Consider the following 64,040-nt stretch of genomic DNA (forward strand, 5'->3'; position numbering starts at 1 on the left):
AGGCGGGTCGGCTTCACCTTTTCTCAGGATTCAGGACTCACGACGCACTTGCGGGGGAAGCGGGACCCCGGCTCCGGTCCCGGACGGAGGACAGCGCCGGATCGCCCAGGGTTTCTTGCCATTCTCTTAAAAGCACTGACAGCCTGGGAGGTGGAGCGCGTCCCTGCGCTTTTTTTAAAGATGCGGAAATTTGGATAGAGAAAAGGATTCGCCGGGACTCCCAGGTTCAGGATACCCAAGCATCACGCAAACAGTGGGACACACGATTTTGTTCTTTCGCGCTCTCTCCCTAATTACTTTCAGATACCAATTCGGATCTATGCGTTACAGAAGGCTTCGAGGCTCGCCAGCAGTGCTTGTGAGGTTTGGGCTCCGCCTGCTAAAGCCTGTCCACTCAGGGCGCCAGTGACATCCGGACCTTCCGGGTTCCAGTGTCTCCGCTTCCTTAGGTGGGCTAGGGTAAAAGTAACATCTCAAAAAAAGACTGGTCTAACGAATTTCAACTTGTATCTAGGTATCAGTGATAAACTTGGGGGTGATTGTGTTTACTTTAGCCTCTTATTTTCCCTCTTCCAAATATTTCATAGGGGAAAAAACGCAGATCTTAATTTTGAGGTTGTGAGGGTCAGTTTTTTTCCTCCCCCCAAAAGGAGGGAAGGATAGGGCATCAAAGAATGAATGGCACTGCCAAACTGGCCTATAACGTGCCCTTTGTTAATTTGCTAGGTTAGATCGCCAGCTCTTCAGATACATACCTGTCCAGATATTTGAAAAAACAAACAATTCACTGATATTAAGCATGAAAATTACTATGCCCTCATTTTATCTGAAGCCCACATTACTGGTAGTAACCAAAACTAGTCTCATCTTTTTAAAGAACTATAAACTACCTGCAATAACTAGTTAAGGAAAATAAAATTTGAAAAAAGATATCCTAGATCACCTAAATTTTTTAAATATAAGTAGTTCAATAAACACTTGATGCATTTTCATTCTTTAAATAGTATCTGAAAATTAAAGATTTTCTTTACATACTCTAAGTTAATCATTTCAACTAGAATTTTGAAGTTAACATTGCCTTTTAGAATAAAAACTTCTTTATGCAACTGCTGAAATTCTTTCTGTCAAAGAAAATAGCTTTAAATACTAGAGTTTTCAAATACAATTTATTTCATCTATATGTTTCCTTGTTTGATTAAAGCTATTTAACTAATGATGAGCTCTATTAAATTTTTTCTAACAAATTTTTAAATCAAAAGTCACAGATTTGTGTTACTTACTCCCATGAAAATATAACCTTATGTGGCAGAGATTTTACAGATTTATAGGATATTGTGCTCAAGAGTGAGTGGAAATTAAGTGGAGTGGGAAGCTCCAAAATAAAATTTAAAGTTCTATAAAATTATCTTAGAGAACTGTGGCTTTTAAGTATCCTCAGTGCTCGTCAAAATGGAATCAAATAAGATTTGGAAATGTATATAACAAAGTAACTTTTATTTGTAGTCATTTAAAAATAACTTCTGATCTCCTGCAATGGTTTTGACTTAGTATAAATGAAAAATTGTGGCATGATGTTTTTGTTGTCTCTGAAAATATTACTTTTCTCTTCTATAATGGGTTCCTACTTAACCCATAAGGAAACTTTTTTAACAGAACAGAAAGTAAACTAAGAAGGGATGACTAAAGTCGATTCTTTTGGAGAATTTTCTTTGAAAATTAAGCATTTATTTCTGAAAAAGTGTAAAAATCTTACATTAGAATAGTACAATAATTGCCAGTCAAAATTTACAATACTCCTTGTAAAGAATACGCAGTAAGTACAAAATAAAAATTCCGCGTGTCTATTATGATACAAAACACAGGTTAAAATAAGAAATGATAATTTTGACTTTTCTCCTTGTGTAAACATGTTAATCATTTTTTCCTTTTCATGAAAAAGCACACCAGACAAAAGTCCTCAAATAAAAACTATTGCTTCTCTGGCATTCTTCGGGACCTTTACTATTTTTGCATTACTCTTCTGTTAAACATTATTGATCTTTTTTTTTTTAAACCCCTGGACCTGAGACTCTCTAGACCTCAAAAAGGCTTAGTTTTTAAAAAATGTTCCCAAAGTCAAGGAAGCCCCTTGTGCCTAGACAGGGCGGATCTCCACCAGCACCCTCCTCCTCCCCACCCCAGGTTGGGGGCTGCAGCATAGGGCGACTTTCCATAAATAGAGGGACCTGCAGAGCAGAAAAGCGCGCCCGAGAAGTTGCCAAACACAGTCTCGTCTGAGAATCCCAAGCGGCGAAATGGGGGCGCGAGGTCGGGAGGGGCCGCGCCGGGAGGAGGGAACAAAACACAAAACCACCCAGATGAAAATAGGAGCCATGATTCCTACCTTCTCTTTCTCAAGCGCGCTAACATAGCGTTATTAACAATTTGAGATCCTAGCAGTAAAGTTCTCGACACTGGACAGGGCAGTCCCTTGGTGCAGAGTCCCCAGGGCGGCCGACGAGGAGACAGAGGAGGCGGCGGCGGCGGCGGCGGCCACGAGCGAGCGGGTGAGCGCGGCGGCCGGGCCCACGGCCGCCTGAGCCGCACAGCCGCCGCCGCCGCCGTCGCTACCGCCGGCCCCGGGCGCGGACGGCGTCCCTGGAGATGGGGAGGGCGAGGCCTGCACGGCCACGGCGGCCTGCGCGGCGGCGGCGGCGGCGGCGGCCGGGCCCAGGCTGCCCCCGATGATGCTCTCGATGGAGAAGGGCGAGCGCGCCAGCGCCGAGGCGCCCGGGCCGCCCGCCTTGGCCGCCGAGGCCTGCAGGGGGCCGGGCAGGGAGGCGCCGAGCGGGTGCGGCCGGTAGCCGAAGGCGGTCCGGGCCAGCTCGGCGGCCGCGCCGTGGGGCGGCGGCGGCGGCGGCGGCGGCGGCGGCGGCGGGGGCGGCGGAGGCGAGTGCGGGTGGAAGGCGGCGGCGGCAGCGGCCGCGGCGGCGAAGAGGGCCGAGGGCGGCGCGTAGGGCGGCAGCTGCAGGCCGTAGCCGCAGCCGTAGGGGCCGTAGCCGTAGGCGTGCGGGGGTGGCGGGGGCGCGGGCGGGAAAAGGGCCGCGGCGGCGGCGGCGGCGGCCGGGTCCCCTGCGCCCCCCGCGCCCCCCGCGCCGCGGAGCAGCAGCGACTCGGCGGCGGCGGCGTTGGGCGGGAGCAGCGGCTGCCGCTTGAAGCGCTTCCTCCGGCGCAGGAAGCTGCCGTTGTCGAACATGTCGGCGGACTCGGGGTCGAGCGTCCAGTAGTTGCCTTTGCCGGGGTTGCCGGGCTCGCGGGGGATCTTGACGAAGCAGTCGTTGAGCGAGAGGTTGTGGCGGATGCTGTTCTGCCAGGCGGGGAACTTCTCCCGGTAGTACGGGAAGCGGCCGCTGATGAACTCGCAGATCTCGCTCAGCGTCAGCCGCTTCTTGGGGCTCTGCAGGATGGCCATGGTGATGAGCGCGATGTACGAGTAGGGCGGCTTCACCAGCGGGTTCTTGGCGCCGCCGCCCGCGCCCGCGCCGCCGCCGCCGCCGCCCGCGCCCGCGCCGCCGCCGCCACCGGCCCCGGCCCCCTCCCCCGGGGCTGGACCCGGGGGTGCCGGGGAGCCCCCCGTCCGCGGAGCCAGCAGGATGTCATCGTCGTCGTCCTCCTCCTCCAGGTCCTCCAGCTCGTCTTCCCCGGCGTACGAGCGCCGCCGCCGCCGCCGCCGCGCAGGGACAGCCAGGCGGTGCCCGCCGCCGCCGCCCTCGTCGTCGTCCTCCTCTTCCTCGTCGTCCTCGTCCTCGCCCTCCCCCACCACGTCGATGTCTGTCTCCTCGGCGAGGCCGGAGGCATCGGACATCTCCGTGCTCAGGGTCATAGCTGTGGCGCGGCGGCGGCGGCGAGGCGGCCCATAGGGGCGCCGGGCTCCGGGTTCCCGCCGCACCCCAGCCCAGGTCCCGGGTGGCGGGCCCGGCCCGGGGGCGCCACGCTGGGCGGGGTGGGGGGCGGGAGAGACGGTGCTCCGCGGCTGCCGGAGCTGCTGCGCTTGGGCTGCGCGGCAGCGGCCGAGGCTCGCGCTGCGACTTTGTAACTCCTGCGCCGCCGCGGTGGTCCCGCGATCTCCGCGCTGCTTTGGCTCGGCGCGCACCCCGCCTGGGCGGGAGACTTGACCTTCCTCTCTCCACCGGCGCCCCTCGCCGCGTCCGTCGAGGAGGGGGTGGCGGGGTACCGAGCGAACAAGTCAGAGTGGCGGGCGCCCGGGTGGGTACGGGACGGTCGAGAGTCTAGGGACAGAGCTCGGCGAGGAGAGGGCTGAGTCCAGGAGAGGGCGGACCTTCCCCGGCTTATAGCTGAAGGAGGCCTGTCACATGGTGTGCACGTCAGAGCGCTGCCAAGGCTAGGGAAAGAAAGCCTAGAAAATCAGCCCTGCTCCGAGTGAGAGTTCACCGTAGGAGGCAGCAGCAACTGTGAAGAGGGGGGAGGAGACAGGACCCCATCATTCCTTCCCAAAGGGTCTGAGACCTGAGTTTCGCGCAGGCTCGTGGTGGTCTGACCAAGGGCTGCGGCACGAGTTCGAGTTCCCAGTCTCCTCTTCAATGAGCCCTCAACCCCGAACCGCAGAAACACTCCCGGGACGCGACAGTTTGACCACTCGATGGCCTATCGGAACCGTCTAGCCAGGGTATGACCACCCCGAGGGTCGTCTGAGGTGGTTCCTGGGGAACCGCCCCGAGATTTGTTGGGTTGTTCCATATCCTCCAGATAGAACGAGCGGCTCCCCAAGGAATTTGATGAGAAGGCCCCCCCCACCCCAGTTTAAGCGCAATAATAATTGTTTATTGACCTTTTAACCTGTCCCCTTCAGTTCTTCAAAGACGTTTATTTCCCACCATCTGTTAATAAAATTGCTGTTAGGGTGGCGTTTTAGTCACTATCTGAAATTGAATGCCCTAGGAACTTGACAGCTATACTAAGCCACTCTAATGAGAGGATCTGACAAATTTCATGGGAATAAAGAAAGTAACCATTGAATGCAGAGAAGAAACAAATTTTTAGTGGAAACCCAAATACAAACACACACACCCCAACTGCTTCTGGGAGTGACTCAAAAAAGTTCTTTCATAATGGGGTAAGGGATTCTATAGTTGTCAGTAAGTTGGGATGTTCTAATCAACACTCCACAGTAATCTAAAAGTGTTTAAATTACTAAACAAATACACGTATCTCTACACAGTCAGGCTTAATAATAGAAACTACAATGATAAATTTAAAACCTTCACGCCAGTTTTTTAAAATATATTTTTTAATCCACTAAATATTTCCAATAGGTTTTGGTGAGGAGAAACGAAATAATTTTTAAAAAGAAGATTCAAGTTCTGTTCAATTCAATTTTCCTTATCGGGTGACAGAGTAGTGGAAATAATCCAAATACGATGGTATTTTAAGTACACCTGTCTTTATCACCAGCTCATTGTTACTTTGGCTAGTGGAAAAATCCGAATAGCTTGTGGACTTCATACTCACACAGTCATACATCTTGGATTTTTGCATTTCCTAAGACAGTTTTATTTCAAACTGGGGACTTGTCTCAAAATTTTATAAAATGACGGCTTGACAAGAACTGAGGATCAAAAATGAATGGCATCATGTAGGAACAATCATCAGCTGCCCTTATATATTAATATATCACTTTATGGACCTAGCAGTTTTCACGTTTCCAGATGTTTCATTGCTCCTTTTATCAATTACAGAGTCTCAAAAACAGTTAACTTATCTAAGACTTCTTTTTAAATCGAGTTTTTGTTGCTGAGGACAGCTATCAACCAGTTATAGTTACAAATGACCCATAAAGTCCATCACAGATCTTTGAAAGCTCTATGAGAACGCCTCAACGTCTTAAATAAATTATTTTTCATTGACTCTCGTTTGATATATGGCTGAATCATTTAAGTATTGTAATGGGCATTAACCTGAGCCAACATTAATCAGCACTATTAATCAGGCATTACATTGCTTTGTTGATGTAGCCAGGACTCCTTACCAAGGAGTTCACTTTTACATTTGAAAGTTTAAGTTTTATCTAAATAAACACCGTGATTTTCTCTGCAATGAGGGCTGGTGTGTGGCGAAGCGTTTAAAATTGAAATGGAGAGGAAGAATTTGTTCGCAGACCATTAGTTATTTTAGATGATCAGTTACAGCCGTCATTCCCTTCTGTTACCACCGCTGTGAACTTGTATGACCAAGAAGGGCTCGGGGATTGACTTTACATTCCATTTGTACCGTCCGAAAGTCCTTCCCGAAAGGGTTGAGAGCTTTTCCCTAGAAACCTTTGGGGAAAAAACTTGGCCAAGTTATCTTCTGGCCACTCAGGGGAAAGTGTTGGGATTTACTGAAGGTCAGAGCGGAAAATCAATCCGGGAGAAGCGCTGCAAGGCAGAGTTTTAACAAGAGATCTGGGTGAGCTTTACTGAAGCCGCGCATTTGGGCACCCCACTTGTTTTGCTTGCTTTAATTAAGCTACACATTTGTGTACCGCCTTTAGCTCCGCGCTCGTGAAACTCCCGCGAAACCCTAGCATTGCGTTGTCCGCGCCTCCCGCTTTCGCCTTCCTTGATCCCTACCCTCGGGTCTCCCGCCCCAAAGGGCTCCCAGCCCTCGGCCTCGGATGGAAATAAACTTCTCTGTGACGGGGGCGGGGACCGTCGCTGCGATCCCGGCTGCGGCACGCCCCACTCGGGCGGACGCGGAACGCGGCGGGGCTCCTGCGGACCGGTGGTGCCCCAGTGGGCGAGGCCTGCCTCCTGGCGGCGGCGCGGCGCGGAACCGGTCCCGAGCCGGAGCTCGGGAGGCGGCGGGCGTTTTGCGAGTGCGGCCGGTGGGCTCCGGAGCTTCCCTCCGCCTGGGCTTCGGGCGGTAAAGCTTTTTCTTCGCGAGGCCCCCACGTCGCCTTCTCTGGGGCAACTGGGCGTGCGCAGAGTCATTTCCCTGGACTGTATGTTTCGGGTATTTTTCCTCGGCGGTTTGGATGCTCCACGAGCCCTCCAGGAGTTATGCGGGATGGCACGCCGCAGGGCAGAAGAGGCGGCAGGACCCTCGGCAGGCACCGCCTCATTTCTTTGCCCTTGGGCCCCGGACCTCGAGCTCATAACGTCCAGGGGCTTCCTTCGCGAGGACTGGCACTGACTTCGGGGCGTAAACTCGCAGGCTGGAACCTGGACTACTTGCTTCAGGCCCTAGCGCATCCCAGGCATTTACCCGTGAACGTGAATGTGAGCGCAGTTCCAAACTCCGGTACTCTCGGGGCCTTGTCCTTCCTCCAAGTCATTCGACTTACCTGCGTTGAGATATTAATTTGTGCCTGGCACTCTGGTTTTTGGAGAGAGTAACAAAAAACGGCGAGTTTCTGGGTGACTCACGGAAACCAGGTAAATAGATAAGTATTGTGCCTACTGAGAAGCCTTTCCTTGGTGGTTTAGACTCCGTCCTGCCAATGCAAGGGGCACGGGTTCAATCCCTGGTGGGGGGAGTAGGATCCCATAAGCCCCATGCCCCGGACCACCCCACCCCTCAAAGTGCTTTCTGAGACTCCAGACGAATGTGAGCGTTGCTTCTGGGTTTGTGTCCTTTTGGGACTCTGTTCTTTGATTCTGCGCCTCCCTTCTTGTGGCATCTTCCCTTATTTTTGTAAATTCAAGCATTGGGAGGTCAAAAAGGACTCTATTCGTTGTTTTCTGTTTGTTTTTCCGTGTGTGCATGTTTAAATATACATAGCATATAATTTGCCATATTAAGTGTAGGGTTCAGAGACATTAAGTACATTCAGTTTGGTGCAACCATCACCACTATCCATTTACAGAATTTTTCCATCAACCCAAACTGAAACTCTGTACTGGTCAAAGAATGACTCCCATTCTTCCCCACTCCACTCCCCTCAGCATCTTGGCAACCTCTATTCTATTTCCTGTCTCTATGAAATTAACTATTTTAGCTACCTACCTCATATGAATGGGAGCATAAAATATTTGACTTATTTTACTTAATTAACATAATGTTTACAAGGTTCATCCATGTTGTAGTATGTATTAGAATTTCATTCCTCAAGCTGAAGAATATTCCATGGTTTATGATGTATGCCACGTTTTGTTTATTCATTCATCCATCAATGGACATTTGCTTTGTTTCCTCCTTTTCTGTTCATTTTTTAATTTCCACTTACCTAGCTCTTTGTAACACTCTGCATGCAGTAGGCACCCAATAAAGATGTGCCTGTTCATTTTCCTACATATTTCTAGTCCAGAAATCCTCAAAGGATCCTCATTGTTTTTTTGCTGTGCTCTGCTGGATTTGTAACCTTAACTTGCTCACAGTTTTGAGACTTTCAGACTCTAATGCTGCATATTATCTTCAGTTTAAAAGAAAAAAAAAAGGTAGGAGTTAAAAGTCTGCCAGAATTAGTTACACACACATACACACACACTTTTTGTATCCTTTTTGTGTCTTCTTACCTATCCTATATCCTTGAGGGCCCAAGATGATTTTGAAACGTTTCTCTGGCTGTCTAGGCCCTTCACTTCAGCATTACCCTGTGGTATAATACTACTTGCCATGAGTGTTGGGTCACATGTGCCACTAAGCTAATTTCAAGGTCACAACAAGTAGGTACCTCCAATATGATGGCTGAGGAAGCAGGCTTTGAGAGTTGCTACAAGTCGTTGCGGAGGCAGTAATGGCAGAGCAGTAACTTCCATCATCCTGTCCCAGTTCTAGCAGCCTCTCAAAACACGGGACTCCATGGGCCAGGTTCTTTCCACCCCTGCCACACCACAATCTGTTTCTTCAGGACAAGTTAGGTAGTCTGAAAATAAGTTCAAGGCAGGGCATTATTGGCTGACAGTGATTGGCACCTTTCCCAATAATAGATGCATTTTAACCCAGAAATTCTGTTGATAAACTGGCATAATCTGGTTTGAAATGGTGTTGTCTTCAGGCATTGTAGTTGGGAGGTGAGATTCCTTTGTAAAGAAGATATTTTAGTGGTCTCCTGGGTCTTACTAGGCAGTCTATGCTTGCACAACAGCTGCTTAGACAAGCATTTCATGGCCTGAGCAGGATTTAGAAATCCTCAAGAATTCAGAATGTCAGCAAAGGTCTAAATCTGTGTTTTAAAACAGTAAAATTATTTACACTGACTCAGGAATTTTCATTACTGCAGTTCACCTGGACTAGCCCTCCCATCCCAACACAGACCTGCTCAGCTCTGGGTCTCAGTGGTTTGCAGTAGCACACATTTAAATTTTGCACCCCCAAATCAAAGTTATTTTTTATTGTAAATTTAAATGTAAAATATACACAACTCCATTACAGAAAGAATTCTTCTGTTTTGGAGGCTATCTTCAATACAAGACCTTCAAGAGTTCGTGTATGTGGCTCTGTAATCATCTAGTATTTATTTACATTGTTTAATAAATTAATTTCCTGGAGCTATACTTAGTATCTTTAATTCTAATGTAAGAATTGAAAAAAATAATATTACCACATCTAGAAAGAGTGCTTTTATTTATTGCTGTTGTTGCTGTTGCCTCAGGGTTGTCTGTGAAGTCTCTCTGTTTGGGAAGAATGGGCTCTCCAGAGTGACTCCAGGGATGCAGCTATCCGCAGGACACACTGAGGATGAATTCCGATAAGACCATGAGAAAGCCTTGTCTTGAATTGAAATTGTTTGTGCTTCAAATGTCAAATGTATACAGTAGAGTGACCAGCTCTCTCTCTCTCTCTCACACACACACACACAGAGTCTTTTTAACCTGATGTTCAGGCTTCAACTGAGGCTGAACTATCACCTCCAAGCTCTACTTATGCAAACACAACAGAAGCTCAATGTCTGCCCACAGGGGCAACCCCTGCACCTGATACAATGGTCTGTCCTCAGGCTGGGGGAGGTGAGGAGAGTGAAGGGGAGGTTTGCTGCAGTTGAGTACAAATATAGTCCGCTGTGCAGAAAGCACTTTAGATGTCTTCCACTAGAGGCTCCGGTGAGTGAACCGCCTTTGCTAGAAGGCTTTGGTTGCTAGCCTTTCAGAGCAGCAAAAACTGAGAAAGGTCCCCTTAACTCAACATTTACAGACAAGTAAATGCAAATAATGATCACTAGTTAAAAAATTTTAAAAGGACATGTAAATTTTAAAAATGATGAAATGCAATTTTCCACTATCAAATTAGCAAATTGCATGAAGATGATGGTCATGATGGTAAGAACTTAATCACTTTATACCTTTGTAAAGTGTAAACTGGTTAAACCTTCTAGCAGACAATTTGGCAATGCAAGCTTGGATCTTAAGTGCCATTCTCTTTGATTCATTTAGTCTAGGAACTTACCATAAGGAAAGAACCAGAAATATGAACAGAGTTTTATGTACAAAAATATTTGTTGGAGTGATTTTTTTTTAAAGGGCAAAAATGGGAAACCTTCTAAATGCCCAAGAGTTAAATAAGGGACTCTATTTCCTTAAGATGGAATGTTTTGCAACCATTAAAAATTGTGAACAATTTTAATAACTTGAAAAAACCTCAAGATTAATGGGTAAATGAAGAGGCCAGAGCAAAAATTCTATGTAATACTTACTAATTATATTTAATATACTATATACTGTATACATGTAGATTGTATGACAGAAAGGAAATGCACTAAAACGTCAACTGGTGATTCCCAGGAAGTGAAAGTATGGCTAGTTTTTATTTAGCTATTTATATTGTACTTTTCTATGTTTTCCCAAATTTCTCACGATGAGCAATGTCCAAATTGCCAAGTTCAGACACCTGAAAAGCGCTATTAGTGTGAAAGAAAGACTAGAAACTGAACGGTTTATATTGGAATAGACACCAAGGATTAAAGCAAGCATGATAAACATCTTAAGGAGGAAAGGGAACTTGTTAGTAACATTAAGCAAGAAAAATAAATAACTTTTTAAAAACCTAGTGGAAACACTGAAGAATGTAATAGATGAAATAAAAAAAACAAATCAATGGAATAAATAGCAGAATGGATACAACTGAAGAATGGATTGAACTTGAAGATCATTTTAAAGAAGTCTCCCCAAAACAGCTGGAAAGGACAAAATTCTGGCTCATGAAATCAAGTTAGTGAGTTGCAGTCAGCACTGACAGAAAATAGAATTGGATGGAATAGGACGGGATGGGACGGAAGGCGATGGAATAGAGTAGAATAAAAAAAGAGCATCAGATGACACACCATAATCCTAGAATAGTTTGTGAAACTTTTACTTCAGTTATTTTTCTATTTTTTAATGCATGTGTGTGTACTGAGTTGCCATGTAAAGTGAAATTTGTTAGTGTGGGCCACAGTAAAAAAAAAAAAAAAGTGACAGCTACTATTTAAAAAATTTATATGTTTACATCATGATCTTGCTATTCTTTTCTACTTTCTCTGGAACTTTGCTCATAAATTATCCTCTTTTTCTCTTAATGCTCATCTCAGCTTACAAACATGTTCCAACCTCTTGTATCTAAAAATAAAAACGTGCAAAAATGTCCTTCTCTCCTGAGTGTGCCAATGCAAACTTGTATCCTCCTCTCCCCTTCCTTTCATCACCTGTGTTTTCAAAAGGCTAGTTTGTCCACATTGCTTCCAGCATCATCTCTTGCCCACTCCTCAGACTTTCACAGTGCCATTCCAACTCTGAACACCATTGCTGTATTAATTAGTGTGCCATGGAAAAGTCTGGCCATCCACGTTTAGGAAAAACTGAGTTAAATGAAGAAAGCAGTTGCCTTTACTGTGGCACTTGGAATTGTTTTTGTTTGGTTTTGTTTTTTTGTTGTGTAAAGTGCATTGTGAGACTTCCAGAGGGATACAGATGCAATGTAACACTTTCCAAGTTTATTTTACCATGGAACACCAGTTTGGAAAATGGAGCTCACTGAAATAATATAATAAAGAGTTAACAATGACTTTCTAATTGCCCAGAGTAAGGATTCTTCTCATTTATTCACTTAAGAAATATTTATTATTTACTTTGGGGCAGGTACCATTCTAGGCACATGGAATATGTAAGTAAATAGCGGGAAAAGATCTCTACCCAGACTTCCCTGGTGGTCCAATGGATGAGAATTCGCCTGCCAGTAGAGGGGACATGGGTTCAGTCCCTGATCTGAGAAGATTCCACATGCTACAGGGCAACTAAGCCTATGTACCCTAGAGCCTGTGCTCCACAACAAGAGAAGCCACCACAATAAACAGCCTGCTCACCGAAATGAAGAATAGCCCCTGCTCGCTGCAACTAGAGGAAGCCCACACGCAGCAATGAACACCCAGAGCAGCCAAAAATCAATAAAATTTTTAAAAAGATCTCTGCCCTCGGGAGTTATATATATTTAGCGTAAGAGAGACAACAAGAAATAAATAAAATGAATATATTAATTAATAGATGACTTCTATGGTATGATAGAAGGTAGTAGATACTGTGAGGGAAAATAGTGGGGGTTACAGTGTTGGAAGTGGTGAGGGCACAGTATGGAAGGAATGAGTAGGTTACCGTTTTCAATAATGACCAAAGACTGGAGTAATGATACAGCTGGGTGTCTGGGGGAGAAGAAATCTAGGCAGAAGGATGATTAGGGTGGAGGCCCTGAGGTAGTGAAATGGAGCAGGACCTTAAGGTCCTTCCCCACCTCCCACCCCGTGTCCTCAGCCTGCCTTCTGTCTGTGGAAACACTTCAGCCAAAGAGTAAGTTTAACTGGAGAAATGAGAAAATGCAGAAACAAAGGAAAACAGTCAAAGGAGACCAAGTAATAATAGTTTAGTCAGTAAGCAAAGTCAAGGACCTTTAGTTCCTCCTCAAGGGCTATAGGTAACATTCTGGGCCATGTCTTGTGAGCTGTTTCTTGGGTAATGAAGCCTCCACCAGGTGGAGGAAAGACTTAACCACATGATGACCAGACCGTAGCCATGACGTAAGCCGTCACGGCTCCTAGAATTTGCCTCAAAAAAATGGAAGCAAACTGGCACTGGAATTGAAGAGTTACTGTACCTAAAACAATCAAGATGACACTGGTCAGTTCACCACATGGCCAATTTCAAGATGACTGTCAGAGCTAACTGTGCTGTTTTTGCATGTAGCCTCCTCCCTCCATCTATGAAAGCTCTTGCTCCCTGATTGTTGGGGTGTGGGGGGGAGTCAGCCTTTGGACAGGAGTCCACCCCACCTGCCCCAAGTGCCAGCATCCAAAATAAAGCAAACTTTTTCTTTCCACCAACTTGCCTCTTTATTGACTTGAGTGGCAGCAGCCAGACCCCACTTTCAATTACAGCAGAGCATGCTTGTTATATTCAAGGAGTGGCAAGCAGGCCAGGTGATCTAGTGGAGTGAATAAAGGGGGAGAATGATACAGAATGGAGGAACAGGAGAAGAGGTCAAAGGGCTGGGTGCTGGAAGGAGGCAACCATGCAAGCTCTTGCAGGCATTAGAAAGATTTTTACTCTTTAAAGGGTTTTTACTCGAGGTAAGATGGGGAGTCATTGTAGGATGTCAGGCAGAGCAGTAACCTGCTCGAACTTAAATCCTTAAATCCTGTAAAGGGCCTCTCTGGTTGCTCTATTAAGAATATCCTGTATCGAACAAGGGAAGAAACAGGAAGATAGGTTAGGAAATGATTGCTTTAATGAAGGTGAGACCTGCTGGTGGCTCGAATCAGGGGCATGGCAGTGGGGACGGTGAGAGTGGTTGAATTCTAGATGTATTTTGAAGGAGCTCATGAGACTTCCTCACATTGAATACAGGCCAGAACATCAAGACAGGAGTCAAAGATGATCATCTCATCTGGTCTTTCCATGGCAGTTTTGGCACCGCTCCATCTAAGCTGCTTTTTATTCCTTCATCACCTGAATGTTGGTGTCCCCCAAGATTGTGTCTTCAACTCTACCTCATTCTATATTCTGTCTTGGTAAGACAGAATCTAGCATTATCCACTCTCATAGCATTATCTGTTATTATTAGGCAAATAATAGTTTGCAGTGTGGTGTTTCCAGCTGTGTGCTGGATGTATCTACCTTGACTTTGTGCTGGTGACTCAAATGCTCTCTTCTGCCTTCTGAACCCAGGACTCCTTCTGTATGCCTCATTGCTTCTGTGTCAGTCTCTTGCCATCCTGCCAGTAAGAACCAGTTGAGACTCAGACCAAGTCTGATTCCTCCCTCACTCTACAATGTCTAGTTAGCTACCGAGTCCTTTCAGTTCTAGTTTCTCCAAGGTCTGGCTCAAATGCCACATCCTCAGCAGACTCTTACCCAACCTCAGCATCTTTAAAGTAGTTTCTCCTACAAGTTTTGGAGCTTTAGGCTTTACATTTAGGTCTGTGATCCATTTTGCATAAATTTTTGTATATGGTCTGAGGTATAGAGAGAGGCCTATTTTGTTTGTTTGTTTGTTTTTGGCATCTGTATATATGATTGTTCCAGTGCTGTTTGTTGACAGGCTAGTCACTGAATTGCCTTGGCATCTCCTGATGGGAAAGCAAAATGGTACAACCACTTAGGAAAAAAAAAAATTTGGCAGTTTCTTGAAAGGTGAAAAATACACTGACTACATGACCAGTCATTCCACTGCTAGCTCTTTATGCAAGAAAAACAAAAGCATATGGTCATTCACATGCTTGTATGTGAGCGTTCATAGCAGCTTCATCAGTAAAAGTGAAAAACTGGAAACAACCCAAGTGTTCATTACTAGATGAATGAAGAAACAAACTGTAGCATATCTACACAGTGGAATACTACCAAGCAATAAAAAGGAACTGTTGACACATGCAATAAGATAAATCAATCTCAAAATCATGGTGAGGGAAAAGTGTTGTCTCTCAGTCGTGTCTGACTCTCTGCGGTCCCATGGACTGTAGCCCGCCTGGCTCCTCTGTCCATGAAATTTTCCATGCAAGAATGCTGGAGTAGGTAGCCATTCCCTTCTCCAGGGGCTATTCCCAACCCAGAGACTGAACCCAGGTCTCCTGTATTACAAGCAGATTCCTTACTGTCTGAGACACCAGGGAAGCCTAGTGAGGGAAAAAAAACAGACAAAAAATGAATATATTCTGTACAACTCCATATATATAAAACTCTAAAAAATGCAAACTAATCTAGAGTGATGGAAAGCAGATCAGCAGTTGCCTGGAGGTAGTGGGGGAAATGGGAGAATGGATTACACAAAGACACAAGGAAAACTTAGGAGTCATGATTAGGTTCATTATCTTGATTGTGGTAACAATTTCATAGGTGTGTAGCTGTCAAAATGTATCAAATTGTACCTTCAACTGCATATTCCATTGCATTCACAATGTTCTAACGTGGATTAATCATCAGTGAACTCTTTTAGAAGATGTGTGTCAGCCGTCTTTGCATCCACATACTGTGTTTACCAAGGCTTTGCTGGTATGAAACAAATATAGATAAATCAACTGCTCTGCTGTATAACAACTGTAACTGGATAGGTGGTCATAATGACTTTTTAAAACATTGTTATTTGTGTTGTTGTTTTGTTGCTGTTTAGTTGCTAATTTGTGTCCAACTCTTTGCAACCCCATAGACGGTAGCCTGCCAGGCTCCTCTGTCCATGGGATTTCCCAAGCAAGAATACTGGAGTGGGTTGCCATTTCCTTCTCCAGGGAATCTTACCAACCCAGGGATTGAACCCATGTTTCCTGCTTCACAGGTGGATTCTTTACCACTGAACCACCTGGGAAGCCCTGATATTTGTGAGTTTAATGCAATTACAGTAAAAAAAAAAAAATTGTGGTTTTTAAAAACTTCATTCAAAGATTATATCAAAGAACAAATGAGTGAGAATAACCAAGAAATTTCTTGAAAAGAAGAGTGATTGGGTGTTAGAGCTTGCCTTACATAGATATTATTATGTAGCTATAATAATCAAAATAATGGGGACTTCACATAGAAATAGAGTGATGGTACAAACTGTGGGGTCCAGAAACAGGCCATGAACTGTGAACATGGATTACTGAGTATATGACTTTAAATGTGGCATGACAGATTAGAGGGGAAAGGAAGGAATTATCCAGTAAATTTTATAGGACAGTCGATTAACTTTTCTAGGGAGCCAAAAAAATAAAGTTAGACACTTAGCCTATATATCAAAATAAATTCCAGGTGAACAAAACTGGTGGTTCTTTAGAATCGGGAGAGGATGACAAGGATTTGTTGTTTGGGGAGAGTTTTTCAAAGTGCTTTATCCTCTTCTGTTCCCCAACTGTAATATTTTAGCTGAAAATAAAGACAAACGATGAAAACTTTTTTTAGATGAAATCATTTTTAATGAAAAATATAGGAGTTTTTTTTAATTGGATCTTAGAATGTGCAAGCACCTTAATTTAAGTATTAGAGATGGAATAAATCATGAAGAAAAAGATGGATACATTTTTCTACATAAAAATTGTGTAAAACATATATATATATAGAAAGAGAGAGAAAGACAGAGGCAGAGGGGAAAAGACCATATGGGGGAAGTAATTACAAAAAATATGACCAGTGGACACAAATAGGGGACAGAGGACAAAAATAGGATGGTAAATTTTATGTATATTTTTTTATACTAATAAAAGTAGTGACAGTTCAGTTCAGTCGCTCAATCGTGTCCAACCCTTGTTTTTTTTTTAGTCATGTCCAGCTCTTTGTGACCCCATGGACTGCAGCACGCCAGGCCTCCCTGTCCATCACCAACTCCCGGAGTTTACCCAAACTCATGTCCATTGAGTTGGTGATACTGTCCAACCATCTCATCCTCTGTCATCTCCTTCTGCTCCCACCTTCAATCTTTCCCAGCATCAGGGTCTTTTCAAATAAGTCAGTTCCTTGCATCAGGTGGCCAAAGTATTGGAGTTTCAGCTTCAGCATCAGTCCCTTCCAATGAATATTCAGGACTGATTTCCTTTACGATGGACTGGTTGGATCTCCTTGCAGTCCAAGGGAGTCGCAAGAGTCTTCTCCAACACCACAGTTCAATCACATCAATTCTTCGGCTCAGCTTTCTTTATAGTCCAACTCTCACATTCATACATGACTACTGGAAAAACCACAGCTTTGACTAGATGGACCTTTGTTGGAAAAGAAATGTCTCTGCTTTTTAATGTGCTGTCTAGGTTGGTCACAACTTTTCTTCCAAGGAGTAAGCGTCTTTTAATTTCATGGCTGCAGTCACCATCTGCAGTGATTTTGGAGCCCAAAAAAGTAAAGTCTGACACTGTTTCCACTGTTTCCCCATCTATTTGCCATGAAGTGATTGGACTGGATGCCATGATCTTAGTTTTCTGAATGTTGAGTTTTAAAGCCAACTTTTTCACTCTCCTCTTTCACTTTCATCAAGAGGCTCTTTAGTTCTTCTTCGCTTTCTGCCATAAGGGTGGTGTCATCTGCATATCTGAGGTTATTGATATTTCTCCTGGCAATCTTGATTCCAGCAAAAGAAGTGACAGAACAGAAAAAATTCTGTGTGGAATTTTTGGACTGATCAGAAGGTTAAAGTGAACATGCTTAACAATTTGAGCTTGGAAAACTTCCCTTTTATCTTTCTTCCCCAAAAGGGAAAATTTCCCTTTTATCTTTCTTTAATGTTTGTTAAATAAACAAACATTTATACTTTCTGAATTTTATATTGTGATATATTTTATATATGTAAAAAGATAATTAAAAAATTACAAGACACTGAAGCACTACTGCTTGATATAAGAAAGAAAATGTTGTCAGTACGGCTGAAGTTCCCCGTCATATATATAAACTTTAACATGGGGAAAAAATTGTTAAGCATGTTCACATTAACCTCTAATCAGGCCAAAAATTCTATACAGAATTTTCTATTTTCTCTTACTTCCTTAATTATTATAGTAAAATATACATAAAATTTACCACCCTAACTATTTTTAAGTGTACTATTCAATGCACTTAATATACACTAGATATATTCACATTGTTGTGCCTCTGTCCATCCACAGAAATCTATGCATCTTGCAAAACTCTGAACCCATTAAAGAGCAGATCCCTTTTCTCCTTCTCCTCAACCTCTGGTGACCACGATTCTACTTTCTCCATGCACTTGACTGTTCTAGGTACCTCATATAAATGGAATCATATAATAGTTGTCCTTTATGTTTGTCTTTTTTTTCACTTAGCATGTCTTCAAGATTCTTTCATGTTGTAGCATGTATCAAAATTTCCTGATAGGCTGAAAATAATATTCCATTGGATATACAGACCACATTTTGTTTATCCATTCATCCATGGATGGACACCGGTTGCTTCCACTTTTTGGATATTATGAATAATGCCGCTATGACCATAGGTATACAAATATATCTTTGAGCCTTTGCTTTCAATTCTTTGGGAAATACACTCAGAAGTGGAATTGCTGGATTATACAAGAACATTATTTTTAAGGCATTACCATACTGTATTCTATAGTGGCTGCATCCTATTATACATTCCCAAGTGTTTCAATTTTTCCACATGCTCAACAATACTTGTTGTTTTCTGTTTTTTCATCTTTTGAAGTAGTCATTCTAATGAGTATGAAGTGGTTCCTCTCACTTCTTAACACCACTAGTGAGCTTGGAAATCTTCCCTTTTATCTCCTGCACAATACCTATCCGTGAACAAGCATAGAGAAACCATACTCAAGAAGTCTTCAGATAACAAAGCAATTGATAAGGTCTTTCAGGGTAATCAAGAAAGGGCGGGTAAGAAACCCATACACACACACACACATACCCACCCTCATTCCACTTGTACAGAATCTTAATTTCCACTTTCTCCTTATCGGGGAGAGGTTTACAGCTAGCATGGTTGTCATTACCCACACCCTGCCACTAGGGGCAATATGCCTCTCAAACAAGGCTGACGTGGGGGTCAAAATTCCCTCATCTCTTTAGTTTAGTTAGAAATGACAGAGAGGGGTTTAAGGAAAGTTTTTTAACTGATGAATATGCTCACTATCTTGATTATGATGATGATTCCACCTATATATACATATGTCAATACTTATCAGATTCTACACTTCAAATACATGTATTGTATGATTATTCCTCAATAAAGCTTTTTTTTAAAATTCCCCCATCCCTGGCAAAATTTGAAATTTTTCTAAATGAATTTTGTTAAAAAGCAAGGAAAGGCAAAGCAAAAACCAAAAGGAAGAGTGAGCTAGGGAATAATTGGGGGCAGATTACATTCTCCTTAAAGTGTTAAACATGCTTAAGAGCCTGATGAACACAGCTTCTCAGCACAGATGGGTCCATTTCTTCTTTCCTAACTCTGCTCATGAGGGATTCAGACATGGAACTTGTAGGGGAGTCAGATCAGCAGTGCTCTGGAGTTTGGTTGAGATTTAAGATCCTGCCACAGTCTGCTTCCCAGTTCTTTCTTTCTTGCCAATACTTATTACACTCCTCCACTGTACCCCCTGACAAGTAGGCATTTTTACTTTTTTTTTTTTTCCTGGACTCTGTCCCAAATGAGGAAAGTACTGCTTTATGGGCCTCCAAGATTCCTCCCCTGCTTCAGGCAAAGTGCACTAACCTTGCTAATGAACTTGTAATCGTCTCAGAAGTTGTTCTGAAATGCCTCCCCTCACCTCTGAGCCACTGTTCCCTATCCTGTTCAGTCTGTCTGAAGTTCATTCATTAAGTCTATTAAATTGACTTGAGGCAGGGTCACCAATTTTTCCTGACTAAAGTCTGAGCCTAATGTCACAAAGGCCAAGAGAAGTGAAGGCCATCGTCTAGGAGCTAAGGCACCTGATGGTCTCAACAAAAACACCAGTCAGGTAAAGTAAAAATCTGAAACAAAGACATTGCCAACTACTAAGTAACAAAAATTATTTCCAAATTTAGGCTTAAAACAGCTTCTTATTATGCTGACAACTTCTGTGAATCAGGAATTCCCAAGGAGCACAGAAGGGTTGATATATTTGCATTATATGGGGGCTCAGCTAGGAGGACTTGAAGGCTGGGGTGACTCAGGGCTGTGGACAGGAATCATCTGGAAGTGTCTTCATTTGTGCCTCTAGCAGTTGATGAGAGCTGTCACCTTGGACTGTCAGCTAGAACACCAACAAGTGACCTTTTCAGGAGGCCTGGGCCTCCTCACAGTGTAGGTGACCAGTCTCCTGAAAGAACAAGTAGAAGCTATATTGCCTTTTAGAAGCTAGCCTGAAAAGTCACATGTGTTATTTCCATAGTAGTCATAACTCCCCCAGATTCAAGGGGAGGGAACTGTGTTAGTTTATTAGGCTGCCTTAACAAAGTTCCACAGACTGGGTGGCTTAAACAACTGTCTCACCACTCTGGAAGTTAGATGTCCAAAATCAAATTGTCGGCAGAACTAATTCCTTCTGAAGGTTGTGAGAGGAGGATCTGTTCCAGGCCACTCTCCTTGGCTTACAGATGGCCATCTTCTCTCTGTGTCTCTTCACCTCACTACCCCTCTGTGTCCAAATTTCCCCCTTTTATATTGGATTAGGGATACAAGAGTGAGCAAACTCCAGGAGATGGTAAAGGACAGGGAAGCCTGGCGTGCTGCAGTCCATGGGGTCACAAAGAGTCGGACATGACTCAGTGACTGAACAGCAACGAGGGTTACTCCTAATGACTTCATTTGAACTTGACAACCTCTAGACCCTATCTCCAAATAAAGGCATGTTCTGAAATACTGCAGGTCAGGACCTCAACATGTGAATTTTTGAAGAAACAATTTAACCCGTAAGAGGAATGTAGACCCCAACTTTCAATGGACAGTGTCAAAGTCATCATGTAAAAAGTGCATGTGGGAGGTATTGATGCTTGCCATCACTGGAAAATATAATCTACCACATCATGACATAAAAAAGTTCAATAATGAGAACCCATCATTGCTTGTATTATTCATTTCATATAGGTCAGCACACAACATATAGAACATTTAGTTTCAAGGGGGGACTACTATCATATGTTTTATACTTTTATAGTGGCTAGAGAGCTCAAATATCAACTGTTTGGATCCAAACAAGACACCTGGGAAACTCTGTGATCGACTCTTCCCCAAGGCAACGAAAGGCTGTGCTTCACTATCTAGTGCTTCCAAACAGAACTTTCAACAAATTATTATTTCTGGCCCAAGGATTCACTCTACTGTAAACTCCTTTGCTGATTTGCTTATTTGTAGTAGACACTCTCTATTAGTGCTTGTAGTTCAGTCTTGACCAATCTTGTCTTCACTCAGAGGAACTCATCCCTGTTAGTTTTGTTTTACATGCAAAGTAAATTTAAACATGTATTTTTAATCAATTTTTGGAGAAACAATATTAATAAGCATGTACTGTAACAATAAATCCTAACATGCCTCATTTGTTACCATTACTGTGACTACTTGAGATGATGCGTATAGAGCCAAATAAATTTTACACACAGGTGGGGCTCCTGCCAAACCCAGATTGGTATTAGTAACACTCTCAACGCCCCAGTGCGCATCAGCAGATGTTCTGCAACAAGCAGTCATCGAGTAAAGATTGTACAAAAGCCAGTCTCGAAAGCCCAAACATTTCTTTTTAAAGTAGGGGAGAGAAAGAATGAGGTAGAAACCTAGTCACCCCACAGTCTCCTGGACTAACTCTCCAGGTTGCTTTTCAGTATCGCTACTCCCGCTGGTTTTGCTTTTCCCCGCCTCTTTTCTGCTGGTCAGCCTTTCTCTTCCTGATCACGTGGGGAGACACCCAGACCTACTGAATATGATCCTCTGGAGGTGGGACCCAGGCATTGTTTTGGAAGTTGCGCAGGTAATTCTGGTGATCAGCAAGGTTTGCCAGCTACAGATGAGTGTGATCAGGTTCCTTAAGCAAAGCCTAAAAAGGTCCTCAGCCCTGCTCCCCCCTACAGTGGCATCCCTCACCACTTCCCACCTCATGATTTACCCATAACGACCCCGATTACCAACAGTTCACAATACTCAGTTTGCTGCTTCACTCCACTGGGTCCTTGTTCCTGCTGAAAACCCTCTGCCCATCTTGACTGCCAACCTATTCACCCTCCAAAATCCAGCTTCAGGGTCTGCTTCCAGGAAGTCTTCCCTGATACCTCATCTCCACCGCCATCCAGAATTAGTCCTTCTCCCCTCTGAATTCCGACTGTTCCCCATTCACACAGCAATCAACACAAGGTGAGAAATATACTTCCTCACCTCTCTCCTCTCTAGAGTGTGATCTGCTTGAAGGCAGGTTCTATGCCATATTCACCTCAGTATTCACAACATTTAATCCCAGGACAAAATGAATTAGAGAAAACTGGTTTTATGGGGGTAAGCAAAGGAGTCCTTTGTCAAGCACATTAAGACTCCTTTGTATAAGTTGCTTGCATGTTTTCTTACTCTGCCTGGCCCTGAAGTGATCAGAGAGATTTTCTTTCAGCTTTTAACACAGCACACACTAGCTCTTTCCCTCAGCAAGAAAGCAGGTCCCTATAAAGAGGAAAACAGATCTCATTTGCTCTTGTAACAAACTTGAAGGACATTAGCACCCAAGAAAAAATCTCCCAGACCAAGGCCCTCTGGTCTCACCTGGCACCGACTCTTGCCCTTCCTCCTTCCCCTCCTAGTTCATGTTCCTGTTTCACAGCCCAGATAGGAGGGGCCGATAATTGCGTTACTTTGCCTTCCCTCTGTTACCTCTTCCCTGCTTGTAACTTTGACCAAGATTGCAGCTGCAGCCTGTAACTGACTCTCCAATTTAATGTTGCCAGTTTCCAGCCAACAAAAGCTTCATAAGCTATATAAAAACTCAGTCACACTAAGGATTTTGGCATCACTCATCAGGAAACCGAGGATTTGGTATTGCCCCAAATTCAGAAGACAGAAGTCCTCGCTTCCTGCTCTGGCTGGTCTCTAGGAGAATGGCAACAGGACCCTCAAGCTACAACAGTGATAATACACCAGTGCGTCTCTGACTTTAGGGTATATCCAAGTCACCTGGGGGGCTTGTTACAACACAGACTGCTGCTCCCCACCCCCACAGTTGCTGATTCAGTGGGTCTGAGATGTGGCCTGAAAATCACATTTCTAAAAAGTTCCAGGTGATGCTTATGCTAGTCCAAGGACCCTACGTTGAGAACCACTGTGGTAGAAAGTAGCTGGAAGGGGGCAGATCAAGCTACCAACCCAACTTGTTAAACCTAGAATTGTTGTGTAGTCACTCAGCCGTGTCTGACTCTTTGTGACCGCATGAACTGAAGCCTGCCAGGCTCCTCTGTCCATGGGGTTTCCCAGGCAAGAATACTGGAGTGGGTTGCCATTTCCTTCTCCAGGGGATCTTCCCCACCCAGGGATGGAAACTGCATCTCCTGCATTGCAGACAGATTCTTTACTACTGAGCCACCTGGGAAGCCCCAAACCTAAAATAGTGGTTCTCAAACTTGTCTGCATATTAGACATATTAGAATCACCCAGGGAGATTTAATGACTCCGGATGCCCAGGCTGCATCCCTATTATTTTTTTAATTTTATTTACTTATTTATTTTTGTCTGGGCTGGGTCTTTGTTGCTGCACACAGGCTTTCTCTAGTTGCAGCAAGCGGGGGCTACTCTCTAGTTGCGGTGCACAGGCTTCTCATCGTGGTGGCTTCTCCTGCTGCAGAGCACAGGCTTCAGGGCATGTGGGCTTTAGTAGTTGCAGCTCCCTGGCTAAATACTTGTGGCATGTGGGCTTAGTTGCCCCGCAGCATGTGGGATCTTCCCGGACCAGGGATCAAACCTGTGTCCCCTGCATTGGTAGGTATATACTTAACCACTGGACAACCAGAGAAGTCCCTGAATCCTATTATAAATTAGAATCTTTGAAGGTAGGAGCAAGGTATATATTTTTTTAATTTCCCAAGTACTTCTATTATGCAGGCAAACTTGAGAACCAGTGATCAAGACTAGCAGTTCTCAACCCTGTTTGCAAATTAGTCACATGGGGAACTTTTAAAACATTCCTGCCAGGACCCCACCCTGAGCCAATTAAACCAAAGTATCTGGGTATGAGGGCTGCCTCCCTCCCTTCTTTATTTCCTAGGTTTTTCTAAAGTTTAACCAGTGTTGAGGATTATTACTAATCTGGACTTCAGTGAACCCCTGTTATAAACTGTCCTTTCTGTTTCAGCTAAGCAATCCCTTCTCGTTTTGAACAAGAGACTAGGGGAATTTTATGTCTTGAACACTAGAGGGCACTGGTCTCAATAATCTGGGTGTGGGTGGGAGCAAGAGAATAAAGCAGTCTTCAAGGTGGTGTTAATTACTCAGTTGTGTCTGACAGACCCCATTGTCCATGGAATTCTCCAGCAAGAACACTGGAGTGGGGTGCCATTCATTGCTCCAGGGGTATTCCTGACCCAGGGATCGAACCTGGGTCTCCTGAATTGCAGGCAGATTCTTAACGGTCTGAGCCACAAGGGAAGCCCCTTCAAGGTAGGTGCCCTAGTAGTGAGGCCAGACCTTTTCTAAAAATTATCTAGAGCAGCCCTTCTCAGAGCCACCACCAGACATGCAGCATCAATCAGCATCACCCAGGAGCTTTTGGAATGCACATTCTCCGGGCCTACGCCAGAAATTCAAGCTTGGGGCCCGTGATCTTGTTTCAGCAAGACTTCCAGGTGATTCTGATGAATGGGAAGACAGCAGTGGAGAAATTAAGACCTTGATCTTCTGTTTCTTACATAGATTCATCTCTATTTTTTTAAAACACACTCTCACCACACTACCTTTCACACTACCAAGAGGAAGGCTCTAGAAACAATAGCAGCAGCAATGTCTTAATTCCATGTATGTCAGAGTGAGGGAGAGCAGTCAGACCTTCACCACTCCTGTGCTGGGTATGGGCTTGCAACCTTGGCCTCTTTGTAGGGCCTTAATAAGTGGTTTTGTATCCTTGATATGATGGCCACAGATAATTCCCAAATTCTGCCAGCCATTTGCATTCAGTAGGCGCTTTGTGACGGCGCTGCCACCCCCAGTGTGACTAGAGTATACTTAGGAAGCTCTCTGGGGCTCCTGAGCCCATCTTCTGTTCCCCATCTCCTCACCAGATGGGGTCACATCCTCTCTAATTTTTATGCAAGCCACAACACATGAGCCTCTGCAGCTAGGCTGCTGGGTGAAGGCCCTGCTAGATTGAACCCATCAGTATTTTGCCAGAAGCCAGAGCCTTCCTCTCGGCCTGGAGGCCAACAAAATAGGAAACAGCTCAATTTCCTTTTTTTGCCAAGAACCCTTTATCAAGGGTTAGCAAGGCCCTCAGGCAGTATGAATGTGTTTGGAAGGGAACCAGACCACAGATGAAATGTGGAGTGAGTCCTGTAAAATAAGTAATCCCTGTCCTGGTGCTCTCAGCCAGGAAGGGAACCAAACTTACTGAGCATGTGCTAATTCTCAGGATTTTACATACACAATTTTACTTAATCCCCACAACAACATTGTGACATTAAGAGTATTATTCCTACTCACAAAACTACAAAGATATAGGAAACAAATTCGAAGAGCTTGAACCGTGTGCCTGGAACCCAGCAGTTAATAAACCAAGATTCACACTCCCAGTTGAACCTACCCTGCACATCTGGGGGTGACTTTGTCCTTCATGCCATGCATCATGCAGAAAAGGCAGCCCTAGTCTGTTTCTGCCACTGCACTGCAGTCCCCGAACATAAACACTGAAAATGAACACAATTTTAAAAAGAAACCAGTATAAACCTGTGCTGGGTTTTAAGAGTTGATTCTTGGGATGCTCTATAAAAATCAAAAGTGTGGCCAAGGGAGAATTTATGAAGGGAAACATAGATGTGATGACAACAGAAATCACCCTTATTTCTAGTACCCTCTTGGATCTGTTTCTCTCTTTTGATCCTGCTTCTACCCTGACTCTATCCCATCGAGAGTTTCCAGCAAATCTCCAGCTGAGGATCCTGAGCCTCTTCCAGAAGCACTGTGTTGTCCACCACTGACTGTTCCACCGTCTCTCTCAGCACTCCACCCTAATTCCCAAGTATGTGTGAACAAGCCCTGGGAGATGAGAGAACCTGCTTTTCCACACCCTTGCCAGTCCTGAGCACTGTGTTCTTTTAAAAATCGTTGTCACTGAAGTAGTAAAAATAAAAATCTCATTCTTTTAATTGGTGTGTCCTTAATTGCTGCTGAGGTTGAATATATACATATTTGAAGTTTTTTTTCCTGGTTGAATTACTCTTTCATGTTCCTTATCCACCTTGTTTTGGAGAATGGTTCTTATAGATATATCAGAACTCTTTATTTACTAAGAGTATGAATCTTCTGTGATACATATGCAAATGCTGTGTTCCAAATTGTCTTTTGACTTTGGTTATTTCTAAAATAGGAGTTTTATTTGGTCAAATCTATGATTTATTCCTGCAGAGTCATTCTTAGAAAGACATTCCCCATACTAAGATTTTAAAAATATTTACCTTATTGTATATAATTTTTGTATCTCACTTTTCACATTTAATCCATCTGAAATCTATTTTGTTGTAAGGTATGGGATAAGGCTCTTAAGTTAGCTCTCCCTCTCAGATGGATAGCCAGTTGTTCTAATACTTTTTATTTATTGAATGACACATACTTTCCTCACTGATTTAAAGTATCACCTTTATTATATGCTAAACTTTTGCATCTACTTTAGTTTCTTTTAGATTTTGGATTAGAGTTTATCCATTGATCTACCCTTGTGATGGTAGCACACTGGTTTAATTTCTGTAATTTTATAATATATTTTAATATATGGTAGTGCTAGTTCAATCCTTTTTCATTAATACTTTTCAAGTATTTCCTGACTACTATTAAACATTTATTCTTCCAAATGAATTCTGCAAGTATTTTGTCAAAACTTGACTCTTCCACTAACTGTTCTAGAAATACCTGGGTCCATCTCTCTAGCTATGGTGCTAGAGAAGACTCTTGAGAGCCCCTTGGACTGCAAGGAGACCCAACCAGTCAATCCTAAAGGAAATCAACCCTGAATATTAATTGGAAGGACTGATTCTGAAGCTGAAGCTCCAATACTTGGGCCACCTGATGCCAAACTCATTGGAAAAGACTTTGATGCTGGGAAAGATTGAAGGCAGGAGGAGAAGGGGACAACAGAGGATGAGATGGTTGGATGGCATCACCGACTCAACGAACATGAGTTTGAGCAGACTCCAGGAGATAGTGAGGGACAGGGAAACCTGGCGTGCTGCAGTCCATGGGGTCACAAAGAGTCAGACATGACTGAGCAACTGAACAACAATCTCTCTAGCAGGTATTTTTTCCAATATTCAATAATTGTTACCTGTACCTACAGTTAACCTGGCACTGTGCTAGGAACTGGTGCTAGAAAAAATGAATTTGACTCAATCCCTAACCTCAAGGGACTTAAAATCACTTACAAGAAAAGAAAATTAATGCATAGGTGCATTCAATCATGATTTCTGCTGTGGGGAGTACTGAAAAGGGGAGAGTTCTGTGGAGGCTTTGATATAGCTCCTGGAGAAGGGGTGGAAATGAAAATAGCAAGATGTCACCAGTGCTTTACCACTAGGCCTGGTAAGTGGACTCAAAAAGGGTTCATGCTTACTGTGCACCAGTAAGCACTGTCCAGTGGGTCTGCATGCCCAGTTTTCCCCATCCCACATTAATCCTCTCAGGTTGTGTCTCACATGCTGGCAAGAGTGCAGTACCCTGTGCAACAGCATGGCTCTTCATGTCTTTCAAAGCATTATTTGCCTGTTTTATAAAATCTAAACCCCTCACACTCCTGGAAGGTGGGCAGATATCATAATTTCTACTGGAAAGAGACATAAATGGATGTTTTGCAAAGTACACAAGTTGAGTGATTTGTCTAAAGTGCTGGTTGACAGAAGCAAGCATAGAAGGAGAGTTCAGGTTCCTCGGCTAATTCTCTATCTATCACACTCCATGGCTTACTGAGTAAGCCCAATCTTTCTGTGTAAGGCAGTTCTAACAGTACTACTCAACCTACAAGAAGATATGTCTAGAATTTCTCTCTCTCCTCTGCCATTCTCCCACCACCACTGTAATGAAATGGTGGGTCCGCCTTCTTTATACTTCTCCATCCAAACCATGGGGCTGGGAGAGGAGGCTAGAACAAACTAGGGTGAGCACCTAGATGGACAAACAAGTGGAGAAGAGGGGAAATGGGCCTCTGGGGAACTAGAGTTTGAGGCCTCATGGTAGTTGGGTTTTGTGCTAATGTACCTCCAAAGGCTGGATCCCAGGCATTCCAACCCATCCACTTCCTTTGCCACTGCCAACGTCAGTAGCTTCTGAACAGAATCTTTACTCCTCTGGGCAACTGAAGACAGAATTCAGACTCAGCTTTTCACCTCCTCAGATAAAGCTTTTAAACACACACACATCTTTAATGATTTTTTAAAAGGGCTTGTATACTAACTAGCAGTGGAGAAACAGTAGGGACTGAAAGAGGAAAAAGGGTCTACCCTAAGTGTCCCTCTGGTGCTACTTCATGTAGATACTTCAGAGAAGGGAAGACATTTCCCCTGACCCCAATTTTTCTTTAGAAATATCTAGGACAGAAGATTAATCTTTAGCTCTTGCTCAACTGGGCATTTCATTGCTGGAGTTGAGACTTCAAGAGAAGGGGAGTTTGGGGTCGATGTGGAGGGAATGGGCTGGATGCTGCCAAGACTAACATGGGCGGGGGGGACTGAGAACAGCTGTTGGGGAGTGTTCTTCCCTACCTCAGCCTCCAAACTGCACCCTGGACCAGCTGCAGGGGCACACAGATAGGGGAGGTGGGGATCTGGGTCAAGGAATGGATGGAAAGAAGGGAAATCTTAAGCAATTGGGAGAGAATTCCTATAAAGACCTGGGGCAGGAGGTGTACATGGTGGGTGAAAATAAGTGACCTAAGTAACCAAGAAAAGTCAGGCTTGTAAGGCCAATTGCAAAGCTTGCTTCTGCAAGTAATGTGTATTCCATCTGTCTCCCCATGCCAGTGGAAGCACTAATAAATGTTACATGTTGAAACTTTTGCACTAGCTTGTACATAAAAATTCCATATGCCAATTGACTGGACTACATGAACACATCTGTGAAAAACAGGTCTCTTAGGCACAATTTAGGACATTCCAAAGCAGCTTTATAACTATTTTAGCCTCCAAATGGTATGAATTAACTCTCATAAGCTAGGTCTATTCTCGCTGAGCCAAGGTTTGGACCGACTGTCCAAATAATTCAAGTCAGAAACACTCTTTTGCCTTCATTTTAGAGAGTATCAGTAGCAAGCTCCTTTTTCCTCCAGAATTATGCTGTTGATTCAGTGTTTGATGTCACATTGTAAACATATGTTAATATAGCCAAAATGATAAAACAGTTCACGTACTAAGAGCTTAAAAAGGATACTGTTCTGTATTTTTATAAGATTCTGCCACTCCAATAACACTTAAAATTTACAAAGTACAGTGACACACACCAGGTTATTAGATCTCAGGTGCTAAGTATATTTTACTTTGGAAAAGTCAGTGTGGGAGAACTCCTGAGATGGATCTTTCATTTTTATAAACAATTAAAAAAAATTTAATATGTATTTATTTGACTGCACTGGGTCTTTAGTTATGGCATGAGGGATCTTTTAGCTGTGGCATGCAAACTCTTAGTCGCGGCATGTAGGATCTAGTTTCCTGACCAGGGATTAAACTCAGGCCCCCTGCATTGGGAGCACGAAGTCTTAGCTCCTGGACCACCGGGTAAGTCCCTAGATGACCCTTTTAGATCCCTTCCCTTTGTGGAATGGGAGATGTGTGGAGGAGGAATGCAAAGCTCCCCTGCAGTAAGAAGCCTAGATGCAAACTTCATGAACCCAGGCTCAACACATACAGTAGCTCTAGGGGTGGAAAATGTGCTTCTTTTTTTCCTCATACTGATGTTCCATTTTTATTAACTTTCATGAAAAAAAAAAACTGTTTAGAAAAGCAAGTATAACTAATGAATGACCAAATGAGTTGGATAACCAAATTGGCATCTTCAAATGTCTCAACATAAGGGAGTATTGGGAAGAGTCCAACATAAATGCACAAGTGCGAATGCAAAGCACACACAGATCTCAGAAAATTGGAACTAAATGGAGGAGGAAATCAGCATGTCAGCAATGTCTGTGAAGAAAGGCTTTAGGATCTCAGTTCATGATTGAATTGGCATCAGCAAGCTATTCAGGTAGCCCTGTGTCATCTTAGACTCTGATAATAGAGGAGTACCATCCAAAACAAGGGAAGATAGCTTTCCTTGACTCTGTGTCAGATACTGTGTTCAGATAGAGATACCTCATCTTAAGAACAAGTTAGAGGGGATCCCAACAGAGCAAGCAGCTTGGTAAACAAGGCATGGTGTCTGTCCCCAAAGGACGCCTAAGGCAGCAGGGGAACTGAGTCAAATGAGTGCCAGTTGAAGGAAACTGTGGTTGAGTTAAGCCTTAAAAAGGAAATATTTAGAGGAGACTTTCAGTATGTTGGGAATATAACATCTGTTTCCAAATATTTGAGAATCTCTCATGTGAAAGATTAATACTGTTGGTATGGGAAAATTTGAATCAATAAGTGAACTTTACTAGAAGACAAGGGCTTCCCAGGTGGCGCAGTGGTAAAGAATCCGCCTACCAATTCAGGAGACCCGGGTTCAATCCCTGGGTCGGGAAGATCCCCTGGAGAAGGAAATGGCAACCCACTCCAGTATTCTTACCTGGAAAATCCCATGGAGAGGGGAGCCTGGTGGGCTACTGTCCATGGGGTCACATAAGAATTGGTCACAACTTAGCGACTAAATAACAACAGCAAGTACATCCATCCTCAAAGGGAGTGATAGTGCCATCAAGGGGGTGAAGATTGATTTGAGGCAGGGTGGCTGCTGCTGCTGCTAAGTCACTTCAGTCGTGTCCGACTCTGTGTGACCCCATAGACAGCAGCCCACCAGGCTCCCCCGTCCCTGGGCTTCTCCAGGCAAGAACACTGGAGTGGGTTGCCGTTTCCTTCTCCAGAGCAAAAAGTAACAACATTACAGTGATTTCTGACCCTTCAAAATTCAACCTTTCTCAGGGTTGGAATATTTGTATTCCTTAGTATTTAATTTCTCTTCTTAACCTTTCTTGGTATCATATAACCAGCATTGCCACAGTCATGAAAGGTATATAAATGTCTGCTAGATCACTATTGCAAAAATCTGTACTACATCTATGGTGACTAGATGGCTGTGATTGGAGGACTTTTTCTTGACTGATAGAGGCTGAGGACTCAGTCTCAAAGTCACACCATAAGGGGTGGCCTGCATGTGCTACTGACTTGAGGATATTGTCTATGTGTGATGCTCAGCACTTTATATAGGATTTGAACTTTGAGAAGTAAATAAAAATGATTTATACTTACTATTTAATTCTATAAAAGTTAGCCAACAAATTAACTACATCAACTATTGACAAGAAAAACTGTCAACAATAATTGAATAAATATCTAACATCTAGTTAGGTTAAAAGCCATTTTCTCATATCAAACAGAAGTTAAAAGTTAATGTTTAGGAAATTTAATTTTTTTAAATTGTTTTTCTATCACTGAAAAAAATAACCCTTTTTGAATGATTTGTTTTTAAATTGATTATACTATTATTATTAACATGTATTTCTAAAAATTGCCAGTATCTATATATAATTTGATACATTACAGTACAGAAACAAAACTATATTAGAAGTTACACAGCAAATATAGTTATAAAGGTTAATAGCTTTGATTTTCAATTTAAAATTTTGTCATTCATAATTCTGCATTAGATAAAAGGAAGAGGTTTATACTTACTCTTCCTATGTATGGAGAAGGAAATGGCAACCCACTCCAGTATTCTTGCCTGGAGAGTTCCATGGATAGAGGAGCCTGGTGGGCTATGTACAGTCCATGGGGTCACGAAGAGTTAGATACGACTGACTAACACTTTCCTATGTATAAAGTATGTGCATGCTTGCAAGCTAAGTCGCTCAGTCATGTCCAGCTCTTTACGACCCTATGGACTGTAGCCCACCAGGCTTCTCTGTCCAAGGGACTCTCCAGGCAAGAATACTGGAGAGGGTTGCCATGCCCTTCTCCAGAAGATCTTCCCCCACACATGGACTGAACCCTTATCTCTAGGTCTCCTGTATTAGGTGGATTCTTTGCTACTAGCGCCACCTGGGAAGCCCAGATATACATATACTACATGAACTGTATATCTGTATATCTAATATAACACAGATATTAGAATTTCATAGGGAGTGATTAGGCAAAACAATGTCTTTAAAGGTCTTTAGTGAATGATAATTTTTTAGAAGTTGAGAAACTCTGAATTAAAGCCTTCTAAGCATTTTGGCATGAAAACATTTCACTCTTGGTTTGCCAGGACGAATTGCGGCCAAAGTTGGAAAATAAGAATGGGTTTATTCAGTCTTGTCTTGTCCTCATATCCCCTCTTGTTTGTTTTCCCCACCCCAAGTTACTGTACATTTTTTAAAAACAGAATCACTCTCTTCCTTTTGGAGCCATATATAATCCCATTCACTGGCTTCCGTGCTGGGAGATGACCCAGGCCTGGACAGCAGTGAACATGTCACTTGAACCAGGCCAGTCAGTATTAATTCTGGGACTTCTGCTGGAACTGAGGAGCTGTTTTTCTGTAGGGGTTACAGTTGTCAGGTTGTAAGCTCAGAGTTGCCAGGATCTCTCTTTGCCATAACCTCAGGAAAGCCTAGCTGAGAATAAAACCCACCCCGCAGGAAGCAGAGCTGGAGAACCAAAGGAAACATACAGCATTCAGTGATATCACCGGGAGCCAAATCCAGTCGTGCCTGAAGCCATCTGAGCCCCTGGACGTTCTGGTGTCCTTTGTGATTTAGACCAACTGGAGTCAAGCCTTTGTCACTAGCAATCAGAAGGGTTATTTTTCACTTACTAACCCAGCTCTGCCCCATTCCCTCACTCGATGGCCGTCCAGAGCCTGGGAAACCCTCTTCCTTTACTCATCCAAATCTGCTCTCCCCACATGGAGCCTTGACCCATCACCTATTTGTTCTCAAACTCCACTCTCAGAGAAACTGTTACAATTCTTGCTGGGTGCTGTTCTGAGTCTCAGACACTAATCCTGAAGCAGTATTGCTGGTGCTACTTGGTTAAATTGTGAATTACTATTTATCTTAAAGTATGTATTCTATTTCCTTTTTACTGACACCTTCACAGTGTTTGCCATATATGTAAATATACATAAATTAATTAGGTGCATTCTATTGTCATCAGCTCACGGATGATTAAGTAGGTATCATGAAGGTACTGCACACTGAAAAGCAATAGACTTGAATCTATACTTATGAAATACTACTCTGACCCTCCATGACAAATGTCTATTGTTAATTTATGACAGATAAACAGAAAGTGAAACTGATTTTGACACTTTTTAATGAAGTATGCAAATACAAATAATTTTAATTGAACTACAGTATATACTGGCTAATATATTTTGGAATTTGCTAGTAAGGTTCTAATCAGCGCATTCACTAGCACTAAAGCTATTCAGTATTCCTCAGGAGTATTCCACTTAATAATTCTATTCTCAATAATCTGAACTTCAGTGAATTCTTGATTTTCAACAACCTTACTCCTGAAAGCTTTCCTCTCAAAAAAAAAATTAAAATTTAAAAAATAAATACACTGAAATTCATTGGCCAAAGATACTAACAAAAGATGGTTTAGGGTTTCCTAAACCTTCAGTAGTATAGGGTACTTCAGTGGTAAAGAATCTGCCTGTTAATGCAGGAGACACAGTTCAATCAGGAAGATCCCACATGCCACAGAGCACCTAGGCCCGTGCGCCACAACTATTGAGCCTGTGCTCTAAAGCCTGGGAGCTGCCAGTGCTGAGCCCACATGTGCATCTACTGAAGCCCATGAGCCCTAGAGCCTGTGCTCTGCAACGAGAGAAGCCACTGCAATGAAGCTGGCAAAGTGCAAGTACAGCGGAGCCCCCACTCACCACCACTTGAGAAAAGAGCCCATGCAGCAACAAAGACCCAGCACAGCCAAAACTAAATAAATAATTTTTTTAAAAAGGTTTAAAATGCTCTGGGTGCATTCTCAGTTAACTATGACACAAATCATAGAACAGCAGACCAGCTAATGAGAGATGATGCCACAGCTTATTGCTGTTGTTTAGTTGTTAAGTTGTGTCTGACTCTTTTGTGACCCCATGGACTGTAGTCTGCCAGGCTCCTCTGTCCATAGGATTTCCCACACAAGAATCCTCGAGTAGCTTGCTATTTCCTTCTCCAGGGGATCTTCCTGACCCAGGGACTGAACCTGTGTCTCCTGCATTGGCAGGCAGATTCTTTAGCACTGAACCACCATGGAAGCCCACCACAGCCTATAGTATATTATTTTATCAGCCTCAGTAACTGGTAGTAAAAACAGGATAGTTAAGGAGATTTAATTCACTAGAATGATTTAGGTTTAGATACACTGCCCTTAAGCACATAAAAATGGATTCAGGAGACATCTGAAAATATAGACTTGGGAAAAAAGGGCCAGGGTTTGTGATACAAATTCAAAAGTCAGCAGAGACTCAATTGTGGAGGCTTAGGAATGACTGAGTTCTCTGGAGAAGAGAGAGAAAAAAGCAGAAAGTCCTGTAGAAAATCTAAGCACCAGGTGAGAAGGAGAATCTAAAAGGGTATTTGAAAAAATGTCAGTACAGCATCAGAAAAAGAAAAAAAAAAAAAGAACACAAGCCCATATGAACAGGTTGCCAGTGCCCATATCTTCAACAGCTATTGAGAAGGTGGGGGAAAAAAAGTCTTATAATTGAGATTTTGCTAAACAGGCAACGGGGCAATTTTTGTTTAGGTTATATGTTATATGTTAAGTCATCTAGTGGTTAGGGCTCCATTTTGACTCTAGCTGATAGAAGACAGATGTCTGGCATCTGGTTCTATGACCAAGTTTGGTCACTGTTTTAGAGCAGCTGGCAGTCACTCCTGGCCCAATCTCTGTGGGAGGAATAATGACTTGACAGCAGTTTTGCATCCAGATTTGGGGGAAGTGGAGAGTGGTATGAAGTGTTTCACCCAAATTACATAGTACAAGGGTTTGTTTGGTTTTGGTTTTAAGAGTACATATTTTTTTGTACCTGTTATCATAAAAAAGCTATAATTTTGTTATATTCCAAATTTATTATGTTTAGCATGGAATATTACCCCATATAGTTAGCAATCTGCAGAGCTGTCATGCTTTATATTACTAAACTAGCTATTTTGTTCATATCTAAGCTATAGCTATCAGTTAAATGGACTGCAGGCTCTTAAAGTGATTTACTCCACCCACTTCTGAAGTCTCCATTGATGTGATGAATAGACCAAGCCCACCAAGAACAGCTTTGTATAGTCTAAAGCCAAACCTCTTTGAAAATTCTTTCTACCCACCCTACCTCACACCAGCTTCTCCACTTCATTCTGGCATTATTTTTTGTCACTCTTTCCAAGATTAACATTCTCTTGTTTAACACTCTTCAAGGAGTCCTCCATTCATCTTATAGCAAAACTTAAAAGTCTTTAACACTGCTTTCAGGGTCCCTCATAATTGGTCCTTTGTCTTTGCAGGCTTAACTTCTGCCACTTATTTCCATGTAAGGCTTCAAAAATTCATTCATACACCATCTTCAGTTTGTGGCACACTGCAATACCAAACGAACTAGTTACTCAATATTTTTAAAATAGATCAATTAGTTGAATAGGTGATTTTAAAAGAGAAAACTTTGTATATCTCTACAAAAATAGCAACTTAGTGTCAATTGCTAGAAAGTGAAGATGAGTTGTTTAATCTACCTAGATGCTGCTGCTGGCTGAAGCTCAGAGTTCAAGCCTACTCTTTAAAAGGAGATTAGCAAATGTTACAAAGGTGTTTCATACTAGAAACAAAAAGTGGGAAAAGAATTGGAGAGTATAATTGTACCACTAAGTAATGACTTACCTGACCTTGAACCTCCTAAAATCTGAACATTAAGTGTGATGTGTCTCAGTTTTTTGAGAAATACTAGCTTTTCAAACTGCTTATAGTTTCCAAGCCTCCTTATTCTTCTGTGCCTAAAGTGCTCTCTATTTCTCACCCAGCTGATTCCTCTAGCCCCTTCAAGATGTAGGGAACTCTTTCAGTTCAGTTCAGTCACTCAGTCGTCTCCGACTCTTTGCGACCCCATGAATTGCAGCACGCCAGGCCTCCCTGTCCATCACCAACTCCCAGAGTTTACCCAAACTCATGTCCATTGATTCGGTAATGCCATCCAACCATCTCATCCTCTGTCATCCCCTTCTCTTCCTGCCTTCAATCTTTCCCAGCATCAGGGTCTTTTCAAATTAGTCAGCTCTTCGCATCAGGTGGCCAAAGTATTGGAGTTTCAACTTCAACATCAGTTCTTTCAATGGACACTCAGGACTGATCTCCTTTAGGATGGACTGGTTGGATCTCCTTGCAGTCCAAGGGATTCTCAAGAGTCTTCTCCAACAACACAGTTCAAAAGCATCAATTCTTCAGTGCTCAGCTTTCTTTATAGTCCAACTCTCACATCCATACATGACTACTGGAAAAACCATAGCCTTGACTACATGGACCTTTGTTGGCAAAGTAATGTCTCTGCTTTTTAATATGCTGTCTAGGTTGATCATAACTTTCCTTCCAAGGAGTAAACGTCTTTTAATTTCATGGCTGTAGTCACCATCTGCAGTGATTTTGGAGCCCAGAAAAATAAAGTCAGCCACTGTTTCCCCATCTATTTGCCATGAAGTGATGGGACTGGATGCATGATCTTAGTTTTCTGGAACTCCTTCCTGGCGAGCAAGTCTAGGCAATCTGGGATGTGCTTCCTCAGCATCTGTCTGCCTGTTTCAGAGCATATAATACTGCTGTGATTAGTTTTCTGTTTCCTCCACTACACTAAACACTTCTTTAGAGCAGGGCTAGGTATTTCATTTCTGAAACTTCAGCACTGTGTACCTGAGTGACACAGTACATGTTTATTTCTATACACATGCATAAACAAACAAACAAATGCATGAATCAATCAATCAATCCATAGAAGTATACTTAAACAACAGTTTTCAAATTTTGGTATGTAATCATAATTACCGGGGGACACTTGGAAAAAACACAGAGAACTAGACGCTAGCCCCCTCCTGCTCGAGTAGGCTTGGGACTTTAGCTCTCCAGGTGAATATGACACACACCGAAGACTGACAATCTTTTCAGGTAAGAAAAAGCAGATTCAGAGAGATCAATTTATTTGTCCAGGGACTGAAGTGGAAGTGAAAAATGGGATAACTCACCATTGTGAAGGTTTTTATTTTAGTCTTTGAAATGTACATGAAAAGACTGCTTATAAAGGAAATATGAAGCCATGGTTCTATGTTTGTCAGTAGAATACTTATACCCACCCACTCCTCATTTGTTTGAATCAACAGTGAAGGATCAAGTCTGAAAATCAGCCATGATACTTAAAAGCACAGATCACAGTTATAATTTAACTATGCTTTAATGTAAATGACATTCTCTTCAAGTGTTCAGCAGATTTCAGCTCAAAACAGACTGTATGCTCCAAGAGAATAATAGGGAGTATAACATTTAAACTTTGAATTCTGTAAAACTACAGGAGACTGAAAACTATTACTCTCTACCACCTGAGCTATATATATTATTCCACAGGTGCTTTTTTCCCCCTAAAGCAGTGCTTTAGGCAGGTATTGGCAGTATTTTAGATTTTTATTTAATGATGCTATTGGCAGTATTTTAGATTTTGATTTAGTGATGCTATTTTTACAAATGAATCAGAATAAAATCCTGTGACAGTAGAGGACATAGAAAAGCCCAAATAAGTATGAATGCCCCATCTACCATTTTAATATCATTGTGTCAGGTTTAGTAGAACTTTCTAAAATGTAATGATCCATTTTATATGACTAATTTACATTATATTATCTCTATGCACAAACAACTACTTGTTTGTGCTGAGCTAGGCCCAGAGCCCAATTCAAAACTTTTCTTTCTGGTCTTTTACAAAGGATCTTTCTAGAATCCATGTGAGGAAAAACACAGACACAGACCAAAAAATCCCCAACCCCAACCTTGATCTCTACTTTACATCATAACCAGATATTAGAGATGGTTCATAGAGCCAACTGTGAAAGCAAAATCCTCAAGAAAAAAGGAGGATGGAGTGAATAAAATTCTTAGGGAAAAAACAGTACTAACCATAAATTTAAAAATAATTTTCAAATAAGCAATTTACTATTTTAATAACATTATTTCTAATAATACAATTTAATATTTATTACTTTAACACTTTGTAGTAATAAAGTAGTATGTAGGGCATTCATGATTCTATTTCTCTTAAACCAAAATTCTCAGTTTCTATAAACATAAAATATTTATTCATTGGATTGAATGGGAGTTTGGGATTAGCAGATGCAAACTATTAAATATAGAATAGTTAAACAACAAGATCCTACTTACAGCAAAGGGAACTATATTCAATATCCTGTGATAAACCATAATGGAAAAGAATAGGGAAAAGATTGTTTATATGTATAACTGAATCACTTCACTGTCCAGCAGAAATTAACACAACATTGTAAATCAATGATACTTCAATAAAATTTTAGAAAATAAAAGATAATTTACTCATTGGCTTTATCTTATACAGAAAATATCTTCTAGCTTACAATGCCAGTATTACAAATAATGAGACTAGTGAGTGAGGTTTACATTTTTCCAATTCTTTTTTCCTTTAAACATACTCCAATAAAATTGGACAATTTTCATATTGTATTCAAAAGTCATTTGAAGTAACTCTTTTCTCTATATGGCAACTTGTACAATTTGATTGGGGCCCTTTGTTTCCTTTTGTTCAATTTTAAAGTTTGTGTTTTTCTTTTCACATTAATTACATTTTTCAATATATAAAAGGTTCAAGTCAAAACTAACTGAAAAGGTACATTCTGAGAAGTCTTGCTTCCATACCTATCCCCTCCATTGCTCTATTGGGTTTCTGCTCACATCATGTATATAAATTTCATATATATTTCATATATATGTGTTATATATATGTTCTGGTCTCTTATTCTATTGTTCACTTTTTTGGTAAAAATAACATACATACTCCAATTTTCCTCTTACAAAAAGGAAGCATTTTGTATATGCTATTCTTCATTGTATAATACTCTAATGCTTTCAGAATATGTACAATTTTAATCAATTAAACTATTTTGATTGTGCTCAAAGGGAATAATTATAGGGCCACTGAGAGCTACTGGTCAGGGAACAAGACAGACAACTCCAGCGCGAGTTTTCATCACCACCAAGCGATTTCTCAATTCTCAGTGGACACCAGGTATCCACATTGACCAGGAGTCCTACCATGGAACTAAATTCTGACACTATTGTCACATGCCAGAGGTTAAGGACTCAGTTAAGACTGCCCACACCCTTTAGATGCCAATCACAAGGTCAGGTTGATACCTGCTCTTCTGAGCAACTGATTATTGTTTAGAGGCTACTGGGTTTGATTAATTTGCTAGAGTAACTCACAGAACTCAGTGAGTTTACTTACTAGATAATTTACTTACCAGATCATTGGTTTATTATTAAAGGACACATAAACAGGAACAGCCAGGTGGAAGAGGCATGGAGGAGCCAAGTCCTCTCTGAGTGTGCCACTCTCCCTAACCTCCATGTATTCACCAACTGGGAAGCTCTCCAAACTCTGTCATTTTATGCTTTTTATAGAGGCTTTATTACATAGGCATGTTTGGTTAAATCATTGGCCACCAGTGATTGAACTGAAACTGCAGCTCCTCCCCTTCTCAGCGGGTGGGGCTAAATTACAACCCTCTAATCAAGTTGGTTCCCCTGGCAATAACCATCCCAACCAACTTCTTCCAAAAGTTATCTCATTAAAATAAACTCAGGTATGGTTGAAAGGGATTTGTTTTGAAAATCAAGATGCCCTAATTGCTCTTATCACTTAGGAAAATCCAAGGGTTTTAGGCAGAGAGTGCACAGAGTGGTAGAATTGAGGGCAGAGACCAAATTTACATGTATTATAAATCACAATATCATGACAGCCTATAGCACTAATTGTTACCATTGTATTTGTCAACTAGCGCCACAATAAGACTATATAACAAACTACCTCAAACTTGGTGACTTATAACAATTTATTTTCATGCTCATCAGCCTGTAGGTCAGCTGTATGGGCTTGGCCAGATGGCCTTACTTCAGGTTCTACACAGGCTTCAGGACTGCCCCACTTGTGTCCATTCTGGGCCAAACTCAAGGGACGGTGGCTCCCTAAGGCATGTTCTTTTCACGATGATCTCCAAAGAAGAGCCAAAATAAACCATACAAACACATTTAAGGTCTCTGCTTATCTCATATCTGGCTAATATTTCATTGATGAAAGCAAGTCTTGGCTAAAGTGAAAGTACAAGTCACTCAGTCGTGTCTGACTCTTTGCGACCCCATGGACTACAGTCCGTGGAATTCTCTAGGCCAGAATACTGGAGTGGGTAGTCTTTCCCTTCTCCAGGGGATCTTCCCAACCCAGGGATCAAACCCAGGTTTCCCACCTTGCAGGCGCATTCTTTACCAGCTGAGCCACAAGGGAAGCCCCAAAACACTGGAGTGGGTAGCCCATGCCTTCTCCAGGGGATCTTCCCAACCCAGGAATCTAAGCAACCTGTATCCTAAGCAAAGACGTATCCTCTGCCCATGGTTGAAGGAAGAGAGAATGGGTTTTTGTCGAATAAATTCAAACTTTCCCCCAATGTGAAGCAGTTGGTGGTGTACCCTCTCCTTCCCACCTTTTCTTCTAACAATCTTCTTTATTTTGCTCCCTGTCATCTTTGCTCCCTGAAACTGAATGGAATCCTCCAGTTCTTCAGCGACTTCGATGGTTGCTCTCTAGGCCAATTTATGAGACACTGATGAACAACTGAGATTGGGGAGTGGTCAGTTCAAATGTTACTTTCCTTGACTACTTCCCTGAGACTGAAATAAACTCATTATTCCTAATATTTTGAACCTAATTTTATTTTTCAAAATAAAAATGAAGGTCAAGGAAACTTTTTGCTCTTGTAGCCCAAATGTGAAAGATGCTTAAGAACTAGGAGAGTGATAGGTTAGAAAATCTGAGAAGTAGTTAATGCATCTTATGTGTGGTTTTGAAGGTCATAGTAAAGCATCTAGATCTTATTCTAAATGCAATGGGCAGTCACTGGAATGCTATAAACAGGAGGGTAATATCTGCTTTGTAAAAAAACAAAACCATCTACTGTGTGGAGGATGAATGCAGGTACAAAGTGGGGACAGGGAGGTAAATCAGGAGGCTGTTACAGTAGTAGCCCAGGTGAGTGATAGTGGTCTGGATTAGGGTGGAATCAGTATATATGATCTGTGGCCAAAGTTGGGGTGTATTCTGAAGGTAGAATGGATAACATTTGCTGATGGATTTGATATGGGAGGTTATAGGAAAAAAGAACAATTGACTCAGTGTTGATTTAATAGTGGATGGGAAATATTGTTCTGCCTTAGATGTGGTATATTTGGGATATCTGTTAGTCATCTAGATAGAGATAATGAGTGAGTAGTTGAATAAACTTTTGTTGGGTACCAGGTACAGAGTTGAGAAAATCATATTCCCTAGCACTCAGTATCATGGTGTAACAGTTATAGGCTCAGACTGTGGAGTTACCTGCCTGCATTCATATTTCACCTTTGCTTCTTACTGGCACTGTGGCTTTAGATAAATTACTTTACCTTTTTTGTGTCTCAATTTTTTTGTTTCTATAAAATGAGAGTAATAGTACCTACTTCATAGGCTCCAATGGGTTAATATTAATATATATAAAGCACTAAGAATGATGTCTAATGTAAAACCTATACAGACATTAGCCATTTTTAGCACAGTCATCTTCAGTCCATGCCAGGCACTCTCATTTTTTCTTCTTTTCTAACCTTCATTCCTATTCTTCTCCCTCCAAACAATTTTCTGATTCTCTGGATACTAATTGGGAATCCAATAATTCATTACGATGAAGACACTATCTACTTGGACTTAAGGGCTTCCCTGGTGGCTCAGTGGTAAAGAATGTGCCTTCAATATAGGAGATGTGGGTTCGATCCGTGGGTCAGGAAGATGCCCTGGAGGAGGGCACGGCAACTCACTCCAGTATTCTTGCCTGGAGAATCCCATGGACAGAGGAGCCTGGTGAGCTACAGTCCACAGGGTTGCAAAGAGTTGGACATGACTGAAGTGACTGAGCACGCACCTGGAGTTAAAGGATGTCAGTCCAGGCTTCCCTGATAGTCCAGGGCTTAAGAATTGGCCTTGCAATACAAGGGACACTGGTTTAATCCATGGTCCTGAAAGATCCTACTTTCCGCAGAGCAACTAAGCCGGTGCACCACAACTAGTGAGCCAGCACTCTAGCCCCCACGAGCTGCAACTAGAGAAAGCCTGCGGGCAGCAACAAATGATGCACCACAGTCAATAAATAAATAAATCTTATTTAAAAGGGGGGGGAGAATCAGCCCCACAAGACCGCCCCCATTTCAGATGCCAGTTCCAAGTCCTCAGCCACCCTTATTTCTGACCAACTGTCGATAAACCAGGAGTTCCCATGACCTCCTCCTGCTCAAGTTCAGACATTTGCTAGAGTGGCTTACACAACTCAGGAAACTGTACCTATGATTGCTGGCTTATTATAAAGGATATTACTAAGGAACAGCCAAATGTAAGAGATAAATAGGGACTGGTGTGCAGGAGGGGAATTTCTGGAATCTCCATGCCCCCTCTTTTTTTTTTAAAGTGTCTATATCTGAAACTTTATTTATTTTTAGCTTTCCAAACTTTAAACTTTTTATTTTGTATTGGGGTATAACCAATTAACAATCTTGTGGTAGTTTCAGATGAACAGTGAAGGGACTCAGCCATACAAACACATGTAGCCATTCTCTCCCAAACCCCCATCCCATCCAAGTTGGAACGTACCATTGAGCAGAATTCCATGTGCTATAAAATAGGTCCTTGTTGGCTACCCATTTTAAATATAGCAGTGTGCACATTACCCAACTATCCCTTCCCCCTGGCAACTATAAGTTAGTTTTCTAAGTCTGTGAGTCTCTTTCTGTTTTGTAAGTTCATTTGTATCATTTCTTTTTGGTTTCCACATGTAAGGGATGTCATACGATACTTCTTCTCTGACTTACTCCACTCAGCATGACGCTAAGTCCATCTATGTTGCTGCAAATGTCCATTGCCCTCTCTTGCCTCTGTTACCTTCCCAGCACCTTGATGCAGTCACCACTAGCCTTGAAGCTTTCCAAACCCTCTTGTTCAGGGGTTTTTTATAGAGGTTTCATTTTATAGGCATGATTGATTAAAATATTGGCCATTGATGATTAAACTCAAGCTCTATGCTATCTCTCCTCCCTGGAGGGCAGGGGGTGAGGGGTGGGCCTAAAAGTTATAACCCTCAATCCCCCAGTCCTGCCTTGATCTTTTGCAGCAACCTGACCCAACTGGAAGCTTTGTAGGGGCTCCAACACACTTATCATCTTGTTGATACACAAAAGACACTCTTACCACTCCAAGGGTAAGGAGCTGTGGCCCAGAAACCTGGGACAAAGTCCAAATATATATTTCTCTTTATACCACACCATTCTAGCATTGAAATATGACCTTAAACATGCACATAACTTTGTATTTTATATATATTGCTTTTCATCCTTTTAAAAAACTTTTATGGTTAAGTATAGCAAATACAGAAAATTGCATACCACTAACAGGTCAATAGAGAGACCCCTTGCTCACCACCCTAGCAACCTTCCACATTGTCTCCTTCCAATTGCAACCCTTCTTCTCCAAGAATAGCTACTATCCTGATGTTTCTAACCATCTCTTTTTCATTTTTATCACCTAAGAATGCATCCTTAAACACTCTAGCTTTGCCTGGCCTTTCCTTTTTTTTGATGGGGGGTGGATATTTCTCTTAGGTCTCTTTTTAGCTAAGGAACCCCCTCTTTCCTCCTTTCCTCCCTTTTTTACTTTAAATTTTATTTGTTGAAATACCAGATTAACTGTCCTGTCATTTCCTGTAACCTGAATTTTGTTGACTGCATTCTGTGGAATAATTTTTTTTCCCCTGTTGCTCATATATTCTGTAAATTGATGAATCACCTTAAGGTAAAAAAGTAATGATTTTGTTCAACAAGGGTACTACAAATGTAACAGACCACGAGAAGCTATTTTCAATATCTAAAAATTAAAAAAATAGACTATTTTATATCTGGGAATCCAGCTAACAAAGAATACATAAGGTCTTCAAAAAGTTATCTCTATTGAAGTGCATAAAATGTTTGAAAAATAGATGCACTATGGTAGTTGTGAATGTGAAGATTCAGCATTCATTCAAACTTCTTTCAAGCTTGCTTTCTTGTCCTATAAATCTTGAAAATTTAAATACTACAATTCCTCAGGCAATTAGAGTTTTAGAGGTAAATGCTTTCTGTCAATTGGACACATTTAAATAAAATTTGGAAGGTGGAAGTAAGGCAAAAGGCTTTTTTCTGCTACTTTGTTTTTTGGCTGGTGGGCATGGTTAAGATACTAGTATTTTCTGCAGCAGCCTTTCAAAGCACAGTCATTTGCTTTGAGTACTTATTGTTACCATATCTTCTAAATTTTTGAATTGTAGCTACAGCAGTGTATTCTTAACATCAAGAAGTTCAGTTGTGGAGTCCTGATTCTCCATCATCCTCATGGGTGGGTACAGTGGCAGTAGTTTCCTTGAGAGCCCAGTTTGGCAGTATTATCCTGGGACTCATTTCCAACAGCCTGCTCCTCCAACCCTTTAAACAATATTCTGAACACCAATTCCCCATGTTAAATCGGTATAGATTTAAAATAGACAGATATATTTCCTGCAATTGAATGCAGACTCATACACTAATGAATAAAGATTCTAAAAGCTTCCCAAATCTACACAATCAATCCCAAGGGAAAAAATTTAAATAATTGAACAAAACCTAAAATATATATGGAGCAGAGGTCTGCAAATATGTCAACTTCAAAAATGAAAAAGCAGTAATCCCCCTATCATATTAAGGATAATGAGTCTGGAGTTTCCTGGTGGCCTAGTGGCTAGGATTCAGTGCTTTCACTACAGAGGTCGGGGTTTGGTCCCTGGTTGGGGAAACATCCTGTCTGCTGCACAGCATGGCTAAAATACTAATATGCGTGTGTGAGTGAATGAAAAAAATCAGTTAAAAAAAGAACAATGAGTCTATGTGTTAGTTTAATAATTGTTGATGATTGGGTGGTGAACTTATAAAGGTTCATTATATTATTTTTAATTTCATGTGCCTGAAGTTTTCCATAATAATGCAAAAATGATGTTCAGTCTGATATTCAAAAAATTGGAATCATAATTTTAGGACTTACTAAAATGAAGATATTTATAACCATGGGATGAAACCATTTAGGGAGAGTATAGACAGAAAAGAACATAGGACTAAGATGTGAGCATCTCTAATATTTAGAAGTCAGAGAAAGAAAATAAAACAGACTGATGAGATGCCAATAAAGTAAAAGGAAACCAGGTGAGATGTTCTGGAAGCTTAGAGAAGAAAATGTTTCAAAATGTGGAAGGGCCAAGTGAGTCAAATACTGCCTAAAATGAGAACTGAGAATTTGCCTCTGGATTTTTCAAGATGGGGGTTTAGACAATTTGGGGAGAAATTTTGCTATAAAAAGGAACACAAAAATTAAGCAGTGACTGGAGGTGAAGTGAAAGTCAGTCGTGTCCGACTCTTTGCAACCCAATGGACTGTACAGTCCATGGAATTCTCAAGGCTAGAATACTGGAGTGGGTAGCCTTTCCCATCTTCAGGAAATCTTCCCAACCTAGGGATCAAACCCAGGTCTCCTGCATTGCAGGCAGATTCTTTATCAGCTGAGCCACCACCGAAGCTCGACTGGAGGTGAAGAGAAGTCAAAATTTTGTTTTGTGTTCTGTTAAGATATCTGATACTAAGGCATATTCAGTGTACTGGCAGAATGATCTAGTTGAAAGGGGGAAAACAAATATAAGAGGGAAGCAATAACAGAAGAATCAAGGTCCTGAGTGAAACAAGTAGAGGGACTATTTCTTTCATGTGTAATAGGAGGGAAGACAATAAACATGTTCAGATGGATAGACTTGGTGGAGGTAAGATGAGGCTGTGTATGTCTATTTTCACACCTTTAACTCTCTAAGCCTCAGTTTCCACACCATTAATATGTAGAGTACCTATTCTCATAAGCTTTCTGTGAGGATTCAACAAAGAGCCAACACAGTATTAACCCAGGGGAAAATTGTTATTAAGACCCTGGTTCAGGGATTCCCTGGTGGTCCAGTGGTTAAGACTCTGAGCTTCCAATGCAGGAAGCATGGGTTCGATCCCTGGTGGGGGAACTAAGATCCCACATGCTGTGTGTCCAATAAATTAAATAAAACGATTTTTAAAAAAAGGCCCTGGTTCAGTAATTCTCAATTCTCCATTTACTCAACAAAATTATCAACCTCTCATTTTGCATTTAATAAAATACCACAACTAAAAATGAGTATGGTGGATGTAACTTAAAGAGGTTGAGGGTGTCAAAGAAAGCTTTCCTGAGACACTTAAACTAAGGGCTAGATGAGGGATAGCTTGTTAACTTGATCAAGGTGGGGGGTGCTAGGAGAAGAGTTTAAGGTTTAGAAACTTGAAAAAAAAAAAAAAAAGTCCATTGTGGCTATCAGACAAGGACCAGAAAATGAAGCAACCAAAAGCACAGGAACATTTATCCTTAGTGACTCCTTATACCTCTTATGGGTCAGAACAGGGTTCTTAAGAAATAACATAAAGTAAATATTTTAGCTCTTACTGAAGCTGACTCAAGCACAGCTGAGAGATGAGAACAATTCATGGACGTTGATTAAACTGTAAACCAAAGAGGACTGCAGGTTTCCCCTTTCTCGCCTACTCTACTTACAACGGCCAGGTTGAGTGCTCAGTAAATGATTCTTAGATTTGTTCAAGCTCAGCAATAAAATGTGAGAGCCAGTTATCCATATTTGTCATAGACAAATGGAGGAAATGGTAATATGTGAGTTACTTTTTTTTCCTCACTGAGCTAAGATGGCAACTTAGTAGCTATTTTCTGGGGACGGAGTCAGGGAGGAATCTCTTCAGTTATTTCTTTTAAAAACTAGCATGTAAATATTAGCAGAGTCAGAATTTATTGTTAGGATAGTGACCCCCTAGAGCCTAACAGTACAAACTCCCTTTTCTTTAGTAAACTTGACTCATATTTAATAATAGAAGCAACATTGTTTCTTTGAGAAAATATCAACTGTTACACTATCCTAAAAAACAACACTGAGGTCCTCACCGGTTCTTTTCCCAGAGACGCTACAATTTGACACATTCGCATTAGATAAGTATTCAAAAACAGAAATGTTAATCTTAATTGGAGAGAAATCTGCACCTAGACAAGTTTTCTTGCTTTATATAAATTATATTTTCTCTAGCTTAGGTTTCCGACTCACTTTTTAATATGCAGACTTTTCCTAGCTAAGACTACAAAAAGGCTGATCAGCTAGCATTATGATTTAAATTGCCATTTTCAATATCGGTTGTTTTAAGACTGTCTTAAAGTTTGTCCCCGTGTGTAGAAATTTTTAACTTCCCCAAGCACACCGGGCACAAATTCTCCTTTGACTGAATTACTCAGTTCAGAAAGGTAAAATGTGTTCAACTGTGAATCGCTAAATAGTCAAATCCATGCCAACTGGTATCAAGTAATCAACTTTTTATCTAAGACTCATAAGAAGGTAAGTAAGTTCACGGATCTAAAGTGGTTAGCCACCTGCTGAAATGCATTTACCTGCTCCTCTCCTCAGTCAGAATGAATCGCTGAGAGATGGGACTCATGTCTGCTTTCTGAACACGCTTCGCAGAAATTCTGAACCATGGTCCAGCAACCAACCTAACTTGGGAAAGCTAAATTAGCCTCATTTTTTACAAAACCTCTTAGTAAAGATTAAATCGGGCGGAAGGGGAAATTCTAAAACATTCCGATGATCGCTCCAATCTACACCTCCCAGCGAGTGGAGAGTGGCTAAACAGGTGAGCACACTCTAGGTGCCCCACTTATTTCCGCAAACGTGAACAGGCGCTGTCTTCTGAGCCTGAAGACCTTGGGGATGGGGCCCTGAGACAGGGCGACTTACTCAACCCTAACTGTGCAAAGAACCGTGTTCTCTGGCCCTTCCACAGCCTTTCCCAGGGCCACTCGCGGTGCTTCCAGGCCAGTCACTCTTGCGGTCTCAACCCTGCCATTGCTGGGCGAGGAGAGTAGGACACTGGGAACCGTCACAAACGCGGCTCCATGAGGCCGCGCCTGCGCAGCCAGGCATTGAGCGCTCGGAGAAGTCCGTTTCCTGACTTTTGAAGGAAGTGGCGTTGCGTCACTTCCGGCCTCCCTCTAGCTGCCATCTTGCGTCCCCGCGTGTGTGAGCCTAACCTCAGCTGGTCTGCCCGAGACCACCTGAGCGTCAACCCTAGTCCCCCGCGCGGCCCCATTTCCGCTCCAACAAGGTACAAAAAGGCTCTGGACGCCGGCGTGGGAGGCGGACGGGAACGGGGGCGGGAAGTTCCCGGAAGGAGCGAGACAGGGAGGGACAGGGCTGAGGAGAGGAAAGGCGATGCGACGGACAGGCGCACCCACTCAGGCTGACTCTCGGGGTCGAGGTCGGGCCAGGGGCGGCTGCCCTGGGGGCGAGGCGGCGGCATCTCTTCCTCCACCTCCCGGCGGAACCCGAGGACAGGAGCCTCAGGTACCGCGAGGCTTGCGGAGAGTGGCCGGGCAGGGCAGGCCCTGGCTAGGCCGAGGCCAGGCCGGGGCCGGGGGTGGGGGTGGGGGCGATCAGGCGTGGATTAGAGCCCTTTCTCTGGGCTTGTAAGGAGCCGGGGTGTTGTGGGAGTGGGATGGGAAAGCGGGTGCTCTTTGGGCTCCCTCGAAAACTGAAATTCGGGAGCTTGGCGGGGTGGGTTTGGGATCCAGGCCTCCGCCTGTGTAGGACATTTATTCTGCTGGTGTCTTGGGAAATAACGAGCGTGGAATGCTGGAGTGAACTAGAGCTTTCCTCGCTGAGGGTTTCCTGTTTTTCTAGATGAAAGAAACTATCATGAACCAAGAGAAACTCGCCAAACTGCAGGCACAAGTGCGCATTGGTGGGAAAGTAAGTTTAAATAGTTGGGGTTTTTTGTTTTGAAGTTTTGTGGTTTAGGTTTTTTCTCTTTTGCATTTCTAATATAACTGACTTGTCACTTTGTTTCGAGAGGGCATTTCACCGAACTAGCAAATCGTGTGAAGGGAATGGCAGAAATTAAATTATATATACAATGTAGTCTATGTATCATTTCAGTTAGGTCAGCACGTGGCCCTTAAACCCTTGGCTTGTTTTGTCATTGACTTTATAACCTAAGTTGTGTAAAGTCAGTGCTTGAATTTTTTTCATAAACAACTAAAACTAGCTGAATTTAAGTTTCACCTATCTTTTCAAATGGCTCTGGATAATTGTACTTAATAGTTGGAAGTTCAGGTCACTTGTAAATTAAGACGTTTCTGTAGCCTTTTCTTAGCTAAATGCAATCTAGAGTAGTTGTGTATTTTCTGGGGTATTTGAAGATGTCATTCTTATAGGTACATTGCATAGGAGTGCAAGAGCAATGACTGTGGATTTAGAAATATTACCTATGTAGGTATCTTTCCATTTTTACTTTTAATTACACTAAAACTGAGGAAATGGGAGTGATGAGTAGCAGGTTTTTAAATGATCAGGTTTTGGTTAATTGATTTTTTCTGGTGGCTGCTGGTCCCCTTCAAAGGGATTCTTTTTTGAACTTGGTAAGATTTAGATTTTCTAATTTGCTTAAATAAGAAGTTCACGCTACTAGAGGTCTACTGAATTTTATTTTGCATTGTGTTAGCACATTCCTAGTGCTTAACAAGGTGTGGTAGCCTGTTGAAACAGAACATGTCTTTACTTGGTAAAACTTGTATAAAGCTTCCATGCTACAAGTTTATTATCTATTAGTTTTTCCCACTTTAAGCATTTGACTTCAAGTAGAGTCTATTAAGTACTGATTTTGCCAACAATGAAAGTATCCTAATCCTCCCCTCCCCTCCCCCAAAGCTGGTTTTCAAGATCAGCACCTACCCATTAACAGTAGCAGGTGTTTCTTCTTTTTAGCAGTTGTTATAAGCTAGATGTGACCTTCAGGTGCCAAGAAGACTCATTCCTCGTGGGTCAGTGTTTGGGTGCTCTTATAGGTTGTTAAATATCATTCCTGGAATTTAGTGCAGGCTTCAGAAGAGTCATGTGAATAATGTGCTTGTGTGCCTTTTGTTGTTGTTGTTGTTGTTAACCTTATCATTAGTCTTTAACTTGTGAAAGAGATTCTAAGGTAAAGGAAAGTTGAAGATTCTTAAGGCTGGTGTAGGATTAAATTTTAATTGTTAATATAGGAAGACTTTCTGTCATCATTGTAATGTGGAAACATTTTCTTCACCTTTTAAGAAACCTACTTTGGTGTGTGAAATTAGATGAGTTAGTGTTGCTTTAGAGAAGTCTGCAAGCATTAGGTATTTTTAGGTAAAGCCTGTGAAGGCCCTTTTTTTCAGTATCTGGTCAGAGCATTGATAATAAATTATTTAAGTAAAAATTGAATGTCAAGAGTGTGAAACGTAAAGAATGTGGACTGGTTTTGTTTTTAGAATCTTATGTAATTCTTTGGGATGTATTTTAGAGAGAATTTTTTGGAAACCAGGGTATTTTCATGACCACTTCAAGATATTGTTTATTCTTAAAGGTTTTTGAGGGGTTTCATAACCCGTATTTTTTGTAGCTATTGATATTTTCTTCAGGTACACTATGGTTTGTTTAAGGCTTTAGTAGTGCTCAATCCTGAGAGTATAAAATTTAAGAAGTTGAAAGTCGCTAGAGGGGGATTTTAGTCCTTGTGGGGGGATAGGCATCTTTGAAAAAGTAAGAAACTTTTCATAGTGTAATATACGTAGTGAAATAGAAGCATTTTCAAAATACAGAGATCATGATGATTTGGTTAACTGCAGTTTGGGGAAGACACAGAAGAGATGATGGCTTGAGTTTTGAGAAGAGGGGTTTTGGAGATTTGGCATAAATGTACAGGAGGCAAGTTTTCCTGAAGACTGTATTTTATCCATTCATCAAATTGTATGCCTTCAGTGAGGTCAGATACTGTACTCTACTAGATTGAAGAAAAACCTGGATAGATAGAAAATGAGTGGGAATTTCTATTTTTCACTGGTTGGTTGGGAAAGGCCACTCAGGTTTGGTGACATAAGAGCAGAGATCTGAAGGTGAGGTAGGGAGTCATGCAAATATTAGAAGGAACAGTACATGCAGAGGCTCCTGTTTGCATATTTGGCCTATTTAAGGAACAGCAAGAAGGTTTACTTGGCTGAAGGTAAGTGTGTGTGTAGTAGTGTCAAGAGTGTCATAGTAGGGGCAGGGCAGATTGTGTAGGGGCCTGGTAAGTTAAGAACTTCAGATTTTGCTCTTGGGTGCTGTAGAAGTCTATATATAGACTTGTGTATTTTAGGATCTTGTCTGTGAATATTAATGAATGTTGGTTTTTCTTTAATATAAAAACAGTTAAATAATGGTTATCGACATGGAGTTTCTAAATGAGGCTTAATTAAGGTTGGCACATGCTACCTCAGATAATTTCTAGAGCAGATAATGTAAAAAAGTAAAACTTGGGAAAAATCACTCCTTTATATCTGACAAAACTAGAAGTGTAAAAGTTATGAAGGATTTGTAGGCAATTTTCTTCATTCCCCTCTTTTGGCTTTCATCAGTGCCTTAATATGCCTACTCACTGCAGAAAAGGTTGTGGTTATGGTAATTTTCTTAACACAGATTGAGAGGTCAGAAAGGAATTAGAAACTGTCCATTTGAAAATGCCTCTTGTGGCATAAACATGTGCTGTATTCTTTCTTTTTCTCCCTCCAATAGGGAACTGCTCGCAGAAAGAAGAAGGTGGTTCATAGAACAGCCACAGCAGATGACAAAAAACTTCAGTTCTCTTTAAAGAAGTTAGGGGTAAACAATATCTCTGGTATTGAAGAGGTAAGAGTCAAATTTTATTTCTTCACAAAATTAAGATTTGGCTAAAAACTATTGTTGGTGCATTTGTGATTTTTGACTCTACTTCCAGCAGAGAATTCCATCTCTAAAATATATGTTTGTACTCGATTAATGTCAGGGAGATTGCTAAGTGTAAAGTGATTAGGTCATACTTTCCATTTCAGGCAGGATTTTGGCTTCTGCAGTACAGTGAAATACAGGTTACTTAGACTTCTGCTTTTGCTTAATAAAATGTTCAGTTTTAAAGAGATTTTGATGGGTGTTGCTAATTTAACTTTTTTTTTCTTTTTAGGTGAATATGTTCACAAATCAAGGAACAGTGATCCACTTCAACAACCCTAAAGTTCAGGCATCTCTGGCAGCAAACACTTTCACCATTACAGGCCACGCCGAGACAAAGCAACTGACAGAAATGCTCCCCAGCATCTTAAACCAACTTGGTGCCGACAGTCTGACCAGTTTAAGGAGACTTGCTGAAGCTCTGCCCAAACAATGTGAGTTTGCTAGTAGCGGTTTTGCCCAGGGTTACTGACTTACCAGTAGAGTTCTAAAATTTATGAGGCAAATGGGTATGAATATCTTTAAATTTAGAAATGTAAACTTTCCTCTAAAGAATATCAATTTTTATATTGATTTTAAGCCGGTGTTCTTAGTGTGTTCGGTAGTTTATCTAGTATGCTACAATCATTATACTTGATTAAGTGAAATGTTTTTTCTACTAGCTTTCTCTTTTGGATCAGAGACTAAAAATTTTACCTTTTTTAGCTGGAAATGAGGACTTTTTGAAAACGAATGGCAGTTTAGATTGAAGTATATTAAAATATAATCTTTAGTTTTACAAATTCACCTGGTATTGCCAATAGTCTTTAAGAATTGGCTTGCCACTATTCTGGATTATGGTGTAATGAGGATTCTGTTTAGAGCAGAAAGTTGCGTGGTTGAATAGGTGTACATAAGGGGGATAGCTACCTTATGCTGAAGGCCTCTGATTAAAATTTTGAGCAGTGGAAATAATGAATCAAGATAGATCTATTATATGACCTGCTATTTTAGTCATCCATGTTTTTCTTGATGTTTGCTCACTCTGCTTTAATCAATTTGTATGTGTGTGTGTGTTTGCTTGTCTTGCTGAAAAGCCTGCTGTCATAGCTGAGGTAGGCTTTTGAAGGATGCCATGGAAGATTGTACACGGCTAGCACTGTGAGGTCTCACCTCTCAAGTGTAGTTCACTCTCTTGTTTAGTAAAAGGAAAGTGGAGGCTTATCAGCCAAAGGCACTTTTAGTTTTTTGGTTTTTTTATTTTCACTTCAGTGAAGGTTTTTTGGTATGCGGATTTACCTTTACCCTGTTGTAGGTCAGCGGGATTGAAAGGATGGGTTTGGAATTCGGCGTGTTGGCTGGTACTAGTATTCTTGCTTATTTGTGGACATCAAACTATCGTGTTGTTGTTAGTATTATAGATGAAATCCCACATGTCACCATAAACCTAACAGCATTTGACCTTTCATCTGTTGTTCTCCTGGTTAATGTTTATTGAACACTCATGTTTTCTTTCACAGCTGTGGATGGAAAAGCACCACTTGCCACTGGAGAGGAGGATGATGATGAAGTTCCAGGTAGGAACCTTCACTTGTGGTTAAACTAGAGAATCTTAGCAAGGGAGAACGAAGAATCTTTGCACCACAGGAAAGATTACCTGGGGAGGTGGGTCATAGGGTAAAGTGGGGTAAAGGGAGAATGAGAAAAATAACACGGTGTTATTCAGCTGGAAGTTAGGTTTCTAGGCTTGGTTTTTCTGTTTGGAATCCCAGGAAGGTATCTAACCTTAAATATTGAGTTAATAGGTATGTATGTTGTAACCTCAGTATAATAGCTACTTGTAGAAGATCACAAATCACGTGTTTCCCACTGACGTATGAGATCCATAGATGTATGAGAAGGCATGAAGAAGTTGTAGAAATATCTTGGTATATAATCACTCTAAAATCAGCAGAAAAACTTGTTTGGCAATAATGAGGCATTTTTCTATCCTGGCTGTTACTGGATAATTTACTTTGTTGTGAAACAAATATTGGCAGTAGACTGCCTAGACTCAGAAATACTACTTTGCATAGGCAGGTGTCCTGAGGTATCCAGGAAAACTTCAAATTGTGTAGTGGTATTCTTTGATTCTGCCCTAACAAGACTAATATATTACATTGCTAAACTGTAATTCTTAGAGTGGGGTGGGAATGGGGAGGGCATATATATTCTTCAAGCATAGTAGTTGTGTCATTGAAAATTAATATATCCCTCTTTTCCTTGTGTTAATTATATGTCAAATTATACACTTCAAAATATATCGAATGGTTAGTGGCTTCATTGGAAATAAAAAATGTCTTAATATATATCCTAATTTAACTGTAGGATGTATTTTGAGAGCATTTCCCTATCTCCTTTTTAACAACTGATGATTATTTTTGTAGACTTGGCTTTTTTCTGAGTTTCTCTTTTGTCTTTTTCCTTTTCCTAGATCTTGTGGAGAATTTTGATGAGGCTTCCAAGAATGAAGCAAACTGAATTGAGTTAACTTCTGAAGAAGATAAATCTTGAAGAAGTTACTGGGAGCTGCTATTTTATATTATGACTGCTTTTTAAAATTTTGTTTATGGATCTGATAAAATCTAGATCTCTAATATTTTTAAGCCTAAGCCCCTGGACACTGCAGCTCTTTTCAGTTTTTGCTTATATACAATTCATTCTTTGCAGCTAATGAAGCTGAAGAAGCCTAAGAATAAAATTTGAGACAAAGATAAATAAAATTCTTTGCCTAGTATATGGTTTTATTTTTTATTTCATTAATACCAATTTGTACACAGCAGGCAAAATTGTTTATAGAAAGCTAATCATGGCATGTAATATGACTGATAATCATGAATGGAATGTGATTAAAGATTTAAAATGACAGAATAAGTAACAGTGGTGGTATAAAGTTCTTACGTTTGAAAACTTTTTTCTCCAGTGGGTCTTGGGCTTCCATGGTTTGTGATGGGTGTAGTTATAAGAAAATATTCTCTGGTGGGTGAGTGGAGTTTTTTCTCTTAATATTGTCTGTGTTGTAAAGATACTAAGTGCCTTATATGTATTACAATACTTTTCTTTCATTTAATTCTCAATCTAGGAAGTAGGGACTGGTAGCTCCATTTTGTAGATACAACTGAGGTTTACTTCAAAAAACAAAAAAACCAGTTAATTTCTTCGCTCCCTTCTAGGTAGTTATTCTCTAAGATGCCTGAAAAAAAAAGTTGTGTTAGGAGTGTCAGCTTGTCTTCCTAAAGTGATAACACTTTAAATGAATACTTTTTTCCTTAAACTTTTTTTACTTTTAAAATTAACATAGAGTAAAATTGACAGTTGTTAAGAATTTGAACATGTAATTGACTGCCACAACAGGGTACTGAATACAGTTCCATTACCCCAGAAAATTCTTGCAATATAGGGCTACTTTTTAAAAATTGTATTAGCAATCATACCTTAGTTTCTGCTTGCAACAATAAGAATTTATTTTAAATTTCCATACCAATTTGAAAGTACCATTTGAAGTTATTATACAGCTGTATCTAAAAGTCACTATTAGTTAACTCACAAAAATGAGATGCTATGAGAAAAGTGCTTGCATATCTTACTGTATTTCTATTAAGATGTGCTGCTACAGTAACTAGGACTAAAGTCTCAGTGGTTTACAAAATTATAAAACATAAGTACATGTCTCCAGACTTGGTCAGATTGGGCTGTGCTACATACTCCTGGTCCCAGACTGATGAAGCAGCCTCCATCTGTCAGAGAGAGAAGAGGATGGGTCACGTGCTGGCTCTTAAAGCTGTTGCACATATCACTTCTTGTATGTAACTGGCTAGAGCAAGTGCAGTGGCTTGCCTGGAGGGCAGAGTATTGAGAAGACTTGGGTAGGGCCCAAGGATTTGCATTTCTCATGAGCTCCCTGGTCATGCTTTCTTCACTAGCACATTTAGAGAAGTTCTCAGCCTCACCCCAAGAGACTGCAGTAATAGGCTGACTTGAGCGTGTGAAGATGCCACTATCTGAACATCGTTGCAGTTATTTGCCTCTGATCTGTACAGGAGAGGGTCTAAAGAGAGATGTGCAACAGATTTACAGGCTAGGCTTATCCCAGGGCCACTTACTGCTTGAAGCAGATGCCGGTAAGGTTACTCCTGTTTTGCCTATGCTCAGAGAATTTTTTTTCCCTAACAACCTCTAAAAATGTTACTTCTGTCCATTATTTAAAGGATCTGGTGGTATGTTGGTGGCTGTGGACAAGTAAGGTTTTTCTTGTAACATTTTCAGTATCACTTGATGTTTGTGGTTTGCCTGTGGCTGGGCTCCACTTGATACCCAAAACAGCCTTTAATCAGTGTTACCAGTCTCAGGACAGGGAAAAGAGATGGCAAACAACTGGCTGGCTCTTCAAACTGAGGTTGGAAAGTGACACAAATCATTAACAAATTTGGCAGCCAGACAAGGCACATACATAGTCAAGTCTGGTAGCCATGAGGATTGGGGAAGTATAATCCTCCCCCACAAAAGGAGAGCAGATTTTTTTTTTCAGCTAATACAGTCCACCAGATCCTTAGAATTTTTCTTTAGTTGCCCACAATTCCTGTGACTATTATTATCTTAAGCACTGTACAGTGTATATCATCTTGTTGAGTCACTAAGTTGTGTCCAACTCTGCGACCCCATGGACTGCGGCACGCCAGGCTTCCCTGTCCTTCACCATCTCCCAGAGTTGACTCAAACTCCGGTCCACTGAGTTGGTGATGTCATCCAACCTTTGTCGGCAAGTGATGTCTGTTTTTTAATATGCTGTCTAGGTTTGTCATAGCTTTTCTTCCAAGGACCAAGCATCTTCTAATTTCATGGCTGCAGTCACCATCCACAGTGATTTTGGAGCCCAAGAAAATAAAATCTGCCACTTTTTCCCCATCTATTTGCTGGGAAGTGATGGGACTGGATGCCATGATCTTAGTTTTTTGAATATTGAGTTTTAAGCCAGCTTTTCCACTCTCTCCTTTCACCCTCATTAAGAGGCACTTCAGTTCCTCTTCACTTTCTGCCATTAGGGTATCATCTGCATATCTAAGATTATTGATATTCCTCCCAGCAATCTTGATTCTAGCTTGTGATTACTGATTGTCACAAAAGTCTCCCCTAAAGAGTCACATTATTCAGCTAAGGGAACCCTTAAAACATACCCCTTGAGTAGTAGTGTGTGTGTCTCCCGCATCGCAGGCAGATTCCTTACCATCTGAGCCACCAGGGAAGCTCATAAGTAGTAGGGTGAGACTCAATCCCAAGTCTGCTCTTTTGACCTTAGTACCTGCTGTAAAGAATTTCAGGCCCTGGCAGGCTGTAGGGCAGATGATTCTGATCTGGTTGATCTTTTGGCTGTTGTCCCTATTTGCTGGCTGCCATCCACTGCTTTTGAATCAAACTTAACTTTCAGCTGGATCTGAACCAGGGTTACACTAATAAAGAGATTGACATCGATTATGAACTGAAGATTCTTAGGATTAATATATTTTTTTTAAGTTTTATTTTTTTATTTGGCTGCATCAGGTCTTAGTTGCAGCATGTGAGATCTTTTTCTTTTTCAGCTGTGGCATACAAACTCTTGGTTGTGGCATGTGGGATCTAGTTCCCTGACCAGGGATGGAACCTGGGTGCCCTGCATTGGAAGTGTGCAGTCTTAGCCGCTAGACCACCTGGGAAGTCTCAGGATTAAAAATCTTGTTGAAATAACTGAACTAGAGTACACTTGTGTCATTATAACCCCTTGTGTAAGGACAGAAAGCTACATTCTAAAAACTGGAAACAAATTTAAAGTTTGAAAACAGGCCAAAGGTCAGTAAAGGTTGGGTCTGATTTCTATCAGTCATTTTGTTCTCTGTTACATAACCCTCGATTTGTGCTTTAGTAACCCCCTCCATACCACCCCCCCCACACACACCTTTAAGATACATGTCATATTGTGGGGGGAGAAGTCTTAACAGAATTAATACCAGTTTTTAGTCTTTCCAAAATAATAGTTAAAAAAAGCTTCTATTCACATAAATTTTCATCACTCCGATCAGCACAGTCTTGAAAGCCATCTTTGCAGTGAGTTCTGGGAATGCAGGCACAGTCGGCAAAGAAAACAGTATGACATCTCCAGCCTGAACAGTTTGGGCACTGTAAAACTAGACAATTATTTTTAAAAGCGTAACTGTTAAAATGTCATGTTGGGGAAAAAAACAGCCATTTGGATGTTTAAAATATTAAGAAAAACTGTCCAAGAGGAATATTGCAGTTGTTTGTTAAAGATTCTACATATTTGGGTGAGAGAGAATTTGTACTTTGAAAAGCCATGAAGAGTACTACCTCTCTCCATCAGCCTGAAAATAAACATACTGACACACTACATAAACAAGGAGGATCCGTCTGAGTTTATACATTTAATACGTAAGGAAGAGAATCAATATTTGGTAATTTGGCAGCTAGCAACAAAGATCTGTTTAACTTTTAGTCTTCTGTTGTCAACACCTTGTTAGATAACATACAACTCCTAGGAAGCACTTCTATTTCTGCCTTCCATGAAGACTATACAAAAGGCAAGGTATGATATGTTTAGTGTATTTTATTTCCGATAAGTCTTTTACATTGCTGATTGGGGCCAGCAATATATCTTTTATCTACCACCATGGTTTTAAAGTAATCCACTTTACCAGATTGTAAAGTGATCAGGGTACTTTGCAGTGTTAAATTATCATAGGAAAACACTGTGGAAGGCGTTTTGAGAGGAGAGTGGTGGACGACTGGCAAGGAAATGCCAAAGGTTAAATAAACAAACAGAAATCTTTTAAAGTCAAAGCATTCAGAATTTTCTTTGATTTTACCAGATTTCCAAAGAAATGCAAGAATTGTTCATCAAGATTTTTTCCTTTGTTAATCTTTCTAAATCTGGCTTTATTTGCTTCTTAGCTAGAGAACTCACCTAGTTTAAATATACAAACTACTGGAAATGATAGAATTGCTTAATTGTGAATGTGAACATCCTTAGGGAGATTTCTAAGTGTGAGTCAATTTATATGACTGAAATGTAAGGATAACAACTCTAAGAACCCGTTAAAACATTAATTACATGTTTTCATCTTTACCTGATTCATCTGAACAATCCCCACAGTCATTTCTTGTATCAAACACCTTGTCCATGTATGTCCAAGTCTTCTGATTGGGGAACATGAATATAAAGTTTTGTGGGAGACTGCTGGGCATTTGGCCTATGTAGACACGTTATTTCTAATAGAAGCATTCATTCATTAATAATGTTTTAATTGTAATTCTGTACTTTAGATATGAGTTGCTGGTGACTGCTTTTTAATTTGCCTTGTCTATGCACCTCACCACAACAGATAGCAGACTAATCTTCACCATGACTGCAGTCCAGCCAGCCTTTACAAAGCAGGCAGGGGGGCAAGCGAGCAGTGAGGTCCCCACATAAGAAGCCCAGCCCTGTGAAGCTGTTTGACACTGTCGATATGACAAGTCTGGAGGATTTATGAGACAAGTACTGGATGTTAAGGTATGCATCTGTGACCATGAACTTCAGGCTGTCCGTATTTTGCTTCTTGAAAGTTTTACAGTCGGACTAGGCTAATAATTAAGAGGCAGGTAACACCACTGTGTGTATATCCCTTAATCCATGAGATGCTTGGCACTGTGATTGTAGCTAGTCTCACTTGAATTGCTAACAATATTTGTCACCCCACCCAACCTCATTTAACACTGGATAAAATGTTCACCACTGTATCCTCGTCTCCCTAAATGTGGCAGAAACTCCTTGAAGACAGAGACCACACTTGCGGAAGCTTCAGCATTGGTCAGACCTGGATTGCAACCCTGGCTTGTCGGTTTACCGAGCTGTATAATCTTGGGCCAGTCACCTAACTTCTCCCAAGTCTCTGTTCTTCATGGTTATAACAGCAACCACCTCACAAGATGGTTGACAGGAATGAAATATTGTGCTGGGTGTCCAGAGCCATGGTTGGCCTGCAGCACGTGGACTCACTCCTTATTAGCCACATCAGGAGACTCACTCATTCTGGAAATATATGAGGGATAAATCTGCTCTGGCTGGTTGTGTGGATTATTGACAGCTCCATCACCTAGCGGGGAGACATACTCGCAGGTTTTACAGGTATCCCGAAGGTGATCCCAAGACTGATCGCAGCAGCCAGCACTACGAGCACAAGGAATGCCAGGCAGGAAATCCAGAGATGCTGCTTGGTGGGAGGCCAGCATTGCTGTATTGTAGCAAAGCACACAAACACAAAGGGGAAACTGGTCTTCATCTTGGGGTGGAGTCTCGGGCTGGGGGCATGGGGTAAATCAGCCAGCTGTGGTCCATGCTTACCTCAGTGTGAAAGGCACGCCCTCCAGTGTGTGCTCTGAGTTGTAGTGGTGCTTTTCCTGTCTACAGTATCTAATTCGATCTCTGAGCAACAGGCTTTTGATGAATGGGTGTTGCTCCCTGGATTGTAAAAATGAAGCTTTAAGGTGAAGCAATGGGGCCAGTGAGGTGGAGTGGCTTCTGAGGCTTATGCTGAGGTCAGGGGAACTATCTCATTTCACACTCAGGTCTCCTGGTTCCCCACCCAGGGCTGTGCCACTGTTTTTTCCCAAAACTGGCCTTCAGGCTACCTACCTGAGAATCACAGAAGGCAATGCAGATTCCTGGGCTCCCCCGGCCTGAGACCTATAGGATCTCCAGAGGGTGGGACAGGGGGTCTGTATATTTTTTGAGCACCTCAGGTCACTCTTAAACACACCAAAGTTTGGTACAACCCTGTGCCAAAGATGGAACGCAAACCTTGATCTTGGTTTCAAGCATTCCAAAGGACATCGCTTGCTGGCTTAAGCTGCCTGACTGGTTTTACGGGCACACCATGAAGAGAAAAACAGTGCTCAGACTGCTCTTGATCTTCTCTCAGAGTTCAGCAGCGCTGCCTTGTGCAAACAGTGAGACACACCCTTGATATTTCTGAGGCGACCCATTGGCCAGAGTTCCTAGCATCTCTGCACCTTCTTCGGCGGCCTGGGTCTGCAGTCACCCCCCCCATGGGTCAACAGTGTATTGAGAGAGACAGAATGGCATCTTTTCATGGAAGCCACTCCCAGATTCCAAGGCTTTTTCTGTCCCTCTGACAACTATAAACATTATTTTATTTCTAACACCTAGAAGTGCTTCAGAGTCAACTGTCCTGTCATGTGGCTGTGAATAGTCACATTATTGGTAGAGAAACTTAGGCTTAAAGAATCTAAGTGTCACAGCCAGGGAGTGGTGGAAGCAGGGGCTCAGAGACAATGGGACACACCACGGTTTCTTGCTGCCCCCCAGAGCTCCGCAGAAGATCCTCCCTCTATGAGATCACGAACACCAGAGAGTTCTTGTTCCTGAAACCTCAGCCTCCCGCTCCTGGGGTCCGTGTTCCTTCGTCCTTCCCACAGCAGCTACAGCCTTGAAAATGTTCTCATTCTTTGAAAATCCCACTCTGGGACTCTATCCTCTGCCTATAATTAGGTATATAGAAGACAGTTCTATGTGAAAAGATTTTTTTACCTAGTGTAATTTGTAATAGGCGATGCCAAAAGCGAAAAATAGGCTGAAATACTTCAGTCATTTTTAATATTGAACATCTGTTTACTAAAACTGATCAAATAAGCTACTCACTTTTCTGTATCGTTGGTTCTCAACTGTGCAAAATAATCATAGAGGAACACAAAACATAAAAACAAAGTCCGGGGTGCTAGCAGTGGCCCTCTCTAGATGGTGATTCATTTGCTCACCATTCATTCCTTCAGCAAATATTTACAGAACGTCTGTGTCAGGCAGTGTGTTAGGCTACTAAGATAAATGATGAACAAGACTGATGTCGCCTGCCCTCAGTGAGCTGACAGTCAGAGGGGTTTGTGTCAGAATCACCAGGGGGTGCTTTTTAAAAAATTCATATATCACAAACTTCACTCCTGAAGATGGTGGTTTACTGTCTGGGATGAGGTTAGAGCATAATATACTTTTCTTGAAAGCTCCCTTTGTTACTCTGGCTTCCCTTGTGGCTCAGCTGGTAAAGAATCCACCTGCAATGCGGGAGACCTGGGTTCGATCCCTGGGTTGGGAAGATCCCCTGGAGAAGGGAAAGGCTACCCACTTCAGTATTCTGGCCTGGAGAATTCCATGGACTGTACAGTCCATGGGGTTGCAAAGAGTCGGACATGACTGAGCAACTTTCACTTTCACTTTGTTACTCTGAAACCCAGACAGGAGAATACTCTTCTAGAAAAGAGGTCTCTAATCTTTTATCATTGTACAATATATCCCTTCAGGAACAAAACAAATAAATCAAATGAAACTAGCATTCCTGTAAGATATATAAACATATATGTATATACACAACAAGGTCCTACTGTATAGCACAGGGAACTATATTCAATATCCAGTGATAAACTGTAATGGAAAAGAATACGTGTGTATATATATATATAATATATATACATAACTAAATCACTTTACAGCAGACATTAACACAACATTGCAAATCAACTATACTTCAATTAAAAAAAATTCTCAAACAAATTTATGTGTAAATTCTATGCCTGTACTGGTCTGCTAGTATATTATGTATGTTGTAAAATATTGTCCAAGACTGAAATTTTAGAAGACTAAAATTAAATATACTATATAAAAATAAAAGTCCGAATATTTTCTTCCCTGAACCCACTGGAGCCTCTTGTGAGTCCCATGTGGTTCATTTAGAAATTACTTTTCTATTCAAAAGAATAATGAGGCTGTGAATGGCAAACAAAAAAGCTACTTTTAAGAAGTCCTTGTTTATTTAGTACCACAGCCTCAAGAGTGTTTAAAAGGCTAATGCAAATGCTAATCATTAAAATAGAATCGGGTATTTAAATAGACCTCAAACATTAAAATGGAATTAGAACAAAGCATGTCTCTATTACCTCAGTGGCTAATGTGTAATTGGAAATCATTCCATTGCAGGTCAGCAGACATGAGGAAACTTTATGGAGTCTCTGGGTCCTAAAGTCATCTTAGCTAAGCCCTAACAACCAAGAAAGTGGGAGAAGGAAGTGTGCAGACTAAAACATGAACAAAGGAGCTTTCTCAAGGCTTGGGGGTCTGAAGCCTGCAGTGAATTGAGGCCAGGCTGTAGCTGCGGGTCCTGAGTAATGGCTGGGGCTGATGGAGGCGCCCAGAGAGTACTTCCTGACTTGCTGTGAACCCATCTGATGCAATGCCAACTTCCGTACTAGAGAGGGCAGCAGAGAGCAAGGAATGGGCCCTTTTCGATGCGTTCAGAAAGCTTAATCAACTACCATCACCCTTACTTCCTCAGGAGAGGCCTGGACAGGAAGGACTGGAAGGGCCAAGAGATACATCTGTTCCCGGCTCCCGAAGGATAACTGGCCAGGACATTTCAAAGTGTTTGGAAGTCAACCTCTAGCCACTTGGCCCTGCCATGGTGATTGTTTTTCATTTGTAAGCAGGAAGTGGATAATTTAAGCACCTTCACGTAAGCTGTCTCATTCACCATCAGAGTGATCCTGTGAGGTAAGGGGGTTGTAGGACTCTTTCATAGGTGAGGAAA

At 41.7% G+C, this 64,040-nt stretch overlaps 2 protein-coding genes and 1 long non-coding RNA gene across 5 annotated transcripts; 1 reads left to right on the forward strand and 2 right to left on the reverse strand.

Annotated features, from left to right (window-relative positions):
* Positions 1-1,690: 1,690 nt before the first annotated feature.
* Positions 1,691-3,999, reverse strand: FOXD1 (forkhead box D1). The gene has a single exon (XM_081520846.1). It carries the CDS (start codon positions 3,860-3,862, stop codon positions 2,417-2,419), a length of 1,446 nt encoding a protein of 481 aa, XP_081376972.1. The 5' UTR covers positions 3,863-3,999; the 3' UTR covers positions 1,691-2,416.
* Positions 4,000-33,461: 29,462 nt separating this feature from the next.
* On the reverse strand, positions 33,462-48,484 carry LOC145517735 (uncharacterized). Its single transcript, XR_014062295.1, has 4 exons — positions 48,379-48,484; positions 48,033-48,134; positions 36,047-36,952; positions 33,462-35,750 (listed from the first exon to the last, which is right to left on the reverse strand). It is a non-coding gene; the product is annotated as an uncharacterized LOC145517735 (long non-coding RNA).
* A 145-nt stretch (positions 48,485-48,629) lies between these two features.
* On the forward strand, positions 48,630-55,290 carry BTF3 (basic transcription factor 3). Of its 3 annotated transcripts, none has more exons than XM_081520847.1 (6): positions 48,630-48,984; positions 49,321-49,389; positions 52,210-52,323; positions 52,634-52,835; positions 53,901-53,957; positions 54,854-55,290. In XM_081520847.1, exons 1-6 carry the CDS (start codon positions 48,853-48,855, stop codon positions 54,898-54,900), a joined length of 621 nt encoding a protein of 206 aa, XP_081376973.1. In that variant the 5' UTR covers positions 48,630-48,852; the 3' UTR covers positions 54,901-55,290. The 3 variants fall into 3 exon arrangements, with proteins under 3 accessions (XP_081376973.1, XP_081376975.1, XP_081376974.1); XM_081520849.1 differs by having other exon boundaries at positions 48,630-48,745; XM_081520848.1 differs by lacking the exon at positions 53,901-53,957.
* Positions 55,291-64,040: the final 8,750 nt, after the last annotated feature.

This window comes from Giraffa tippelskirchi, chromosome 8 (genome assembly GCF_054371585.1).
Source record: "Giraffa tippelskirchi isolate mGirTip1 chromosome 8, T2T-mGirTip1v1.2.pri, whole genome shotgun sequence".
NCBI lineage: Eukaryota > Metazoa > Chordata > Mammalia > Artiodactyla > Giraffidae > Giraffa > Giraffa tippelskirchi.

What these genes read in the sequence shown, in the direction of transcription:
- BTF3 (XM_081520847.1), top strand. Translation starts at nt 48,853, where the DNA reads ATGCGACGGACAGGCGCACCCACTCAGGCTGACTCTCGGGGTCGAGGT. An exon ending in ATATCTCTGGTATTGAAGAG is followed by an intron (nt 52,324 to 52,633) that starts GTAAGAGTCAAA and finishes TTTTCTTTTTAG; the next exon opens with GTGAATATGTTCACAAATCA. An exon ending in TGAAGCTCTGCCCAAACAAT is followed by an intron (nt 52,836 to 53,900) that starts GTGAGTTTGCTA and finishes TTTCTTTCACAG; the next exon opens with CTGTGGATGGAAAAGCACCA.
- FOXD1 (XM_081520846.1), bottom strand. Translation starts at nt 3,862, where the DNA reads ATGACCCTGAGCACGGAGATGTCCGATGCCTCCGGCCTCGCCGAGGAG.